The sequence below is a fragment of the Acinonyx jubatus genome, chromosome B2 (assembly GCF_027475565.1).
Source record: "Acinonyx jubatus isolate Ajub_Pintada_27869175 chromosome B2, VMU_Ajub_asm_v1.0, whole genome shotgun sequence".
NCBI classification, from domain to species: domain Eukaryota; kingdom Metazoa; phylum Chordata; class Mammalia; order Carnivora; family Felidae; genus Acinonyx; species Acinonyx jubatus.
Genome location: NC_069385.1, coordinates 114,611,343 through 114,672,290, shown reverse-complemented (window position 1 = coordinate 114,672,290; position 60,948 = coordinate 114,611,343). Strand labels below are relative to the sequence as shown.

The following is a 60,948-nucleotide window of genomic DNA, read 5'->3' as shown; positions in this document are numbered from 1 at the left end:
TGGGCTGGCGGGCAGGAACAGGTTTCAGCTGGCTGCCTGCACCTTCCCTGGAGCTGCGTCATCCCACTTGATGTCTGTCACAGGCCATTAAGCTCTCAGCAGGTGCTGTGCTTGACTGAGGCTGGGGGCGGGGTTGGGGACAAGGAGGAGCCCTGAGAACACACCAGCCTGTTCCCTCCCGGGCCTTGGCTCACTAGAGATAAATGCTCTTCTTGGGAATCTTCATTCCCCCTCGACAAAGCTATGCCCTCACAAGCCCCTGGAGATTTCCTGTGCGCGCGCACACACACACACACACACACCCATAGCATCCAGGCCCTATATTCTGATACTTCTTCCCTGGTGGCCCCCAGATGCCCCCTGCTGCCCCAGGCCTGCCAGTGAGAGGCCCTTTGGATGCCCCTAGTCTGCACACAAAGCCCTCTTTGCATCCCAGGGCAGAGTTCTCTTGACAGCCAGCCACATGACCCAGCCCTGCGGTTCCTGGTGAGGCATCCCTCCCAGCCTCTGTCCCTCCCTCTTTCCACCTCTCTGGGCTGCAGGGAACTGAGCTCTTCCAGCTTCCTTTATGGCTTTGAAAGCAGAAGGGAGAAAGCACGAGACTTATTCATGCCAAGGACCCCAAGAGCCCTGAAATAGGGATCTCCCCACGTAGAAGGAGATGTGTTCATGCCCATCAGATCAGGGGCTCCTCTGCTTAAAACTCTGTACCCACTCCCCTTAGCTCACAAGCACATCCACTCAGCAGACAGAGGCTGCCAGGGCCAGACCCTTGGAGTCTTCTCAGCCTATGTCCCGTCATTCCCCAGCCCCTGGACACCCAGATGTGCTGGACTGTCAGCTCTTCTCCCCAGTCAACCTTGGTGTCTCAAGCCTAATGCCCCTCTGCACATGCTGTTCCTTCTGTTTTGAATGCCTTTTCCACCTTGTCCACCTGGAGAGTTAACTCATCCTTCACCCTTCAGGTTGCCTCTGCTAGGAAGGCTTCCTTAATAGCACCTACTATTCTCTGCAGACTTTGATGCCCTTTCTTTCGATCCCTTGTTCAAAGCATTTCCCACATCATAGTTTAGTGGTTAACAGGCCCATCTTCCTCATTAAACTACGAGCTAAGGGGTAAGGGACTGTGTTTAATCTGTAGCTTCTATCCTAATGCTGACACATAGTAAGTGCTTAAGAAATATTTGTTAACTGCATGCATGACTTAATAATGGGGCAGAAGAGATCAAAGTAAGCAGAGAGGAACACCAGTTCTCTGAGGAGAGAAAGCAATTCCAGTGGTCGATATCAAGGAAGGCTTCCTGGAGGAAGTGAACTGTGGAGACATTCCAGGCAAAAGGAACTGATTGGTTAAGGCAATGGGGTAACCATAGCAAAGGTCTTCCATCAGGATCAAGAATGTGTGTACCCAAAGTTCCCTGAGTGTCTACTCTCTCCCAGGTCTCACTCTGAGCCCTTACCCATGGCACGGTCCCATTTTATCTTTCCAACTACCACGGGAGGGTGGCGCTCTTACGATCCCCATTTCACACGAGGAGAGCGAAGCTCAGTTACTGGCCCAAAGCAGATAGGTTGGATTTGATGAAAAGTAGAGGGGCACCTGGGTGGCTCAGTTGGTTGAGCGTCCAACTTCGGCTCAGGTCATGATCTCGCAGTTCACGAGTTCGAGCCCCGCATCGGGCTCTGTGCTGATGGCTTTGTGCTGACGGCTCTGTGCTGATGGCTCGGAGCCTGGAACCTGATTCGGATTCTGTGTCTCTCTCTCTCTGCCCCTCCCCCAGTTGTGCTCTGTCTCTCTCAAAAACATAAAAACATTAAAAAAAAAAAAGAAGAAGAAGAAGCAGAGCCCCCAGGAGTGGCGGAGGATGTGGGGTTTGACCTTTTATGACGCGGAAGCTACTTAAAATATCGATGCTTCTGAGTCCAAGATCATCAAAGCAGGCAGTGGGGAAGGGAAGATGGGTGTAAAATGGGGGGAGCAAAAATGGACTGAATCCGCAAAGAAGGGCTGGGGTTCAGCAGGATGAACAGGCAGCCACCTCCAAGCCACCAACCTCCATGACACAGGTGACCTGCAGAAGCAGCAGGCCCCCTTTGTCCTGGAGCCAACCACACACCTGTCCCAGGAGCTAGACGAGCTGGTGGTCTGTGGCGAACCCACTGAACTGGTGGAGGGGGTGTGTGCTGAGCCTCGGGGGGATGCCTGCAGGCGAGAAGCAAGTCAGGCAGAAAGGCTGGCAGCACAGTGAGGGGCTGAAGTGGGGGGACCGAGGAGGCAGGGCCCCGGAAGATTATTTTGGGCGTGGGCGTCTTGGCTCTCCTTCCTGGGCTGATGCAGCTCTGAGGGTACCTGTGCCATGTTCAGAGTTGAGCTACTAGGTGGCCTCCTGCAGGTGCCCCTGTGCCCTCTCCTGGCCCGTGTGAGGGGCACATCTTGCTGTTTGGGTCTAGACTCTGCTCTAGAAGCCCAAGGCACTGGCAGCTGAGGGCTGAGATAAGCTTCTGGGCTCAGGGTGTAACATTTGTCCATTCCATATGGCTTCTGAGGCCCCACTACGTTCTGGACACCCGGCTGGGCTGGGGACCAGACAGGCAGTGCGTGTCCCCGGGCCCTGCCTGCAGGGAGCCAGTGTACAGTCTGGTGGGAGGCAGGGGAGGAAGCTGGGCACCGGGCAGTTGAGGGGAGAGGAGCATCAAGGAGAGAAGCCTCCCCAGACCTGGGAGGACATCCAGGAAAAGTGGCATTCAAGGATGAATCTGATCAAGTCCCCAGCTCTAACAACCATGGACAGGAAATCCAGGAAATCAGCCCTGCAATTGGCAAAGTCCTGACCATGGGACCTGTTGGGCCAGCAACTCAGTGTCCTCTTAACTGTATTGTGCGGGAACACGAAAAGAACGGAACAAACCTGTGGGTGGAGAGTTAATAATTGTAACATGTGGACCTTATTTGGATCCTGATTTTTCTTTTTATTTTTTTAAGGAATCTCTACCCCCAACACGGGGCTCAAACTCATGCCCCCTGAGATCAAAAGTCACATGCTTTACTGACTGAGCCAGCCAGGTGCCCCTGGATTCTAATTAAAAAAAAATTTTTTTTAACATTTACTTATTTTTGGGACAGAGAGACAGAGCATGAACGGGGGAGGGGCAGAGAGAGAGGGAGACACAGAATCGGAAACAGGCTCCAGGCTCTGAGCCGTCAGCCCAGAGTCCGACGCGGGGCTCGAACTCACGGACCCCGCGAGATCGTGACCTGGCTGAAGTCGGACGCTTAACCGACTGAGCCACCCAGGCGCCCCCTGGATTCTAATTTTAAAAAAATGCTGATGGATCAGTCTATGCAGGCTGCCGTAACAAGATACCCCAGCCAGAGAGGCTTAAAAACAATACAAATTTATTTCTCACAGTTCTGGAGGTTGGAAATCCCAGATCAAGGCACTGGCAGGTTTCCTTTTCCGGTGAGGTCTCTTTTCCTGGTTTGCAGCTGGCCACTTATCTCCACGTGGCCTCCCCTCAGAGGGAATGTGGGGTGGGGGGAGAGGTGGGTATGAAGAGATTGTTCCTATTCTTCTTCTAAGGCCACCCATCCTTTTTTTTTTTTTTTTAAACAGTCAAGTTTTTTTTTTTAATGTTTATTTTTTTAATCTTTTTTTTTTAATGTTTATTTATTTTTGAGAGCAAGAGAGAGAGAGCGCACGCGATCAGGGAAGGGGCAGAGAGAGAAAGAGACACAGAATTCCAAGCAGGCTCCAGGCTCTGAGCTGTCAGCACAGAGCCCGGCGTGGGGCTCAAACTCACAGACCACGAGATCATGACCTGAGCTAAAGTTGGACACCCAACCAACTGAGCCACCCAGGCGCCCCTTTTAATGTTTATTTTTGACAGACAGAGCATGAATGGGGGAGGGACAGAGAGAGAGGGAGACACAGAATCTGAAGCAGGCTCCAGGCTCCAAGCTGTCAGCACAGAGTCCGATGCGGGGCTCGAACTCACGGAACCTGAGATCATGACCTGAGCTTCAGACGCTTAACCAACTGAGCCACCCAGACGCCCCTTATTTTTTTTTTATTTTTTATTTTTTAATTTTAGAGAGAGAAAGTGAGCTGGGGAGAGGGGCAGAAGGGGGGAGAGAGAGAGAGAGAGAGAGAGAGAGAGAGAGAGAGAGAGAGAGAGAAAATCCCAAGCAGGCTCCATTCTCAGCATGGAACCCGACTCCGGACTCATTCCCACAATCTTGGGATCATGACCTGAGCTGAAATCAGGAGCTGCAGGCTCAACTGACTGAGCCATCCTGGTGCCCCAGGCGACCAATCCTTATAAGGACCTTACTTTTCTGACCTCATTTAAGCTTAATTACTTCCTAAAAGCCCTATATCCCCTATACAGACACATGCTGGGCTAAGGCTTAGTAGATGAATTTTAGGGGGGGGACACAATTCAGTCTGTAGCAGATGGCATTTATGAAGAATTGGCACTTTGAATGTTGACTAGGTATTTGGTTATATTGGAGAATTATTAGTAAATATCTCTCGGGGTATGATAATGGTAATATTATTATATATATATGTGTGTGTGTGTGTGTGTGTGTACATGTATATAACATATATATGTATGTATGCATATGTAGAATAATATTACCCTATGTGAGTATATAATTTATATATATAAATGTTTTATATGTATTTATATATATAAAATACATACACACACACACAACATACACACATATACATATATAAAATCTCCTTATCTTTTAGATGCACACCAAAATATTTATGGGTACAATCATCTGACCTCTGGGATTTGTTTCAAAATGATAAGGGGTAGTGAATGTGGCCGTAGATGAAGCAGTATTAGCCATGAGTTGATGATGGTTGTTGGGTCTGGGTTATGGGTTTTGGGAATGCATTATATTTGTCTACTTTTGTATGTGTTCTAAATTCTCCATAATAAAAAGTAAACACAAAAAGCGAAGAGGGTTATCGAAGTTAGGGAGGAGCCAAAGAAATTGCTAGAAGAAATTGCTCTGAGCTAGTGAAGCAGTTGGGTGTGTGAGGCCCCAGGGGTTTACAGGTGCTGGAGCGTGAAGGTGTGCCAGTCACTTCAGATATCAAGATGACTGAGGCTCTGTCCCCACACTCCAGGACAAAGACAAGTCTTGATGGAGAGCCCTGGTTCGGGACCAGCGAGACTAGAACCCGGTGGGAGAGGCTTGGAGGGCCAGTAAGGCTTGAAGAAGGGGAATGCAGGCGATGGGCATTTGTTGTGGAAGGGCTGGGAGCCCAGATGGTAGACGAGGCATCAGGCAGAAACGACCCAGCGTGCTAAGACAGGGAAGTCTGAGGAGGACACGGCAAGAACGTGATCATCCGGGTTCTCAACCAAATCTTTGCTGGAATTGTAGGCCACTCATCTTTGCTTTGGAAATCTGACTACTTTTGCGTTCTTACTGGGTGACTTTGGGCAAGTTACTTAATCTCTCTGATCCTCAGGGTTTGTTTTTTGTTTTTGTTTTTGTTTTTTTTTTCTGTACAATAGGGATAGTAATAGGACCTACCTCATAAGGCTATTGTGGGATTAAATGAGAAAATAGTTGTACAGCACTAAAAAGAGTGCCTGAGTTAGCTGTTATTATCTGAGTTTCAGGGAGAAAGCCACACTCCCCTGGGGCAAGGAGGTGGAGACAGCGGTCATTAAAAGACTGAGACCCAGTAGAGAGGTGAGAACAGCACTGTACCCCTCCCTGCTAGCCCTTAACAGGTTTGTGATCTACTTTTAATTAAAAAAAAAAAAAAAAGCTGTTTCCTCACAGCAGTGAGCAGGTCAGATGCAGAAAAGAAGCTGCTGAGAAAGCCCCGAGTAAAATCCATTGGGCCTTATGAGAAAGTGTGGTTGGCCAAGCTCAGCCAAGGGCTGGCTCCAGAAACTACCTCTGGACCCCACTGCCCGCTGGGGGTGGCCTCTGGAATGGGGTCTACAGGAGTGAAATGTCAGACCCTGGGTGGGTGGGCGGGGCCTGAGTGGGCTCCTCCCTCTAGAGGAAGCAAGGGCCTTTCCCCTTTGGGGCTGTGGCTCTGGGACCACTTCCTCCTTCTTACTCTGAAGCTGGGAGCAGGCCTCCTGAGCCCTCTGGTGCACATTCCGGGATGCCTTAGCCCATCTGTGACCCCGGGTGGGGGTGGCTGAGGGTGCCGTTGGAGGCCACCTTCTCTGCTTCAGGGGTAGTTGAGGACCACCCTGGAGGTCTGCAGAATGGAGCAAGAGAGTAAGGAGAAGCTGGCACCTGTGTCCAGTCTGGTGACTGTGTTTGAGAACAGCAGGTATGGGGTGGAGGGGGGTGGGAAGGGTCGCCAGGGCGGACTGGTGGCCTCCCTTTAGCTCCTCTGCCCACCCTGGGCCCCCCTCTGCCCACTGCCAGGCCCTGGAGCACATGTTCTGCCAGTCTTCAGGCTGAGGATCAGGGCCAGGACTGCCCTGGGGCCTCACAGCAAGCAGTTCTCTCTCTGGGCCCTTCCTGGACACCTCCTCCTGTCTGGGCAGTGCCTGGGTTTATCACAGCATCAGGCAGTGTCATTGGGCACCAGGCACTGGGCAGAAGCGAGAGTGTGTGTGTATATTTTTTAATGTTTATTTACTTATTTTGAGACAGAGAGACGTGCATGCAAATGGGGTAGGGGCAGAAATAGAGAGACAGAGAGAATCCCAAGCAGGCTCTGTGCTGTGAGCACCAAGACTGACCCGGGGCTTGATCTCACGAACTGTGAGATCATGATCTGAGCCGAAACCAAGAGTCGAATGCTTATCCAACTGAGCCACCCCAAGAGTGCGTATATTGATATGTTGGGGAGAGTCCAGATGTGTGTAGTTATGAGCGAGCGAGCGTGGGCGGACCAAACAGTGTTTGGACTGCAGGACTCCACCCATTGGAAATACTAGCTAATACTTATCAAGCACTTACTCCTTATAAGTAGGACAACCATATAATTTATCATTCAACTCAGGGTACAATTAAAACTGAAAGTGGATGCCATTCAATTTTTTTGGCAGAAGGGAGAGGGCAATAGGAAAAGCTGAGCCTGTATCAGGCAAACCAAGATGTATCATCAGCCTACCTTTGGGGCATTTTTCTATGTGATTTTTGTTACTTAATTCATTTAATTATCTAACAGCCTCCTGAGAGTAGTTCTGTTTCTATTCCCATCTTATAGATGAGACAATGGGTGCACAGAGAGGCAAGGGGGCTTAAAAAGCTTTAAGTTCATGGGTAGGGGCTTCCATTTGAAGGAAAAAAAAAAAAAAAAACTGGGCCAGATGTGTGGAGGTCATTGGAGGCCCTGGCAGCGGTGGTGGTGATGGTGTGTGCGTCTGTGAGTGTGTCTGTGTGTGACATTAGTCTACTCTGCCGGCATTCCTTAAGCCCAGGACTGTGCGAGGGACTGTTGTAGGTCCCTCTGGAAATAGACTCTAAGATAGAAATTTGCTTCTGGGGATAGTTTTGGGAATAACACCTGTTGGGGCGAGGGATACAGCATTGGGAGAAGTTGAACTGTGTGCACTTGAAATAGAGGCCTCAGGCTGTCCCAAGTTGCTCTGAAGCTGAGATGTCCCTCAAGTCGTTCTAACTGAGGCAAAGGGATGGGTCTTTATACCTCCACATGGGCTAGTCATTGGATGTGGACTTGACCTTCGATGAGGCAGTTGTCTTCCAGGGAGGTCAATTCCCAATCGGCCACCATACCACCAACAACTGGGGAAAAGAGCTCCTCAGTCCTGAAGGGGGCGTGGTTGGTACAACACAGCATCACACAGGAACTGTAGCAGACACAGGAGCCGAAAGACTGATCCCTGCTGGGATGATTTTCGTCTTTGGATGCCAAGCTCATGAAATTACTATGATGCCAAGTCATAGACAATAGATATCCTGAGTGAAGCCTAGATTCTGAGTGCTGAGGGCACTCAGAGCAGACGAAGACTTCTGTGGCCTTCTAGGTGGATGTGGCATAGATGTGGACCTAGAAGGGCAATTCAGCTTCCTGAGCCAGGGACCTTACCCTGACTCTCCCGGAGTCCTTTGCCAAGCACGTTCTGTTCAGCACCAAGGACAGCTCCAGGCACCGCCTTCCTGGACCCCCACCCCCACCCCCTGCTCCCTTCTGCGTGGGGAGAGAGCACCACTCACTCAACATGCCAGGCATGTTCAGTGGAGATCCTCAGCAGGTGTGTGGTGCCCAGGCCACACCAGGCAAGAGGAGGCAGCCCTCAGACCAGAATGGGGTCAGAGGAGGCCTTGTCTGCAGGGTGAGAGTCACCTCTTATCATGTGAGAGGCCTTGTGCCAGCAGCCTTGGCTTTGGCTTTCTTGTGAGGTCTTCCAGCCCCCTTGTTGATCTGAAACTGAGGGGGGAAGAGGAAACAGAAGCTGGCCTGGCGCACTTGGAGGGAAATGCAAGTGCTGAAATGCAAGGGAAATGCAAAAGCTGAAACCAAATGTAGAACAGAAAGCCTGAGGCCCAGCTGTTTCCGCGGGTTGAGGAACCAGGCACTGAGGTGCCAGAGAAGGGTGGAGGAGCCCATGAGGAGCCACTGGGGACCGGGTTCCAATCCTCTCTGCCACCAGCTAGCTGAGTGACTTGGGGCAGACATGTTGACCCGCTGGACCTGTTTCTTCTCGACCCAGATGGGGAGGGGCAGTTTAGGGATCAGATGCCTGATCTGAACTCCACCTTTGCCACCCCCTCGCTGCAAGTTACTTATGCTGCAAGTTACTCTCTGTACCTCAGTTTCCTTAGCTGCAAAGCTGGGGTAATGAAAACCTGTCTCAGAGTTTTGGAGATTTTGTACCTGTCTGGTCCTCCATTGCCCAGACTAGCTGTCTCATCGCAAGCCTTTCCATACTAAAGGGAATGAGCACAACCCAAACCGTGGGCTATAACTCAGTGAAGGTTACTAAATACTTTAGCTGGCCTATAGACCCTGCACTCAAAGATACCCTTCAAAGGCCCATCCCGGGAGGAACAGGGAATTGCTGCCAGACTGGCTTCCCCCCACCCTCCACCCACCCACTAGAGGTGTGGAAGGCACGGCTCCCATTGCAAAGTCCCAGCTTTAGCAGTCCTGCCCTCCCTTTAGAGTGTTCCATGGCTCCCTCCTTCTCTCCTAAGATTTTAGGGCCTTTCCTGCTGCAGAGACTTAACATTAAAACAGACACGAGGTGTACAAGTGAGGGTGACCTGTGGCCACCTAAAAAACACTATATGCAGAAAGAGGGGTTCCTCCTGGCATTTTAAACAGGGAAGTATGTAGTTCCCCAGAAAACAAAACAAGTCTACGCTGACTCATTTTGAAAACTGGAGTTCCCTCCAAGAAGATGTTGGAAAGGAAGTGGATGTTTTACTTAGCAAACTCCTCCTGAGTGCCAGGCACTCAGGGGCCTCTTCACACCTGTGATGTGCATTGATCACTCCTAAATCCCTGACCTGGGAAGTGCTAGTCTTCTTCCTACTTTGCAGACAGGAAACTCTCAGATCTGTTCTGTTCATTTCAGGACTCCAGGAGCAGCAATCAAAGTCTCCAAACTGGAGGCTGAACGTCACCTCCCCGGGTACAGCCTTACCCCGTCTGCAGAACCATGGAAGGAGTCCCACGTTGGGGAGAGCCTGGGGTCTGAGCCCAGGACAGTCAGCAGGAGGTACCTGAACTCCCTGAAGAACAAGCTGTCCAGTGGAGCCTGGAGGAAATCTTGCCAGCCCGAGATCCACCCTGGGCCAGGGACGCAGGTGCCTGAGGGCTGGAGCGGATGTGGGGAGCTGGGGGACCCCTCCACGGACTTCCCTGCAAATTCTCTTCCAGCCCAAACGAGTACTTCTCTAAGCAGGGTCTTATGTCACCAGAAATCAGTTGAAAGCTGGATTCTACTCCCTTAACAGCCTTTGATTACATGCCTACAGTTCACCCCATTGTTCCATTGTTTCACATTCCCTTCACTGTAGGAGTTTTTTAGGCAAAGACACTGAAACTCAGATGGCTTAGGGGTTCCTGGGTGGCTCAGTCAGATGAGCATCCAATTCTTGACTTTGGCTCAGGTCATGTCCCAGCGTCGTGGGATCGAGCCCTGCATCGGGCTCCAAGCTGAGCATAGTAGAGCCTGCTTAAGATTCTCTCTCTCTCTACCCCCCTCCCAACTCTCTGTCTCTAAAAGAAAAAAACAAATAGCCCCATAAAACTCAGACAGCTTAAAAACTTGTCCAAGGCCACACAGCTTGTGTGAACCTGGCATCCTTCCTGGAGTGGCCTCAGTTTACCCACCACAAGAGGCAATAATCCCCAACTAGAGATAGAGATTAGTGCTGATCCTACCCTTAGACTGATCCTGGACAGGTCACCTCCCTTTTCTGCATTTCAGCTTCCTTGTCTGTGGAGTTCAAGGGCTAGGCTGTGTGGTACTGTGTCCCCCGGGAGCCAGACTGCCAGTGATCACACCCCAGCTCTTCTGCTTCCTGTGTGACCTTGGGCAAAGCACTGTAGCTTCTTTGTGCCTGTTTCCTCATTTATAAAATGGGAATGGCGATCACAGTAGTATGTTGCGGTTACCAGTTGCTGCGTAACAAGCACCCCAAAATATGGTGGCCGAATACGATTTATTATTTCTCACAGTTTTGTGGATTGACCAGAACATATGGATGGTTTTTCTATTGGTCTCACTTGGGGTTTGTCTTAGTCAGGTTGGGCCGACAAAATACCACAGACTGGGTGACTTAACAGAAATATATTTCCTTGCGATTCTGGAGACCGGAAGTCCCAAACCAAGGTGCTGGCAGGGTTGGTTTCTGGCAAAGCCTCTCGCCTTGGCTTATAGACGGCCATCTTCTCACTGTGTCCTCATGCACATAGTCTCCTAGTGTCTGTCCCTCCTCTTATAAGGACACCTAATCCAATTGGATTAGGACCTCACCCTTAGGACTTTATTTAACCATGATTATCTCCTCAAAGGCCTTATCTCCAAATACAGTCATATTAGCAGTTATGGCTTCAACATATGGATTTAGGGAGGGGAGCACAATTCAGTCCATAAGAGGGTCTCTCACGTGGCTGCGGTCTGATGGTGGCCGGGGATGGAATGCCCAAGATAGCTCAACTCTCAAACCTGGTGCCTGGGCAGGAACAGTGGAAGGCTGGATTCAGCTGCGGTGCTGGCGTTGCTGGGCCTTTGGCTCTCTCTATGTAGTCTCTGGGCCTCAACGTGGCCTTTCTATCAGCCAGACCTCCAGAAGTGGTGGTTCATGGCTCCCAAGAAGCTTCCAGGCCTCTTAAGCCTTAGACCCAACCTCACTCCTGCCCCATCCTTTGTTAAAGCGACCCCAGCGCCGGCCCAGATGCATTGTGGGAGGCCATGAGTGTCGGGAGGTGGGCGCTCACTGGGGCATCTTTGGAGACTACATTGGGGTCCCCAACAGAGGAGACCAAAAACTGTGTCTCTCCTTCTCCTCCTGTTCAAACCCCGCCCCCGGCCCCCCCTCCCCCACAGATGCCAGAGGAAAAGAGAATCGTCCAGGAACTACTGGAGACAGAGAAGGCCTATGTGGCACGCCTCCATCTGCTAGACCAGGTCAGTGGCCAGAATACCACCTCATCCTGCCCTGAGCCCCAGCACCCAGGTCTCCTCACCCCACCCCTGCTCTGCCTTCTGTACACCTCACCAGAGCTGAGGGGTAGGGCCTGGGATTTGATTCTAGGGCGTTCAGTCCCCCCCGTTGGCCGAAGTTAGGGCAGAAATCAGGAAGTAGCATTAATGCCACTTGCCATTTCACCCCCAGCGCTGGGGCTGGCCTCACGTGTAGCAGAGCGCACACATCCTTCCAGTCCCCATGCCTCATCTGTCACCCCAATGCTCGACACCCTCACCGTTATTATCCCTTCATCCTTTCTTTCTTTTTTTTTTTAATTTTTTTTTAATGTTTATTTATTTTTGAGACAGAGAGAGACACAGCATGAGCAGGGAAGGGGCAGAGAGAGAGGGAGACATGGAATGTGAAGCAGGCTCCAGGCTCTGAGCTGTCAGCACACAGCCTGATGTGGGGCTCGAACTCATGAGCTGTGAGATCGTGACCTGAGCCGAAGTCGGACGCTGAACCTACTGAGCCACCCAGGCGCCCCCCTTCACCCTTTCTTAAGAGGGTTAAATATTTGGAAATCAGGAGGAGGATCTTTTTTTTTTTTTTTTTTTACTTTTTTTAAACTTATTTTGAGAGAGACAGCGTGCAAGGGGAGGAGGGGTAGAAAGAGGGGGGAGGAGAAAGGATCCCAGGCAGGCTCCGTGCTATCAGCGCAGAGCCGGATGTGGGGCTCAAGCTCACGAACCGTGAGACCGTGACCTCAGCTGAAGTCAAGAGTCAGACGCTCGACTGACTGAGCCACCCAGGCGCCCCAGGAGCAGGATCTTTAGCGTGGCGAAGTTCAAGACCTTGACAGATGCAAGATGGACCCATCTCTGACACTCACCAGCTGCCAGCCTCTCTGACCAAGTGTGTCTGAGTCTGGAGGCCTTCATTTGCCCGTCTGTAAAATGGCCAGAATACAACCCTCCCTATCTCTTCCTGAGGTTGTTTCGAGGATGATGGGAGACTGAAGAGGTGAAAGCATTCAGTAACCTAGGCGGGGGGAGGGGTGGGGGGGCCTAAAGCCCCTGGGCTGTGCTTGTCTCCCCCTGGGCTGCTGTGTGGGTGGCTCTTCTCTGCCACAGGCCCAGTGACCGCAGGGGCCGTTCCAGGTGTTCTTCCAGGAGCTGCTGAGGGAGGCCCGCAGCAGCAAGGCCTTCCCCGAGGACGTGGTGAGGCTCATCTTCTCCAACATCTCCTCCATCTACCAGTTCCACGCGCAGTTCTTCCTCCCGGAGCTGCAGTGGCGGCTGGACGACTGGTGAGGTCCCCCACAGAGCCCTGAGGCCCCCTGACCGCTGCCCCAGCCAGGTCAGGGTGCAGCCCCCGGGGCACGAGGTTTGGCCTTGCTGCGTGGCCATGGCAGTCTCCTCCTCTGGGCTCGGTCTGTGTCTGTCCTCAGAGTAAGGGGCTTGGACAGATGAGTGCTGAGGGGCTGTGTGTGTGTGTGTGTTCTGGGGAAGGGGATAGATCAGGTCCTTGCTAGGCTGAGTGACTTAGGAGGCAGTGGAAATAGCCCTCGCTGACTGAGGGCTTCCTACATGCCCGGCCTTGGGCTTCACACCTATTAATGTTACTATTACTCCTCTAATTTGCAAATCAGCCCGCTACGTGATCATGGTTACGCAAGAAACTGTCTTCGTTTTCAGAGGTGACCATTGTAGCGTTTGGTGATGAAACTACTCGCTGTATACATTTTGCCGAAGCAATGCCATGACGTCCGGCATGTCTTTTAAAGTTCTTCAGCAGAGAGGAATGTCCGTAACTGTTAAATCCAGTGATGGATACATAGAGGTTCATTATTATGTTCTTTTTAGTTTATGGTTGCTTGACTTTTTTTTTTTCACAATAAAATGTTGGTTTGGGTGTGGTGTTTTTTTTTTTTTTTTAATTTTTTTAAATGTTTATTTTATTTTTGAGAGGGACAGAGAGAGAGACCCAGAATCCGAAGCAGGCTCCAGGCTCTGAGCTGTCAGCACAGAGCCCAATGCGGGGCCCAAATCCACAAACCGCGAGATCATGACCTGAGCCAAAGTCAGACACTTAACCTACTGAGCCACCCAGGAGCCCCTGTGGTGTTTTTTTTTGTTTTTAAAGACAACCCTATGCTTAGCATCATTCCCATTTTTTTCCAGTGGGAAAAGGAAGGGACAGTGAGGGTAGGTGGCCTGTCCAAGAACACACAGCTAGAGTAAATGGAACAGTTAGGAATCAAATTCAGGGAGGCCAGCTCCAGATCGCGGCCCCTCACTGCTCTGCTGTAACGGTCCCTGGGCTGACCTTCAGGCCTTACCACAGGATGACCCTGGATCCGTTCTTATCTCCTGAGCCTCAATTTCCTCATCTCTAAGATGGACCAGTGACCATCTCTTGCAGAGTTAAATGAGATGAGACATGTGGCATGTTTTGAGCAGTGCTTAGCACGTGGCCCTCGCTGCTGTCACGTCGGGGGCCTTGAGTGGTTACTGGATACGTGTTGTGGGCCCAACACTATGCTAGGTCTTTGGGGTGGAAGAGAATAGCATCTGCCCTCCAGGGCTCAAGGTCTAAGGGAGGTTGGACCGTACACGTTTGGGCGAATGCCTACACCCAGAGGTGCAGTGGAAAGACTGTTACGGGGAGTTCAGAGAGCCTGGCCTAACCTGACCCTGCCTGAAGTCAAGGGAGGAGGTCCTCAGGCTGAAGGCAGTACCTAGGTGGCCCTCTTGCAGGACAGCCACCCCCCGCATCGGTGACGTGATCCAGAAACTGGCCCCGTTCCTGAAGATGTACAGTGAGTATGTCAAGAACTTTGAGCGAGCCGCCGAGCTTCTGGCCACCTGGACTGACAAGTCTGCACCCTTCCAGGAGGTGATCACCCGCATCCAGGTGAGGTTGGGTGAGGGGCGGGACAGAGCCTGCATTGCCATCCCCCAGTGTGCACGGGCTCAGTCTCCCTGAGTGACTCTGGCCACCTCCAGGCTCAGCTGTTTGCACATGCTCCGGCATTAGCCTGCCCTGCCCACGCCCGTGGCCCTTGGGGCAGCCTGCCCCCCCTCCTCTGTTCTCGCCTCCACTCTTCCTCTCCCCATCTCTTCCCCAAGAGCAGCGAGGCCTCCGGCAGCCTGACTCTGCAGCACCACATGCTGGAACCTGTGCAGAGAATTCCACGCTACGAGCTGCTGCTCAAGGAATACATCCAGAAGCTGCCAGCCCAGGCCCCAGACCGGGCAGATGCTCAGAGTGAGGACACCCGTCCCCCCCAGAAATCCAGGGAGCTGGGGAGGCCTGAGCGACTCCCATTTATTTATTGAACACCTGCTAACATGCTTGGAATGACTATCAGCTATCAGGCACTTCTTAGACATTATCTCTACCATTAACCTTTTTTTGGTAGACATCAGGCCAAGAGAGATCAAGTGACTTGCCCAAGGTCACACGGCCAGAAAGGGGCAGGGGTGGCATTTTTTTTCAATTTTTTTAATGTTTTTTATTTATTTTTGAGACAGAGAGAGAAAGAGCACAAGCAGGGGTGGGGCAGAGAGAGAGAGCAAGACACAGAATCCAAAGCAGGCTCCAGGCTCCAAGCCATCAGCACAGAGCCCAACGCGGGGCCCAAACCCACAAACCGTGAGATCATGACCTGAGCCAAAGTTGGACGCTCAACCGACTGAGCCACCCAGGCGCCCCCAGGGGTGGCATCTGAAGCTATGCCTGTATTATGCCAAAACCCATGGTCTTTCCAAAGGACCCTCTGGGTCTGGCTTGGTTTGGCCAGCAGTGAGAGTCACAGACGCCTAACCCCTGTCTTCAGTGGCATCCACTCTCTCCACTCTGGGTGGGAAATGGCCCCCATGATCCAAACATCTCATGTGCCAGGCTACACAGTCAAGGCTGCTCCTATGGTTACTCATGGCAGTCCCCCTAGGCCACTTTGTTAAGCCTCAAGGACTTCCTGCCTCAGCCCCCAGCCCCAGATTTTCAGGAGATAACGCTGGCCCTGCGTCCCCCTTCAGAAGCGCTCGACATGATCTTCTCAGCCGCTCAGCACTCCAACTCAGCCATCACTGAGATGGTGAGCTGCCAGCTCTCGTGGGCGGGGGTGGGCGTGGGGCCCTGTACCGCAGGCCTCCGCGGGGGCCCTGTACCTCCTCCCTGCAGCTCTCAGCCTCCCCCAGCCCACCCAGGTCTCTATCTGCTCATCCCCTGATCCTACCCCATGACACCTGGCCCGCTGCTGTCCTCCCCTTCACATCCCGTCCCTGTCCACACAAGGCAAACCTTCCAGAAGCAGGTGGGCCCTGCCCGGCTTTGGCTGAGGGTGCACCCCCTGTCCCAGGAGCGGCTACAGGACCTGTGGGAAGTGTACCAGCGCCTGGGCCTCGAGGATGACATAGTAGACCCCTCCAACACGTTGCTCCGTGAAGGCCCTGTCCTCAAGATCTCCTTTCGCCGCAGTGACCCCATGGAGCGCTACCTTTTCTTGGTAGGGGATGCTGGGGGGCCCATCCCGCATGGGGAGGGAAGTCCGGGGGCCACACTGCCCCAGGTCCTGCCTGCGTGGTGTCTACCTGGCACCTCAGGAGAAACAGGGAAGAGCCCGCCTCTCTGTCCTTCCCTGATTTGGCATCCAGGTGATTTGGGACAGGTCCCTTGCTGCCTCTAGGCCTCAGGGATTTCCGACTGAGGGGTTTCCCAGACAGGCCCTGGGAAGCAACAGAGTCAGATTTTGAACCCAGACTGTTTGGCTCCCAACTCTGAGGTGTTAATCTGTGCTCTAGGGAATGCGTAGCAGGAAGGAATTAGGTTACTGTTAAGAACTGCCCAGATTTGCACTGAAGAAGCCAGGGGGTCTCCTGGAAATCTGGAAACTGGTCCTGCCCGGAGGTCTGGAGGAGGGAGCCCTCGCCACCCTGAGCCCCCATTAGAAAGTCCTTGTGAGTTTGATGCCCACAGATATGGCGGCCCTTCAGTGACAGTCCTAGGTGGATTAGGGGCCAGACCACCCCTTCATCATCACACCTGTGACTCCCGTGAGTAGCCCAGAGTGTGGCGAGAGGAGTGGGAGACACAGTGGTGCCCCGTCCACCCCCAGGGAAGCCCTGCCCTACCACCCTTCCTGCCCTGCCACTGCGCACGCGCTCACCGTTTGTGTCTCCTGCAGTTCAACAACATGCTGCTGTACTGTGTGCCCAAGGTCATCCAGGTGGGCGCCCACTTCCAGGTGAGGACCCGCATCGACGTGGCCGGGATGAAGGTGAGTGAGAGGCACCCCAACCACCGTCAGGCTTCATCCCAGAGGTGGATTGAGTATGGGGAGTAGCAGGAGGGACCACGCTGCGTTCTCAACCCAGGAACCCTAATCTGGTAGGTCCTGGGCCACCGTGGAGGTGGGAAAGTTTGGGGTTGGAGGTCTCCCCTGTGGGCTCCCGTAGGCCTGGCCCACTCTTTGGGGCAGTGCCCCCCACCCCGTCCTGGCCTCGCTCTGCTTTTCCTACCCTCTACAACAGTGCTTTGAAAACTTTAATACATGCATGAGTCCCCTGGGAGTGTTGTTAAAATGCAGGTCCGGATTTAGTAGGTCCGGGGCGGGGCCCAAGATTCGGCATCACCCCCGGGTGATGCTTCTGCTGCACATCTGCAGGCCAGATTTGGAGTTGTAAGGGTCTACACTGTCAGCTCAGCTGCTGGATCGTGTCATGTCCCCATCCAGAGGCAGCCACAAATGAGCGAGGAGGGCAGCCCATAACATTGCCCCATGGATTGGGCACTGCATCATCCCATCAGATTCTCCCGGGATCCCTGCAGTGTAGGGACTGTTATTTTCCCTTGCAATTTTGATTTTTCCTTTTAAAAATCACACTTTTGTTACTTAAAAATATAGATAACACACATTCCAGGGGCCCCCAGGTGGCTCAGTTGGTTAAGTGCCGGACTCCGTGTCGGGCTCAGCGCTGGGCATGGAGCCTGCTTGAGCTTTTCTCTCTCCCTTTCCTTCTGCTCCTCCCCCCATCTCAAAAAAAAAAAAGATCGTTAAAATTTTTTTTTTAAAAAAGATAATACAGGGGTATCTGGGTGGCTCACTCAGTTGAGTGTCCGATTTCAGCTCAGGTCGTGATCTCACAGCTCATGAGTTCGAGCCCCGTGTCGGGCTCTGTGCTGACAGGTCGGAGCCTGGAGCCTGCTTCAGATTCTGTGCCTCCCTCTCTCTCTGCCCCTCCCCTACTCATGCTGTCTCTTTCTCTCAACAATAAAATAAACATTAAAAAAAAATTTTTTTAAAAGATAATACATATTCCAAAATCAAATATAAAAAATATATACAGTGAAAAGTCTCCTCCCCACTCCATCCTCTAGTCCCCCTTCCTAGAGACAGTCTTTCCTTCTTTTTTTAATCTAAAAATTTTATATAAAAATGTTTTAATGTTTATTTAATGGGAGAGGGAGAGTGTGTGTGGGCACGAGTGGGAGAGGGGGAGAGAGAGGGAGAGAGAATCCTAAGCAGGCTCTATGCTGTCAGCACACAGCCTGACACGGGGCTCTATCTCTGGAACCGTGAGATCATGACCCGAGCCGAAATCAAGGGTCGGACGCTTAACCGACTGAGCCGCCCAGGCGCCCCTAGATAGCCTTTGCTTCTTATGAGGCCTCCCAGAGGCAGTTGTTACCTACACAAACTAATAACATGTTTATTACTGCTTTTTCACTTTGTTTCGCATAACCAGTGAAACTGTTTTTCATAGACAGCGTCCTGCACTTTGCTTTTTTTTTTTTTAAACATTTATTCATTTTTAAGAGACAGAGAGAATGGAGCATGAGCAGGGGAGGGGCAGGGGCAGAGACAGAGGGAGACAGAATCCAAAGCAGACTCCAGGCTCTGAGCTGTCGGCACAGAGCCCGACGCAGGGCTCGAACTCACTGACCGAGAGATCATGACCTGAGCCGAAGTCGGACGCTCAACCGACTGAGCCACCCAGGCGTCCCCTGTACTTTGCTTTTTTAACTAACTGCTAACTCTGGTGATTGCTGTACGTGAGTAAGATACCAGCTTCCTACCCTCCGTGTAGCCACAGAGTATCCCAGTGTGTGGAAAGTACTGGAATTTGTTGGTTCAGCCAACCCACCGCTGAGGGACCTTTAGATCGTTTTCAGTGAATTAACCAATGAATTAACTACGTACGAGACGGCGTGTGAGTATATCTGTAGTTAATCCCATTTAAAAAAAATTAAGGAATAAGCCATGGTCCATCTAGACAATGGAATATTATTCAGTGATAAAAAGAAATAAGCTCTCAGGCCATGAAAAGACGTGCAAGAAGCTGAAATGCATTTTGCCAAGTGAAAGAAGCCAGTTTGAAAAGGCTACGTGACATTCTGGAAAAGACAAAAGATCAGTGGTTTCCAGGGGTGGAAAGGAAAGGATAAGTAGGTGGAGCACAGAGGATTTTAAGGGCAGTGAAAAACTACTTTGTATGATACAATATGATACATGCCATTACATATTTGTCCAAACCCACAGAAGGGACTACACCAAGAGTAAATCCTAATGGAAACTATGGGCTTTGGGTGACAGTGCTGTGTCAACGTAGGTTCATCAATTCTAACACATGTGCCGCTCTGGTGGGGGTGTTGATAATGGAGAGGCTCTGCGTGTGGGGGCGCAGGGGGTATATGGGAAATCTCTGTATCTTTCTCTCAATTTTGCTGTGAACCTACAACTGCTCTAAAAAAAAATTAAGTCTTTGAAAAGAAAACCAAGGCCCAGAAAGGTTATATTTTGCTTGGGGGGTCACACAGCAAATCCTGGTCTGAGCGATCAAACCAGGTATAGCCGCGGCCAGAGCCCCTGTACCTAATCACCATACTGGACTGCCTCCTGTTAAGGCTTCAGCTCAGAGGGGCAAACTTATGCTGAATCGCAGGCATAGTGGAGTAAGTGGTGGGGGAACCTTCTTGACAACTCCTCTCTGATCACTCCTGAGTCCCGGAGCGTCCTGAGGGCTGGGGCTGGGAGAAGCAGAGGTCAGGTCCGGGCTGTCCTGGTACCCTTCCATTTCTCCATCTCTTACCCCTATCACCACCTCCCTGTCCTCTCCCAGGACCTGTCCTAGGAGGGAGGTTCAGGTAGGAGTTGAGCCAGGACCCTCCGTCCTCTGGAGAACCCCTGGGTCTCAGAGAGCCCTCAGCAGGAGGGCCTTGCCCTTGCTCCCGACTAGGCTTGCCTGGCATTTGGGGCCCAGTCAAGGGGCCTGGAAATGAGTGCAGCCTGAGAGGGTAATGAAAGCCAGTAGAGGGACCTGGGCAGCCTGTGGGCATTCCAGCCCACTCCCCGTGCCTGAGTTGACTGAGGTCTTTTGTGAATGCAGCCCCTCACCCTGGGACATCCAGCTTCCCTTCCTCAGTCTTCAGAATGTCCCAGAGGGCGGGGTGTGTGTGCAGGCTTGTATGTCTGGGAGCCTTGGTGAGGGAGACTGAGAAAGGCATGTTTAAGGAGAATAACAGACAGACAGAAGTGGAGACAGGCGGCCTTGTCTCAGGGCTGGCAGAGACCCAGGCATAGAAAAAGAGAGGCAGAGATTGACAGAGAGAAAAGCCAAGAAATAGGCCGAAACAGAGTCATAAAGAGAATATACACGGAGAGAGGACTGAGAGCGTCAGACCCTTAGAGAATGTGTTGAGGGGTCAGTATGTGCCGGGTTCCTGGTGCCTACCAGTCCCACCGAGTACGTTCCCTGCACAGTGTGTCTGATGTTCCATTGGCCACACAGCACCTTCTCTTGAATGGCTCAGGCAGGGCAGGCACAGAGCTATCCGCCTGTCCACTGCTGTGCAGGAACCATTTTCTGAGTCTGAAGTCTAAAGGCAGTTCTAGCCTTTGATCACCATGATGGTTCCCACCGGTCTATGACCCCCTAGCCTCCTCCCTTCTGGATATTGGGGAGGCCTAGTTCTCACCAGCGGATTCTCCCCAAGGTCTGAGTTGGTCCTAATGTTGTGCTGTCCTGCATGAGGCCAGCCTGGGGAGAAGGAAGGGATAAAGGCACACACATACCCAGAGTCTCCATGTACAACTGTGCAGGTTGGGCACTGCACCAGCATACCTCCCCTAAGATGAGCAAATCTCATCTGGATTGTCTATTTACAGTTCTTCTAAGTTTTTATGTATTTATTTTTGAGAGAGAGATGGGGGAGGAGGTGACAGAGATAGAGGGAGAGAGAGAGAAAATCCTAAGCAGGCCAAACGCTGCCAGCGCAGAGCTCGATCTCACAAACCTCAAGATCATAACCTGAGCCGAAATCCAGAGTCTGGGGCTCAACCGACCGAGCCACTCAGGTGCCCCTTTAGTTACAATTCTTATTGTCCGGCAGATGGCAGTCAAGCAACTTGTTCCAACAAAACCTCAACATTATGCCAGTTTGCCAACAGATGTCAGTAAAGTGTTTTGAAGAAGGGGTGTCTTTTTCTAATTAGCACAAAGGCACCGTATGGGTTAGCAGGGGCCTGAACCGGCCCAGACCTGGGGAGTGGTTGACACTGGACACAGCAGAGCCTGGGAACTGGCCTCCAGAAGCTTCCATCCTGCCCCTCTGCAGAGGGGATCCTGGAGTCTCAGGCCAGGAGCTCCCCTCGGTTCCCCTTTTTCTACTAAAAGCATCATACTTCTTTTTAGCTCTGGATCCCAAACCTTAGATTTCTCTTTTTTTTCCCCCCTCCCCTCTCTCTCCATTAGTCATGGAGTCTTGCCGGATTTCCCGATATTGTCCCCCAGGGAGAAATGTTCTCTCTTCCCAGGTGCAGGCAGGCCCCTCGTCCCCTTGCACACAGCTGCGGGAGGGGCTTTCTCCGACACCTCTCCAACAGCTGCTCCAGGTATAAACCCTCGGAGCCTCCCCATTGCCAAGAGTTTGAGTCCAAACCACATCAGGCCCCTCCTAGAGGGAACAGACTGATTCTGTGGGCCTGAAGGTGAAGGAGACCTAACGTGGGGCAGGATGTACCCAGGGTCACTGTTCTCCGGGATGCGGCGGGCCACCCTGAAAGTGGGCAAAAGCCTGGTCACCACATGGCAGGGAGCCAGCAGAGAGTCTCGAGTGTCAGTGGAACAACAAAGTTCTGCCACACTAGGGCTCTTGTCTATGTCTTAGTTTCCCTTTGTGACTCTCTCTCTCCACACTGCCTGGAAGAGGTCTGTGCTTGTAAGACTCTGGGAGTGGCGTGGAAATAGATGTTCTTGCCCCTTGGGGGCCAAAAACCTGAATTTGAATCCTCATTCTACCCTGTAGATGCCATGTGAGCTCAGGCAGGTCTCCTGCCCTCTCTGAGTCTCCATCTCCATATCTCCTAAAGGAGGGTGATAACATCTCTCTCTCTCCCAAGATTGCTGTGAAGATTTTCTTTAAGTTCCTAATACAGGCATTTTTGAGCCAAGAAAGTATACAATGAACCCCTGTACGTTCATCACCCGGTTTCAACAGTTGTCAACCCCAAACCAGCCTTGTTTCCTCAGGAGTCTCCTTCCTAATCCGCTTTCCACTGGATTATTTAAGAGCAAATCTCAGATGCATAATCATTTCACCTATAAACACAGTACGTGTCTGAAAGAGAAAGGACTGTCTTTTTTTTTTTTTTTTGCCATAAAAGGTGACAACGGTACTGTTATCACATCTGGCAAATGAATAATAATTATTTAATAATATTAAGATCCTTTGGTTTTCCTTGACTGTCTCATAAATGTCTTCTCACAGCCGATCTGTTTGAATCGTTTGTGATATGTTTCTTACATCCCTTCTAATCCATTACACATCCCTTTCCTCTTTTTTCTCCTTTGTTAATTGAAGAAACCAGCTCATTCCCTGAGCGTTTTGCGCAGTCTGGATTTTGCCGACTGCACCCCTGTGGTGTCATCAACGTGTCCCGCGGTCCCCCATATTTCCTGTAAACTGGCAGAGAGCCTAGAGGCCTGACCAGATTCAGCTATGTAAGACTCTCGCTGCCTGTCGCTGTCCTCGAGAGGCGTGTAGAGGCTAAGTGCTAGGGTGGATCAGTGGGTTCAGCAGTTGTGCGAATAAAAAGGGAACAGGTGTGGAGAAGCCCTGAGCTCAGTGGCCGGGACATAGCGCTGTCTGACTGGCAGCCTTCACAATGACCTTGGACCTGTGGGGTTCTGGGACAAGGGGACAGTGAAAGGCAGTAGAAGTGGGGGGTCTGTTGGGTTCTATGAATTGGGCAACCAATGTCTTCCTTCACTGTGTGGGGTAGAGGGTCTTGTTCTAGGCTTTAGGTTTGCTCTTGAAAAAGCTGTGTCCCCAAACCCAATTTATGACCCAATTTGTGTTTTTGGTGAGTCCCTTGTGAGGAACTGTCACTCCTACCTCACACTGGGCCAACTTAGCCGCGGCTAAAATTCCAGGAGCCTTGACACCCCGTGTTCTCAGAGTGCAGGCTGGCTGCGGGTGCCTTTGCTTGGTTCCGCGGGTGTAGGGAGGCCTTGGACAAGGTTGCGATGCCGGACCCTCGACTTTGAATCGTCCCTTGGGCACAATCCGCCTCCATCCACCCCGCGGTGTCTGGGGGGCAGGGGCTGACAAACCTGAGCGAATCCTCTCCCTCCCAATGCCGAGCAGGTGCGGGAGCTGACCGATGCGGAGTTCCCCCACTCCTTCCTGGTGTCCGGGAAGCAGCGCACCTTGGAGCTACAAGCGCGGTAGGCGGGGAGGGGGTGGGGGGATGGGCCCGGCGGGAAAACTGGGAGGGGCTCCTCTCAACACCGTCTTCACTCTCCGAGCAGGTCCCAGGAGGAAATGATTTCCTGGATGCAGGTATCAAAACGATCCAGGGCCCCTAGGATTCTGACCCCACACTACCCACCCAGGCTGAGGGGGAGGGTGGGGTGTGCGTGTACACGTTCATGGTGGGGGGGCAGGTGTGTGTGTGTGTGTGTGTGTGTGTGTGTGTGTGCGCGCGCGCGCGTATGCCCAGCTGCTCCCTGTGCTTCTTCAGGAGTCGGTCTGTGGTAGTTTGAAATCAGATCTGGGTTCAAATCTTGCTGCCTTTCCCTGCCTAGCTGGGTGGCCTTGGGCAAGTCACTTAATGTCCTCAGTTTTCACATCTGTCACCTGGGGCTAACAGTCTCTCCCCCCTTGAGTCAGCCAGTGTGTGCTGAGAATCCAGTGCCTCGCACCCAGTAGGCTTTCAGCAATGCCTGTTGGCGGTGTGGATGGATGGACAGATGAGCAAGCCCTCCCTGCCCCCCCCCACCCAACCACCTCCCGTACCCCCTCAGGCCTGCCAAGCAGCCATTGACCAAATTGAGAAGCGGAACGAAACCTTCAAGGCTGCGGTCCAAGGCCCGGAGGGAGACACCCAGGAGCAGGAGGTAAGTGAAGCCTTTGCATATCCCTCACTGGAGCCACCAGCCTCACACACACTAATTCCCTCACTTGCTCTGCCCAGCCCGGCTCGGAGGGCAGGGGAGTGTCACGCACCAGGAGTGATTCAAAGGGACCAGGGAAAGCCCACCCACCCCAAACATCAGAGACTCAGTGCCAAAGGTTCTCCCATTAGCAAAAAATTCCTTTGGGAGCCTCTATATGCCACTATCCCTGGGAAGGACTTCACATCTACACAGCTCGGGCTGTCGGGTGGTACAGGTCTGGGTTGAACGTGCCTGAGGAATGTAAGACCAAGGGAAGGTAGGGGGTCGGGGGGAGAGGGAGAGTGTCTGTGACTTGATTTCTAATCTGAGTTCTGAACTCTGGTTCCTGGGTGTCTTTGCTGAGTCCCTTGACCTCTCTGGGCCTCAGTTTCCTCACCTGTCAAAGGGGAGTAATAGTGACTGACCTAGCATATAGTCTGTCAGTTCGGTCAGCTTCATGTGGAAGCTGCTGGGAAGCACAGCACACGCGACCCCTGCCACGAGCAGGTGGCCAGAGGGCCCCAGGGCGAGGCCAGAAGGGGGTCACGAGCAGGTGGCCAGAGGGTCCCAGGGGGAGGCCAGAAGGGGGTCACGAGCAGGTGGCCAGAGGGCCCCAGGGTGAGGCCAGAAGGGGGTCACGAGCAGGTGGCCAGAGGGTCCCAGGGCGTGGCCAGAGGGTCCAGGGGGAGGCCAGAAGGGGGTCACAAGCAGGTGGCCAGAGGGCCCCAGGGCGTGGCCAGAAGGGGGTCACGAGCAGGTGGCCAGAGGGTCCCAGGGCGTGGCCAGAAGGGGGTCACGGAGTGCCCACCCTACTGCCCAACAGCTGCAGTCTGAGGAGCTGGGCCTCCGGGCGCCACAGTGGGTCCGGGACAAGATGGTGACCATGTGCATGCGCTGCAAGGAGCCCTTCAACGCCCTGACGCGCCGCCGCCACCACTGCCGAGCCTGCGGCTACGTGAGTCGTCCCGCCATCACCCCTGCCTCCACCCGTCCCTCCTCTGCCTTCCCCTCCCTGGCCCAGGGCCCCTCTCCCCTCCCCGCCAACTCTGCGGGCTCCCACCCACGCAGCCCAGAAGCATCAGGTGCTGACTCTGAGCCAGGGATGTGAGTGTTTGGACCTCCCGGTGCCCACCCGTGAACCAGGGGCTCGTCATCCCCGTTCTGCAGATGGGGAAACAAGGCTCAGAGAGGCCAGACGATGTGCTCAAGACACTCCCCAAAGCTGGCCCTGCCAGCTCCTGTTTGTACCACCATTTCCCGAGAGCCCAGACCCAGCACTGGGAAATGGGTTCCCGTTCCAGGTGGGGCGTCCACACCCCTCAGCCCCTCTCGGGCCTTGCGCCCACCACCTCATCAGCCCCATGCCTGTCTTTCCTGGCTTCTTAACCGACCCTGGCTAACTGTCCCCTCCTCTCCTGGCAAGCCCTCGGTGTTCTAGCCCCTGGTCAGTTCTGTTCCTCACCGTGCCTCAGTTTCCTCACTCGTACCGTGGGAATTGTAACACCTACCTCCAGGGTGGTAGTGAGGACTCAACAGAGAAGGTTCAGTGCCTTCCCTCTCCTTCTCCTCCTTTCCTTCCTCAGCAGTTCAGGAGGGGCTCACTCAGAGGAGCAACCACCAGCTGACTGAGGAAGGAACCTGTCCACTCTCTTACCAGCTCCGGCAGGGTTATCAGAGACAAATTTTGCTTTGCTTTTTAAGCACCTGCTGTACTTGAGCTGTTCTCTGTCGACAGTCAACATCACAACCCCCTCCATTTACTCTGCAAACAGAGAAGCCCTTTACAGCCTCAGTCTTTAATGACCTCCAGGGGACAGGAGACCAGCCTGGCAGGTTGGGGCCAGTCAGGGAGGTGTCCCCAAAATGTATTTAAATGGCAATTGGGACACAAAGGAAATCTCTAGGACTGGGAACACACCTGTGTTCAGATGTAAGTGACAAGTTGTATCGGAACCTAATGGACAGGATCTGGGGATTAGCTACTGTTCTTGGTGACTCACGTCTGTAAAGAAGGGTCGGGTCAATTCACACTTGTGACTTTGTAAGTACTTCCTCAAAAATTATTAAAAATAGTTAAGAAATGCAAAGAGGCACAAAGAATAACAATACCTATGTACCCGCCTTCAAGGCACATGGAAGAAAGACGACATTCTGACCAAAAAAAAAAAAAAAATGAAATGTATAATCCTTAATTGGATTGTGGATGGCAAAAACAAAACTAGCCACAGAGGTCGTTCTGGGGAACGTCGGGGAAATTTGATCACGAGCCATCTATTGAAAGTAATATTGTATCGATGCTAAATTTCCCAAGTATGATCATGACGTTATGAATAGGCAGGAAAATGCCCTTGTTTTTAGGAGATGCCAGCTACATATTTGAGGGTGCGGTGTCATGAGGACTGTAATTTGCACTCAGACGATTCAGGGAAAAAAATACATGGATAGAGAGGGAGAGATAAAGCAAATGTGGCAAAAATGTTAGCAATTGGTGAGTGTGATGGGGGCAGTATCCTATGCTATTCTTTCAATTTGTCTGTAGGTTTGAAGTTTTTCAAAATAAAAAGCCGGTGGAGGAGACAATAAATACACACTAACCGTGTAAACACTTTAAATCTCAATAAATTAAAATACTCCCAAGGTCGTTGAAGCCCCCCCGTGTGGGGCTACGTGAGAGCCCCTTGGCCCAATTTCAGCGTTTCCCTTGCCCGCACCTACCTTTGTATTCTGTGAGTCATTCTTTCAGTGGTTTGGGCGCCCAGTTTCTGTCTCCCCACCTGCCAGACGGGAATCCTGGTGAGGGTGGGGCGGACCAGGCTTTCTGTGGGTCCCTCCCGGGTCACGTGCTGTGCTGGGCACCCAGACGAGCCCCCTCGTCTCTGTGTTTTGGCCCCCGCTTCCAATCCCACATCCTGGGCTCAGCGTGACACCCCAGTCTTCCTGGAAGTTACATCCCGCAGCACCCATGTTTCTCTCTGATTCTTGTCATGCCTCTTTCTCCTGGCCTCCCCAGCATGACCCACATTGGCCTGTCTGGGGGCTTTCTCTGGGCTGGGCTCGGGGCGGGCCCCGCTCCACAGAGTACACATGCTGGGTCTTCCTGGCAAGAACGACCAGCTCATCTTTTTTTTTTTTTTTTTTAAGTTTTTTAACGTTCATTTATTTTTGAGAGAGAGAGACGGAGCGTGAGCAGGCGGGGTGGGGGGGCAGAGAGAGAGGGAGACACAGAATCCGAGGCAAGCTCCAGGCTCCGAGCTGTCAGCACAGAGCCCGACGCGGGGCTCGAACCCACAAACCGTGAGATCATGTGATCTGAGCTGACGTCAGATGCTTAACTGACGTTAACCTCAGCCCGTTATTTTTCTATGAAAACATGCTTGGCTCTAGGATTGAGTGGAATGCAAAATGTGCACGAATCCTAAAGCTAAACCATGGGGCTTTAAATACCTGTCCCGTATGTGGAGGGCCAGCCAAGTGGCCCTCGGCAAGTCCCTTGCTGTCGGGAGGGGATGACAGCCCCAGGGCTTCCACCTGGTGGGGCGGTGGGAGAACCAGGTGAGATGCTGAGGGGAGAGAGAGCTTGGAGAAGCGATTAGGTGCAGCCGTGTGTGCAGGGAAGCCCCTGGGATTCACAGCCGCCCTTACGAAGGGGGAATCAAGAGGCACCTGCAGTGGGGACCTGCCTTCGAGCCCCCGGCTGGGGGAGCCCAGAGCCTGAGCTCTCCCCTCCCCCGTGCCGTGGCCTCCAGGCCCCGGGGCTTCTGCCAGCACAGGGGACCACCTGTCTCTGCCTCCATCCCTCTCCCGGAGCTTGCTCTGTCTTCCTCCTGTCCCTGGTTGCTCTCATGCCCCTGCCCCCCAGGCCGGGGTACAGACGCGGTCCTCCCCTGCCTCACCCCCCAGGTGGTGTGTGCCAAGTGCTCCGACTACCGGGCTGAGCTCAAATACGATGACAACAGGCCCAACAGAGTCTGCTTCCACTGCTACACCTTCCTCACCGGCAGCGTGCTCCCCGAGGACAAGGAGGACAGGAGGCGGGGCATCCTGGAGGTGAGGGCCAAGGATCTCCACCCAGCAGCCGTGTGCAGGCGCCCGCCACGTGCTGGCACCGTCCTCGGTGCAAAGGAACAAGCCAGCTGCGGTCACATTTCCCATCCTCCTCTCTGCCCCTGGGCACCCCTCCCCTTCCCCCGCAAACAGAGCTGGGCCTGTCACCAAACAGAAGCAACCTTTGGCTCTAGGCTGTCATCCGGACTCTCCACCTGTCCTCTGGCCCCATCCAATAATCACAACGACCTCTCCGCACAGTTCCTGTCTGTATGCCCATGCCCTGCCCCGGAAGTCTCCGGAGGTGAAGAGAGCCGGTGTCTCTGATCCCATTTCACAGATGGGAAGACTGAGGCTGCAGGTCAGGGTCCCACTTCTGGAAAGAGGCAGACTGGAAACTCCATTCTAAGTGGAAGGGACTTCAGGGACCTGTCCCATGGAGACCCAGGCCCAGAGAGGCAGCTTATCCAAGGTCACCCAGCAAGTTAGGAGCCAGCTGTCTGGCCTCTGCCACGTATGTTCTCTCTGCTGCCTTGGGGCTGGTGGAGCCACTCTCCACACCCACAGATGCGCCCCAAGCTGCTCCCTCCCTGCCAGTCGACACCTGTGGGGCACGAGCCACGTTCACTTCCTGCCACAATGTTCCCCAGCCCAGACACTGGCCACCACTGCCCCTCTGCCTGGTTGAAGGCCAGGTTGACATCCCACCGTCCCAGGGAGGTGGGAGAAGACCCCTTCCCCCCATTCCAGCTGAACACAGCTCCCAGGTTTCAAGGTGGTTCCCTTCCGTGGACCTCTGCCCGCTTTCCAGTTTTCCCCACTCCCTGCTCGTGCCTTCCCTGCCCGCTAGGCCACAGGCCCACTCCCTTCTCAGGCCCCCATTCTGTTCCCTGGGGCAACTCGCAGGTGAGAAGCCCCTCCTGGCACCTGCCCCAAGCTCCGGCTGGCCGGGTTTGGACTGCAGCCCTGCCACCGGCCAGCTATGTGACCACAGGCCCGCGACGGGACCTCTCTGAGGCTCAGGGACGAGCAACCCCTCCTTACAGCGTTGCCGCAAGGCTGCGAAATAGTGATTGTCAAAGCCCCCAAACCAGCGTCTGTCACAGAGTGGGCACTCTGTTCCCTGACAGCCTCTGTCTCTGGTTGTAGAAAGGGTCTGCGGCAGGGTCGGAGCAGAGCCTAATGTGCAGCTTCCTGCAGCTGGTCGGGGACAAGTGGGGCAAGAGCGGCCCCCGGGGTTGGTGCGTGATCCCCCAGGATGACCCCCTCGTCCTCTACATCTACGCTGCCCCTCAGGTAATGCCACCGCCCGCCTCCCAGACCTTGGCCTTCTCGCAGTTCATGTGTGTATGGGGTGGGTATTGTTGGCCCCATATGCCCGAGGAGGAAACTGAGCCCCAGTGAGGACATGCTTCCCTCGCGTCAGGGTTATTGGCTTTCAGAGCTGGGCCCAGACTCTGTCCAGCGGGCAGCCAGTCCTCTTCTTCCTGGATGCCCTCCCAGCAGTCCACCTGCTTCATGGGTGTTTGGGAAGTGAGAGGTGGGGACGTGGCTATCACCTTCAAATCGGCTGTCTGAGGCATTGGGGCTGAACAGAAAGACGGCGGCCCATGGCTCTCTCCTCCCCTCCCAGGACATGCGGGCTCACACCTCCATCCCGCTGCTGGGCTACCAGGTGACTGCTGGGACCCAGGCAGACCCCCGGCTCTTCCAGCTGCAACAGTCAGGCCAGCTCTACACTTTCAAGGCTGAAACCGAGGAGCTGAGGGACCGCTGGGTCAAGGCCATGGAGCGGGCGGCCAGCGGCTGGAGCCCCGGGAGGCCCGATGATGGGGACCTGTCTGACTGACCCACAGCTGGCCACTCTCCCCTTCAGAGTCCGGCTCCCAGCACGGCCTGGCCCTGCGGCCTCTGTCAAGCTGATCTTTCAAATAGCTGATTTCCAGGGGCGCCTGGCTGGCTCAGTCTGTAGAGCATGCGACCCTCAATCTCGGGGGCGTACATTTGAGCCCCATGTTGGGTGTGGGGATTACTTAAAAATATAAATAAACTTTAAAAAACAAACAAACGACTGATTTCCAGTCATCAGTGCCCAGACCGTGTGTCTTGACTTGGAATTCAGAAAACGTGGATTTGTTCCTTTGGGGAGGGGGTAACTGAGCATCCCTGTTTGCTCAAGGGCTGAGGTGGTGCTGGGGACATAGGACTTAACAGCGCTAAGACCTGGAAAGTCCCAGATAACCCAGGACTGTTGGTCACCAGTATGGTTCTCAGCCTGGGCTGTACATTAGCATCACTTGGGGACCTTTAAAAAATACCAAAGAAGGGATGCCTGGATGGTTCAGTCGGTTAAGCGTCCGACTTCGGCTCAGGTCACGATCTCACGGTCCGTGAGTTCGAGCCCCGCGTCGGGCTCTGGGCTGATGGCTCAGAGCCTGGAGGCTGCTTCAGATTCTGTGTCTCCCTCTCTCTCTGCCCCTCCCCTGATCGCGTTCTCTCTCTCTCTCTGTCTCAAAAATAAATAAACATTAAGAATACATTAAAAAAAAATCCTTAAGGAAAGAAATAAGGAAGGGAGCCACACAGATATCAGAGGGAAGAGCATTCCGGGTGGAAGGAACAGCAAGTGCCAAGGTCCTGAGGTGGGAGCCTGCCTGGCACATGTGAAGAACAGTGAGGTCAGGATGGCTGGAGCAGAGTGGGCAGGAAGGAACTAAGAGAAGACATCAGATCATAGTCAGATCATCCCTAAACTAAAGGTGAGGCAGATGTGGGGGCCCTCCAAGGGCTGAGTGAGATGGAGAGTCGTTAGGGGGCGGGGCATCTGATTTAACAGACTCCCCCCTGCTGCTTGTTGTGACAGACTGAATGTGGCAAGGGTGGAAACAGTTTAGAGGCTGTGACACCAACCCCCCCCCCCCCCCCCCCGTGAGAGAGACGATGAGAAGGGACTGGATTCTGGATTTATTCTGGAGGTAGAGCAGAGATTCCCTCACAGGGTGAACGTGGTAAGAGAGGCAGAAGGAGCCAAAGGTGACACTGAGTGAGACCTCTGACCTGACAGCATGGAGGACGGAGCTCCTGTTGACTGAGATAAGAAAGCCGTGGAAGCGGCGGGTCAGGGAGCAGCAGCACATCAGATCTCTGACGTGGACAAGTCATAGCTGAGGCACCCACTCCTGGCCACGTCCAGTGGTGGCGTGCCTGAGCCCGGGTACCAGGTCTGGACTGGGGATGTAAACGTGGGAGCTGTCAACCCAGAGATGGGGGTCAAAGTGTACATCAAACAGGGGCGCCTGAGTGGCTCAGGCGGTTGAGCGTCCGACTCTTGATTTCAGCTCAGGTCATGATCTCACAGTTGGTGAGTTCGAGCCCCAAGTTGGGATCTGCGCTGACATCGCAGAACATGCTTGGGATTCTCTCTCTTACTCTCTGGCCCCCCCCCCCGCCCCTCTTGGGCACACATCCTGTCTCTCTCTGTCTCAAAATAAGTAAATAAACTTAAAAAAAAAAAAAAAGACTATCAAAGCATGCGTGAAACAGAAGGAAGAGGTCCAAGTCCTGAGCCCTGCACATCCCAACATTTTAACCTTTTGACCTACGTTTACAATTCTGAGAATTTACCGCAAGGAGACAGGCCAGTGCGACAAGATTCATGGACATGATTTACAATAGTTCTCCCAAACTGAGGACTACAGAAATAACCCGTCCAAATGGGGAGACCTTTGCCCATAAACTTATGCCCATCCAGAGGGACTCAGACAAACTGCTGTATCCATGCAGCGAACCATGCGGCTGTTGGAAGGGAAGGCTTAAATGTTACTGTGCTGCCTTGGGAAGACCGCCGGGATGCGTTAAGCAAGGAACAACCACAGAAGGATCGAACACTTTTAAACGCTCACTGTGTGTCAAGCACTGTGCTAAGAACTTGGAGGCGATTATTTCATTCGATTCTTCTGTTTTCTCATTTTTTTTTAAATGTTTATTTGTTTTTGAGAAAGAAAGAGAGCGTGTGAGCGGGGGAGAGGCAGAGAGAGAGAGGGAGACAGAGAATCCCAAGCAGGCTCCACACCCATCAGCCCAAAGACCCATGTGGGGCTCGAAACCACCAACCTTGAGATCACGACCTGAGCTGAAATCGGATGCTCAACTGACTGAGCCACCCAGGCGCCCCTGATTCTGAATAATATTAGAAGTAGGTGCTAATTTGGATCCTCATTTTACAGATGAGAAAACCACGGCTTCGTTGGTTGAATAATTTGTTTGTGGGCACATAACATGGGGTAGCGGAGGCAGCATTCCCAACCATTGTGTGGTGGAACATTCCAGTCCTGCCTGGATGGAGACGTTTTGTATCTGCACCATCTTTTAAGGGCTACCCAATATACTGCAGGAGTAGATGATTTGCTTTCTTCTTTAGGTGCTTCTGTGGATTTGGATTTTTTTCACTATCGCATATCACTTCTATAATCCCAAGGACAAAAGTGGTTTCCCATGTTAAGAGGAACATAAAGGAAGGAACAAAGGAAGACTCACCTGTTCTTCTCCAGGGGCCCAACCTGCTATGCAGGGTTGCTAAGACATCAGTGCCAGAGCCCAGGGGCTGAGTGGCCTCAGGGAAGCACTACCTGGGAGCACCCAGTGAGAAGGGGATCACTTGTTAGGCCACTTGTTAGGGTCATGGAAATGTGGAAGGACCAGAGGGTAGGGGAGGGCCTGGACTTGGCAGAACTCGGGGGTCCCACCGGAGAGCCATGGACACTGAGAGGGTTGTCCCCTGGGAGCCCAAATGGCCCCCTGTGACCCGGGCAGCCTTTGACCTCTCCCTGCATCTCCTCACCCTGGATTCCTCACTCGCTGACACTGTGCATCCCAGGCTCTGGCTGTGGGGCGGCAGAGGCTCCGAGGGCTTTGAATTTCTTCTGCGAAAGGTCCCTACCTCTAAAAAGCTGGAGGTTCCCCAGCAGTCTGGGAGCTCTGGTGCCCATGCACCCCCACCCTGGCGAGAGAACTCAGAGGGAAGAGAGAAGGCTGGCGGGTGTCAGGGCGAGGGCATCTCTGGAGGGCCTGGTGGACCCCGAGTCACCTGGAAGGCCTCCCCTTCTGGGAAATCTCCCTTCCACAGGCACAAGGAGGTGGCGTTGCTGCCAGCACGCTGGGGCTCCAAGAATGGCATTCATTCATTCACTCATTCATTTCTGCCTGTGTTCGTCATTGCTGGCGTTATTATTTTATGATGTGGTGAGCACTCGGCCCGCATCATCTCACTTCATTCCGTAACGGCCTTTTGGCATTGTTTCAAGTGACCACGTTTTACGGATGAGCAAGACTGAATAACCTGTCCGTGGTCACCCAGCCGGGGAGTAACGAATGTATTCAAGTTCAGACCCAGGCCCACCGGATTCCAAAGTCTGACCCCAGCTAGCACTAGGGGGCAGTATCTCCCAGGGATTAATGGGTCCGGGCCACCACACAGCTCTGCCACTTACGGGCTGCGTTGTCTTGGGCGAGGCTTCGCCACTCCGTGTGGGGGTTTCCTCACCTGTCAAAGGAGGGATAACCATGGTCCTACCTCTCTAGGGACTGACGTGTCAACTGAATGGATACATGTCCGGCATTCAGAACAGTGACGGGCCACCCGTGATTATTACAGGCATTCACAGGTATCAGCTCTTTCCTCCTGCTCTGTCTGCCTCCTTATGCTGTGATGCCCGTATTTCTGGAGGATATCAAGAAAAAGTTGATAAAAAGTTGAAAAAAAATCAAAGTCCTGGCTCTAAGGGAGCTCAGTGTCTAGGTCATTAAAATCACTTGGGACTCTTTTGAAACACTCCCAATGCCCAGGCTGCACCCCAAGCTCAAATAAGAAGCCCTGAGTTTGGCTGGGGCTGTGGCATCAGACTTTTAAAGCTTGATGGTGATTCTGATAGACAGCTCACTCCGAAAGGGCGGGACCGGTTCCTGAGCCGGTCATCTCTTCGCTCCTTCAATCACTGCTTCGCTCCTTCAATCACACCAAAGCTATACTGCTCTATCCAGTTTGCATTAAGACTGGTATCTATCTCCACCACTGAAAATGTAAGTTCCTGGAGGGCAGGGACTTTGTCTCTTGTTCACCATGTTTCCCAGCCTCTGGCCCACAGTCCGTCCTCGGACCGTTGGGATGAATTGTGTGGCTCAGATACGGCAAGGTGGTCACCGTACTTACTAATCGTTGCTATGGCCTCATCGATGCAGTTCTAGAACCTTCACGCCTGCCCTTCCCCAGCACTGACCCTCTTTTATTCATCCCTGCACCCCGGAACTTGGCAGAGGGAGCTCTATAGACTCTCATAAAAGAGTTCTAGGACTCTTATGTTTTGAGCGAGTGCTCAAAACCTATCCTCTGGCCTGGATTCACACTAGCTCTGCCAGGCCACGTGCTCTTTTTCTTCCACTGAGGCGCCTGGAGGTCAAAGACGTGAAATGACGTGTGCAAGGCCACGTGGCACTCCTGTGGACTCTCTCAGGGACCAGGACGAGATGCTCCTAACTCTGACTGTGGCCTCATCCCTTGGCCTTTTCCTTACTGCTGCCTGCCTCTCTCCCATGGCTGGACCCCAGGACCCCGCTCCTCTCTGAAACTGGTCACAGTGAGAGAACTCACCATGGAAATCGGCAAATCGGCCCCTCTCACCCCTCCGCCCGCTGAAAAAAGAGCTGGCTGTTCATTTTCGCCATGGGACACCCAGCCTGGCACCCTGAGCCCACCTGCCCATGTCTTGAGCTTACAGCCCTCAAGGGTGGCCCAGATGCCCAATCATTATTCATTTTTTGAGCCACAGAGACAGAGTGTGAGTGGGGGAGGGGCGGAGGGAGAGGGAGACACAGAATCCGAAGCAGGCTCCAGGCTCCGAGCTGTCAGCCCAGAGCCCAACGCAGGGCTCGAACTCCTGGACCGTGAGATCATGACCTGAGCTGAAGTTGGACGCTTAACCGAATGAGCCACCCAGGCGTCCTCCCAAGAGCTAACGTTTAAAGAGCACTTACTGTGTGCTTTCCACGTATCAGCTCATTTAATCCTTACACGAGTCCATTCTACAGACGAGAATAAGGAGGCGCAGAGAGATTCGACCACTTGCCCCACATCACACGGTGGGGAAGCAGAACTGGTCGTAGAGGCTCTGTGACCTCTCTGGGAAGCAGCAAGAAGCACATCAGATTTCAAATTTTAAAAACATGATGTTGAGTCCTGGTTCTGTCACCCCCTTGTGACTTCACTCTGCAGGCCCCAGCTTCCTTCCTCATTCATAAAACAGGATGACCAACACGTGCACTGCGCATTAATAGGCTTGTTTCAGGGTCAAAAGATATCATGGGTGTAAAAGGGCTTCAAAGGCCGTAAAGGGCTGAGGACATGAGTGGATGATTAGCATATGGTTCTCCTTTCCCATTTTCATGTTCTCTCTGGCTTCTCGGAAGGGTTCTCTGCCTCAGTGGGCCCAGTGCGTGTGGTGCCCAGTAAGCTCCTTCTCGGAGGCGGAGGTGCTCGGGGAGTGACTTCTCCTCCTTTATTCTCTGCTGGGCCCCTATTTCCCAGGCTTTTCAGGGAGACTCATCACCTGTCCTCTCTCCCACGACCATCGAGCACAGTCTCGGAGGGCGGAGGGTTCACTCCAGCAGGCACTTAACCTCACATCAAGACCAGCCCTGGAATGAAGTCCACGAGCACATCTTAGACATTATGGTAGAAACCAGTTGGAAATTATAATTTGTTTTATAGAAACTGGCATAAGGAAACTTTCCAGAAACACATCTACTTTTGTGAAACAAGGCAATAAATCCTGGTCTTTGAAAAAAAATCATTTATTTGTCTTTTAAAAGTCATTTTTAATATATTTCATATTTTTTTTTCATGAAAATACATCACTTTCTTGGAAATACAACTTACAATAAAGCGCACGGATCTTAAGTGTATGGACTGATGACTTTCCACATGTGTTCACGCACATAATCACCACTCAGACCAAGGCCCAGGACCCACTTCTAGCACCCGGGAGGGCTCCCTCATGTCCCGCCCCCAGGCAATGCCTGCTCCCACAGTATTGATTTATTTTTGGTACAAAATTCAAAAGGGGCAAAGGATAAGTTGAAAAATCTCCCTTCTATCCTGCAGTCAGATACCCATTTTTTACCCTAAGAGTCGCTATTACTGGCTTCTTACAGATATCCCCAAAGAAAGGAGACAGGTGTACCCACGCACAAACACACACAGTTATGTTATATTGTGTTATGTTACGTTACAGTATATATATTCTCTCTCTCTCCTTTATACAAAAAAAGCACTTGACTATGCAATTGTCCTGTTCTTTATGTTTTTTAACTTAATACATCTTAAAGCACTGGAATCATTTTAACAATCGGCAGTATCTTTACCAAAACGCTGCCCCTTACAAACACTTGGTTTACATAAAATCCAAATTTTATTACCAAATAATTCTTAAAAATGTTTTTTAATGTTTATTTTTGAGAGAGAGAGAGAGAGAGAGACGGAGTGCAAGTGGGGGAGAGACAGAGAGAGAGGGAGACAGAATCAGAAGCAGGCTCCAGGCTGTCAGCACAGAACCCGAGGTGGGGTTCGAATTCACTAAACCGCAAGATCATGACCAGAGCCAATGTCGGGCGCTTAACCGACTGAGCCGCCCAGGTGCCCCTATTATCAAATAATTCTATGCTCTGCCTTACAGCTCTCTGAGGGTCCTTAGGCAGCTAGTCCTGCTACTACATCAAAAAATACGATTCGGGGCGCTCCTGGGTGGCTCCGTCGGTTGAGTGTCCAACTCCAGCCCAGGTCATGATCTTGTGGTTCGTGAGTTCGAGCCCCGCGTCAGGCTCTGTGCTGACAGCTCGGAGCCTGGAGCCTGCTTCGGATTCTGTGTCTCCCCATCTCTTGGCCCCTCCCCTGCTCATTCTCTGTCTCTCTCTGTCCCTCAATAATAAACTAATGTTTAAAAAGTTTAAAAGGTATTTCTTTAAAAAAAATGATTCAATTAGGCAAATATGATTCATGTAACTTTTCACAGCCTACCCAAACCATCCTGGGTTTGTATATTGGTCTTATTGGTATTATCTTTTCCTTTTGTAGCCCTTATCAACGACAATATCATACGTTTATATTCTCAATAATTCATGAGTTCTTTTTTTTTTTTTTAAAGTCTAGTTGTACTTTATTGAGAAGTTAAAGAGCACAAAATAGAATGCAATGCAGGGATTTTTAAGAACAACAGAAACATAGAACTGAATATGTCTCTTAGAATCCATTGGCTGCACAAGATTTTCTATTGACTTTTTTTCCCCTTAGACTCTGGACTGCCGTTTAGTTATAGGAGTCAGTGTCTTCTTACTTGATTGAGATTCCTTTTCTTTTTTTTTTAATATAATTTATTGTCAAGTTAGCTTACAGTGTGCACAGTGTGCTCGTGGCTTTGGGAGTAGATCCCTATGATTCATCACTTACATACAACACCCAGTGCCCATCCCAACAAGTGCCCTCCTCAATGCCCATCACCCATTTTCTCCTCTCCCCCGCCCCTCCCCTATCAACCCTCAGTTTGTTCTCTGTATTTACGAGTCTCTTATGGTTTGCCTCCCTCTCTGTTTGAAACTATTTTTTCCCCTTCCCTTCCCCCACGGTCTTCTGTTAAGTTTCTCAAATTCCACATGTGCGTGAAAACATGTATCTGTCTTTCTCTGACTGATTTATTTCACTTAGCATCATACCCTCCAGTTCCACCCACGCTGTTGCAAATGGCAGGATTTCGTTCTTTCTCGTTGCCAAGTAGTATTCCATTGTGTATATAAACCACATCTTCTTTATCCATTCATCAGTGGATGGACATTTGGGCTCTTTCCGTAATTTGGTTATTGTTGACAGCGCTGTTAATAAACATTGGGGTACATGTGCCCCTATGCATCAGCACTCCTGTATCCTTTGGATAAATTCCTAGCAGTGCTATTGCTGGGTCATAGGGTAATTCTATTTTTAGTTTTTTGAGGAACCTCCACACTGTTTTCCAGAGCGGCTGCACCAGTTTGCATTCCCACCAACAGTGCAAAAGAGTTAATAATTCATGAGTTCTAAAGGACATGTGTGAGAGACCAAAAAACCAAAACCAAACAAAACACACACACACACACACACACACACACACACCAAGTGACTAAAATGTGGAACACAAATTGTGGAATTTCTCAAAGGCCTGCATTATTGGAGCTTATTAGTTTGGGGTGAATAAAAGGGAAAAGAAGTATTTTGTACTTTCAGATGCGTTAAGCAGTTTTCCAGGAATTGGTCAAGAGAATCCTCTGGTGGTATATAAACTTCCCCAGGGGAGACAGCAGTTCAGCTAAAGGTGCAGCGGAGGGTGCTGGGCTGGGCTGGGAGTTCCAGGAAGCAGAGTAGGGTGCGGTCAGGAGCAGGAAGGCTAGGAGATAATCCAGGGGTGCCTAGGTCGCCCAGTCAGTTAACCATCTGACTCTTGTTTTTGGCTCAGGTTATGAACTCACTGTTCAGAGGTTCAAGCCCTTCATTGGGCCCTGGGCTGACAGCACGGAGCCTGCTTGAGGTTCTCTGTCTCCCTCTTTCTCTGCCCCTCTCCTGCTCACACACTCTCTCAAAAATAAAGAAATAAACGTTAAAAAAAAAGTTTAAAAGATAATCCAAATCAAAGTCTTCAGATGCAGCAGCAAGGCCAAAGAGCATACACAGGGCCCCAAACCAAAGACACAGCCAATGGGCAGAGCTTTGGAGCTGGACTGGCTGAGCACGGAGTTAGAAACAAGTTGGCAGGCACCAGATTGTTGCCAAGAGTGAGGCCATAGCTCATTGGTCTCTAGGTGCATGTGTGGGACATGCTGACCCACCGTATGGACTTTGTGGAGCATTGTTACAATAACGGCCCCCAACGGAATTAGCCCCACCCCTGTCTTTTGGAATGTTTCTAGTATCATGTGAAGAAGCCCAGCATGAAAGACCCCAGGGAGAGAAAGGTTTAGGCATCCCAGCCCAGCAGGTCTAGACTACCCAAGTGAGCTGAGCAGTAAGCAGACTGCAGCTACACGAATAAGACCAGAAGAAGAACCACCCAGCCAACTCACAGACCTGCAAGAAAGTCATTCAGTTTTGGGATGGTTTGTTACACAGCATCAGATAGCTTATACATCCCTTTACCCTATGAATTTACTATGTGAGTCTACAAAGGGTCTCTCGTGTTAGGCAAACTCAGAATTGTGAGACCCAGAATTACAAGTATCTTATGTGTTAATAATTATGTTCATCTTCCCATGTACTATTTAATTTAATGTCATGACAATCCAGTGAGGAAGAGGAAGAATGAATGTGCCATATTTTCATTAAACGTGTGAGGAGACTGAGGCACAGAAAGATATATTACTGTCCCAGGATTACTCAGCAAGTCAGTAGGGATACTATTATGGACTGAATTGTGTCCCCCCACTGCCAAATTCCTTTTTTGAAACCCTAATCCCCCCATGTGACTGTATTTGGAAACAGGGCTTTTAAAGAGCTAATTAAAATTAAATGAGGTCATAAGAGTGAGCCCTGAGGGCACCTGGGTGGTTCAGTCTGTTGAGCATCCAACTCCTGATTATGGCTTAAGTCATGATCCCAGGGTTGTGGGATCAAGCCCCACACCGGGCTCCACACTAAGTGGAGGAGCCCGCTTGAGATTCTCTCTCTCTCTCTCTCTCTCTCTCTCTCTCCTCTCTCCCTCCCTCCCTCTGTCCGTCTGCCCCTCTCTCCCACTCGTGCATGCATTCTCTCTCTCTGTCTCTAAAAAATAAATAAAAAATTAAAAAAGTGAGCCCCAATCCAATAGAACTTATAAAAAGAGGAAGAGACATCAGGGATGATATACGCAGGGAATAAGTCAAGGGAGGACATAGAGAGAAGTTGACTGCAAGTCAAGGAGGGGGGCCTCAAGAGAAACCAAGCCCTGCTGACACCTTAATCACAGACTCACAGGCTCCAGAACTATGAGAAAATAAACTTAGGTTGTTATGGCAGCCCCAACAGATAGCGATGCTCAAAATTAGGTCTTTCACTTTCTTAATAAGAATATTTTACAACAATGAGGTACCATTTCTTACATATCAAATTGGCAAAGATTTTTAAAAGATAAGCTATGTAGTCGTAAGGATGTGAAGAAATGGGCTTTCCCAAACGCCACTGGTGGGAGGCCAAATTGGTACAACTTTCCAGAGGGAACATGGTAATCCATATCAAAGGTCTTTAAAATGTATTCACCAACACTTTTTTTGTAATAGCAAAATATTGGAAATGGTGTATGGCAGATTATATTTTCTGAAGATGGAAGCACTGATCCCATTTCCTCTGGAACCCGGACAAACCTATGTAGTTGCCATAACCAATAGAATACAATAGAATACAGTGAAAGGGTGTGACTTCACAAGGCTAGGTTGTAAAAGGCATTGCAGCTTCCACCTTGGCTCCTTGGCCAGACTCACATTGCGAAAGTCAGCTGCCATGTCACCAGGATGCGCTAAGCAGCTCCTTAGAAAGGTCCATCCTTAGAGGAACTGAGGCAGCCAGCCCTCAGCTGGAACTACTTTGCCGGTTACATGAGTGAGTAACTTCAGAAATGGACCTTCCTTCAGAGGACTGCAGCCCCAGCCAACATCTGACCGTGGCCTCCTGAAAGACCGCAAGTGAGAACCATCCAGCTCAGTCCTTCTCAAAGTTCTGATCGACAGAAAACCTAAGAGAAAATAAATTTTTATTGTCTTTTGTCGCTATGTTTTGGGGTGATTTGTTATACAGCCACATATAATTAATACAACAACCTATATGTCCATCAAGAGGGGACTTGATTATAGCACATGCCTACAATGAAATACTACTCGGTTGTTTAAAAAAAATGAAGAAGCCCCCTTTTTTAAAAAAAAAATTTTAATGTTTATTTATTTTTGAGAGGGAGAGAGAGAGCGTGAGTGGGGGAGGGGCAGAGATAGAGGGACGCACAGAATCCAAAGCAGGCCCCAGGCTGCTCTGAGCTATCAGCACAGAGCCAGAAGCGTGGCTTGAACTCACGGACCGCGAGATGATGACCTAAGCCCAAGTCAGACCCTTACCTGACTGAGCCACCCAGACACCCTGAAGAAGCTCTTTAGGTACTGACATGGGAAGTCCTCCAAGATAATATGTTAGGTGAAAAATGCAAAGTGCAAAATAGTATATAGAGGATGGTACCATTTGTGAAAAATTCTCTATACATAGAGAATACCTATGTATTCTCTATAGGTGTATACACCTGTATTTTATACTTGTGTGTGTATATATACATACACATATACTATATACATATGTATAATTTATATACATGCAAAATATCTCGAGAACAGAGGTGGGGAAATGCCTTTGAAATTTGAACCTTATGAATATATCAAAAAAAAAAAAGTTTAAAATGTTTAAGTAGTGCTTTCTCTTCAACACAGAAGTTTCACTTCTAGGAATTTATCCTTAGTAAATAATCATGGCAAAGATTTAGCTGTGAGGGTGCTGTCACTTCATTTACTATCGTGAAAATGGTGGGGCTCCTGGCTGGTTCAGTTGGAGGAGCATGTGATTCTTGGTCTTGGGGTCGTGAGTTCAAGCCCCATGTCGGGTGTAGAGGTTGCTTGAAAAAATAAACTTTAATACATGCAAATGGTAAACAACCCAAGTAGTCAGCAATAGGAAGTTTATTGAATAGCTTATGCCACTCTCATACTGTGCCACCATCACAAATGGTGGTGGAGGGGCACCTGGGTAGCTCAGTCGGTTGAGTGTCCAACTCTTGATTTCCAGTTGGTCATAGTCCCAGGGTCGTGGGAGCCTCCCTGCTTAGCTCAGAGCCTGCTTGGGATCCTCTCTCTCTTTCTCTCTCTCTCTCTCTTTCCCTCTGCCCCCTCTGCTGCTTGCATGCTCTCTCTCTGAAAAGAAAAGACAAGAAAAGGAAAGGAAAGGAAAGGAAAGGAAAGGAAAAAGAAAAGAGAAGAGAAGAAAAGAAAAGGAGAGGAAAGGAAAGGAAAGGAAAGAAAAGAAAAAAGAAAAGAAAAGAGAAGAGAAAAGGAAAAAGAAAAGAAAAGAGAAGAGAAGAAAAGAAAAGAAAAAAAAGAGAAGAAGAGAAAAGAAAAGAAAATGGTGCCGGAGAGAACAATTCTGTGCCCGGTGAAGCGATCAGCGATCATGATATAGTAATTGATAAGAAGTTATGAAATGGTACCACTTAATCTTATCTTTAAAGTAAATGTAACCATGCAAACATAGAGGGAGGTGTAGATCAAGACACATGGATAGATACAGATTGAGAAATGTTAACAGTGGTAATCTCTGGGAGGTCTGACTCCTTAATTTTGTTTTCTCCTTTTTCATCTGTGTTTTCAAAAACAAACATGTGTTACTTTCGGAAAAATACAAAGGCTAAAAGTTTGTCTCTCTATTGTTTTTTTTGTAAAGATTCATGGATGATCCTATAAATAGCAGCTCTGGGTAGAGAATTTGCAACTTTGTTTTTTAAAGAGGACAGTTCTTCAAGGGCAAAGATCGCCGGACCTTCATCGGGTAGAGAAAGCAGCCCACCCTGCTAAGAAGTCCTCGAATCTGGTCACGACGTTGACGCCTTCCCAGGCCGCTGGCCAGTGGGGGCCGCATCCGGAAGCTGTCCTCAAACTACTCCTGATCAAAACTGGTAGGCAGAGGAGGTCCCAGGATCTCTAGAGGAAGGTGGTCATCACTGAGCTGTGATCTTGGGACGAGTCTCCAAACTCCATTTCCAGAGTCAGCACATTGAGCACACTGTTTTCACGTCCATCGTAGGTTAAAAATCGCCAAGTGCTGGGGCGCCCGGGTGGCTCAGTCGGTGAAGCATCCGACTCTTAGTTTCCGCGCAGGTCACGATCTCACGGTTTGCGGGTTCGAGCCTCACGTCGGGGCTCCGTGCTGACAGCGCGGAGCCTGCTTGGGATTCTGTCTCTCCTTCTCTCTCTATCCTTCCCCCACGTATGCTCTTTTTCTCTTTCTCTCTCTCTCTCAAAATAAAAAAATAAAGTTTAAAATAAATAAATAAAGAGGCAATCAAGGTAAAATGAGGTCAGATGGGTGGGCCCCAATCCAATACGACTGGTGGTGTCCTTAGAAAACGATGCGATGAGGACACGGATGGGCATGGAGGGAAGCCAACCAACCCCGCTAACACCTCATTCTAAGGGGTGGATGGTAAGAAAATTCTAGCCGCAGGACGGCAAGAAAATTCATTTCTGGTGTTTAAACCACCTGGCGGTGGTACTCTATTACGGCAGCCCTAACAAACCAACACACCAAGTTCCCCAGAGATACACGTTTACGGAAGACGGAGAACATGTCCGTTGTCTGCAGCGAAGACCCTTATCTCCTGGTGACAGCTGTGAGGTGTGGAGCTGACGGGGATTACTGGGGCACCTGCAGCCGCTCAGGTCCACCGCTGTTGGCCGCGCGGTAGCACCCCCCCTTTCCAGCAGGCCCAGAAGTAATCCCAGTGCCCTGCCGGCCCGAGGTGCACCCGGGACCTGGCTGGAGAGATGGCCTCCAGTTCCCCGTCAAGGCTGCAGCCCTGCGTGGAGCGGCAGCCTGGCCCTGAGGCCACAGCACAGTCTCACCAGTCCCCTCTCCAGGGACCACTTGGGACCCTGACAGTCCTTTCGGAGGGGCCCTTCCCAGACCTGCCCACCACCTGTCTGCCCAGAGATTCTGGCTGCTGAAGTTCACCCCACGCTGCCATCAGATCCTGGAAATACGGTTGCTGGTCCGGAGGGAATGCGTGGTCACCACATCCCAGAGACTGCCCTTTGTGGGGCTTTAAAGGCCTCTGGGCATTCTTCCTCTCAAAGGCCACGTCCCTCAGAAGTACTCAGATCCACCCACTGGCCACGTCACGTATCATCTGCATAAACTATAGAAGCTGAGTCGCAATTGTCTAGTTAACCTTTTGTAGACATTTAATCGTTTCGTCTTTATAATATGCTCTTCTTGCTTGGGAGCTAGTAACCGGCCCCCCTGTGGCTCAAGTGTCTCCGTGGATGTTTGAAAAGCTGGCTGGTCCTGGGCACCGTAGTGATTGATGCAGCTGTGGGGGGTCCCTAGGGCCCCTTCTAAGGAGGTCCAGTGGGTACTGGGTGTGCCCGACCCAGGAGGAGCCCCCAGGCACCCTATGTCCAGTCACAATGCCCCAATCTCCTTCCGGGGCTGTAGGGTAAGAGGGCCGCCCTTTTCCAAGCATCTTCCTCCTCTTTAAACTTGTTCCTTGGCGAGCTGGCACCTCCCCTTGCTTCCAGCAGATTTCCCCTGGGCTGGAAAAGCCAAGGGCTAGGAAATCCTTAGCCATCGTGGCATCCAAACCTCCCCCCATTACAGAGATGAGAAAACCGGGGCCCAGAGGAAAGAGAGTCTTCTCCCGGAGCACCCGTGCATTTTTGTGGATCTCGAACGCAGCACTCGGCCCTAGGTTGAGAGGGAGATTTTGAGACTGCTCACACTGTAAGCAGTGTGTTTCCACCCTTCTCTGACCATTGACAATCCCAGGTTTGCTTTCTGCCCAGGTCAGTGTTTTTCTCCCAGCTGTGCTGTGGGTCTCTCTCTCTCAACAGCACCCCGCTGGGACCTTGGGGAAGGCTTTGCCCCAGGTGCTGAGGGTCTGGGGTTGCTAGACACAAAACAGGATGCCCAGTTAAATTTGAATTTCAGAGAAACAACAATTTTTTTTTTTTTTTTTTTTTTTTTTTAGTGTCAGGATATCCCGAATGTTGTTGTTTATCTGAAATTCAAATTTAAGTGGGCCTCCTGTATCTTTATTGATGAAACCTGGCCACCCGCTGAGGGTCCTCTTTCGTTTGAGTCAGGCCCTTCCGCCACCAGCAGCTGTGTGTTTCCTTGTCACACCGCAGCGGCCCTCCAGGCAAATGTTTTTGAACGGAAGAGCATCACGGTTCGGGGGAATCCCCCCACTGTCCCCGTAACGTATGTATTGGCAAAGAGCGATGCCCGTGAGAGGAAAATAAAAGAGGCCACGGGAGTTCCTCCCACCCTGGGGACAGCCCCGGCCATGTTGGCTGTGGGAAGGCAGTTTTACCTGGACGGCTTGCTCTCGACCTCTCAGAGAGGCTCAGGCTGTGATGAGAAGCTTTGCGACACCAGAGGTCAGACCTTCCCAGCCAGCTCCTCTGGGGGTCTGTTACTCTTCCTCCCCACACCACCCCCTTCTGAGAAGAGGTCTACTGGGAGGAATGGGCTCCTGGGCTGTGAGCTGGGCAGGTGGCTCGACTTCAGGGATCATGATTGTGTCTTCGTCAGGGGGTCATTGTGGGTAATACAGGAGGAAATTCATGCAAAACGCTTGGCACACAGTAAGAGCTCCCTATCAATGGTGGCTATTGTTCGAATAATGCGAAGGGCTTTTACTTCACCCCCAAGCCAGGGCGTCTTCGTAAGAAGGCTGCTGTCAGTTCTCTGGGCTCCCGCAGTTTGTCCTTTATGAAACAGGGGGGCCTCCAAAATGGGCACATCCCCTGGACAGGCATCAGCCTTAAGCTGGAGTCAGTTCTTCATCTGGGCTGGATTTTCAGTTGCCCGGCCGGGGCCCCGAGGAGGCAGGGCTCAGAAGAAGTTGGCTTCGAGGGTTGAAGAAATAAGTTTCCTACCCTGGTGTCCCTGAGGGAAGGCAGGCCACAGTTTGTGCCTGACGGTGGGAGCGGCGAGGGGGCTTGGGGTTGTGTCCCTGGAGAGGAAGAAAGGCGGGGCCGTGGGAAAGGGCCTGCGAAACACACGTCCTCGGTTTCCTCTTCTGGAACTTCCGATACCAGGCCCCAACAAATGCACTTTGGTTGGAACCCAGGTGGGAAAGCCCCCGGAGCCAAAGCTCTGTCCCTTTAACATCTGCCTCCGCCGAGCGCCCTGGAGTTGGGACACTCCGGCTTCTTAGAAAGAAACTGAAACCCCTTAGGAGAAACTCTACCACTTCCCCTTCCTCAGTAAGAGGAACTTGGAGTTGCCCTGACAGGAAAGTCTTGGTGGGGTTTCTCGGAAGCTGCCACTGCTTCTCTACTGAGGAAAACCGCAGGCCGGTGGGGGCGGGAGGGGGGGGAGCAGGGGGCCAGGCCAAGGGCCAGGCTGGTGGAGAACCAGCCATTGACAAAGTCACAGCCATCAGATAGGCTCCTGGGGAGCTGGAATATTTTCTCTTGGGCACCACCTGCCAACTTCTCCTTGGCGTCCTCACGCTGCTCCCCTTTCACTCAGCTGCCCAGGCTCTCTCCCCACGGAAGCCACCCCCTCCCCCATGCCACAGGCCTTTTCACCAAAACACCCTGCCTCTGGGCTCTAGATTCCCCACTATACGCGCCACCTGTCAAAACTCATCCCTCTAGTTCTACCCCTCAGAGAGGCACTCTCTAGTAGAGGCATTGGGGGTACCCAGTGGGCATAGGGAGCGACATTCTGGAAGAGGCCATACCCTCTGTGCTGTGTCAGAGAGCCTAGGGAGTGAAGGAAGGACATCTACCAGGCACGCACGGATGCCTGACTTAACAGTGGCTGCTGTTTGCTTCACTCGTTTCTAGACTGGACACAGGCTTCTCTCTGGGGAACGGGGGTGTCTCTTCCCCCCGCCCCGCCCCGGACATGTCTGGGGGCAGTGCTGCAGTAAGAAGAAATAGTACGTAGGCACAGGTCACGTCCTAGGCCCGGCCCCAGGAGAAGCCGAGACACCCTCAGGTCCTCAGCTTTAGTACAAACACATCAGTATGATAGAGCCCCAGAATCTGGCCATAGCGCCCTTGCCGACAACTTTGCATGCTTTCCCGCTGCCTGGAGGGCAGAGCCCAGGCTCTGTGGCCGGTGTATACGGCCCCGTGCTGAGGGCCCTGGCTCTCCTCTCCCGCTTCTCTGAGCTTGGACCTGATGAGCTACAGCCTCCTTCACCCAGCTGTCTCCTGCTCACGCAAGTCCCAGGGGACCACGGATGGCCTAGAGAGGCCCTCCCTGCTCCCAGCCCCAGGCCAGACGGGTTAGGGGCTGCCTCCGTGACCCCACTGGGTGCACCACTCCCAGACTTTATCTACATCACCTTGTGGTTTCTAGTCTCTTGACCATCGCCCAACCCGTAGGATCCTGAGGGGCAGCGACGGTGGGCTTGGCGGATCTCAATGAACATTTGGTGAGGGAGTAAATGAGTGAATTTAATGCTATCTGCCAGGCTGTGTGGCTGAGAGCCCCCGCGTGCCCACAGGCCCAGACATCCACGTGTGGATGTGGACGCCCACGTGCAGTGGGAGGAGACACGTGCATGCCTGTCATGGTGTCCCTGAGATGTGTGTCTGTGGGTCCCTGCCTCTCTGCACCAGCATCATGGATTGTGTCCTTCTGGCCAGCAGGTGGCGCTGCGCCCTTCCTCTGCAGTGTTCATCCGCCCTGACCGGCTCTGGCTGTCATCACCAGAGGGGCCCTCAGCAGGCACAGCAGCCTCCCATATCCCACAGGGGGACCAGGACTGCCTGGGTCTCATGCCGAATCAGTCTGGTCTTCCAACTGAGCAGCCAGGGCTCTGATACCACGGTTCAACCCCCGTGTCCATGGCACTCTGTATGCCCAATGCCAAGCTGGACCTCACAGGACAGCCTGACGTCCAGGCAACGGAAAAGCATAAAGGTTAAAAGAAAAGCATGGGCTCGCACTCCCAGCTCTGGCTCTGGCTGTCTGTATGACCTTGGACGGGTCCCCTACCCTCTCTTAACGCGTTTCTCTGGTAAGTGGGAATCACGGCAATCTGTACAATGAAATAATCAATGTAAAACATGGGCCACCGTGGGGCTGTACCATAAGGCAGTGGCTCTCAAACTGTAACCTCGGAAGGCTTGTTAAAATAGATTGCTGGGCACCCCTTCCAGAGGTTCAGATTCAGTAGGTCTGAGGTGGGACACGTGAATTTGCCTTTCTAATGGGTTCTTGCCATCTGGAGACCACACTCTGAGAACCCCTGGATCATGACCCGATCCTATGATGCTCATAGGCAGTCAGGGGAGACGCACACAGGACAAAAGCATCCAGCCTCTGGTGAGATGAACTAGAAACAGAGGAGAAGGAGGAGCAAATTCTGAGGCCTGCAGGGGCCCAAGGGAGGAGTGTGTGTGTGTGTGTGTGTGTGTGTGTGGCGGGGGGCAAGGGTGACTGGGCAGTAAAGGGGAGGGGGGGTCTCTGGACCTGGCTGTGTTCTCTCCTCCAGCCCCGAGCAGTCACACTGGAGGCGGTGAGCCCAGGGGCCAGCTGCCGGAGAGCAGGACCGCCTGGCTGTCCCTCGAAGGGATGGGTCGATCAGTTCTCTTTTCCCAGCTTGGCCTCTGCTGTGCTTCCTCAGCTTCTGGGAACCCACATTTCCTTTCTCCGTCTTTTTTAAAATACTGCTTTTTAATCAAATTATCATAAAGGCAACGCATGTCCATCTTAGAACATTAATACGATATGAAAAAATTATAAAGAAGAAAATGAAAAGAGCAGTCCAGGGGCGCCCGGGTGGCTCAGTCGGTTAAGTGTCTGACTTCAGCTCAGGTCGTGATCTCATGGTTCGTGGGTTCGAGCCCCGCGTCGGGCTCTGTGCTGACAGCTCAGAACCTGGAGCCTGTTTCTGATTCTGTGTCTCCCTCTCTCTCTGCCCCTCTCCTACTCTCTCTCTCTAAAATAAATGAACATTAAAAAAATTTTAAAAATCATCAGTCCAAGATCCAGTGGCTCAGAGATCATCACTGTCAGTCTATTTCTTTCCTTGTGTATGTGTCTCATGCACAGTATTGTATCCACTTAACATCGCAGCCGATGTGTTGTCCTTTGCCATTGAAAGTCTTAGGGCACGTGATTTTAAGGACAGCACAACAATCTAAGTAGAGGTCTTGATCAAATGCTGCCAACATTTCAAGTGACATCCCCGAGGGAACTTTCTAGAAAGGAACTCGCTGGGTCAAAGAGCATGAAGAGTTTTATTTCTTGTTTATTTATCTTATTGATTTGTATATCTTTTTTGAGCACAAAAAGTTTTAAGACCCTTGATACCTATGGATAAAGCGCTTCCTAACCCCATCGTGCAGGTTGTCCAACCTAAGATGGGAAGGTCATGGAAGCTGCTGGACCCCATTCACAACTTCTGAAATGAATCAAGGCAGGGAGGGAAGAAGGGCCCGGCACTGTCCAACGCTGACACCAGCCCAGGCGGCGCCATGCTCCGTGCCATGCTCCGGACGAAGGATGTGGCACCTCTGTCCAGACACAGCCTGGGCAAGACTGCCCTCCTGTTCTTGGAGCCAGAATCCCTCTTGAACCCTCGCTTTCATACCTAATGTCCAGTCGGCCTGCAAAGGCTGTTGGGGCTACTTTCAGAACATCCTCAATGTGCCCACTTCTCCCCACTCTACCCCTACAACATGACCCAACTCTGCCTGGGTGATCTCAATAGCCTGGCATGGTCTCCCTGCCCACCCCCCACTTCTTGCCTCATTACAGTCTCCTCTCCCCAGCAGCCGGAGAGATCTTTTTAAAACCTAGCCCAAACCAGGTCAATCCTCAGCTCAAAACCCTCCAGTGGCTCCTATCTCACTGGGGGTAAGAGCAAAGACCTTAAATGACCTATAAGGCCTTTAAGGATCTGTGCCTCCCCCACTCCCATGACCTCCCTGACCTTGCCTCATATCGCTCCCTCCCTTCCCTACTCACTCAGCTCCCTAATGTTCCTCTGAACACCCCACGCACACTCCTGCCTCAGGGCCTTTGCACTTGCTGTGCTCTCTGCTTGGTATATTTCCTCAGCTATCCACAGGCCTCCCTTGCCCACATGTCATCTCAAAAAACAACCATCAGCAAATATGACCTATTTTGGAAAGGCCTTCCCTGACCACGCTGTCTAAAATAGCGCCCTGGCCACTCCGTTCCTTTACCCTGTGTCACGTTCCTTCAGGAGTACCTCTCACTTCCTTGATTATCATCTGCTGGCCTCCTAGAAGAAAATCCCCATGAGGGCAGCACTCTCGGCCTATTTTGTTCACTGCTATATCCCCAGCACCTGCTGGACTGCCTGGTGCACAACAGGTACTCAGTGAACAGGTCGAATGGGAAATTGAACGAAAGGTTTCACCATCCGTGTACGTGTGTGTTTTCTCCTCTAGGCTGCTTCTTGCTGCCTCTCAATCGCCAGCTTGCGGGCGGCTCCCAGCACAAAGTACTACCCGTGTCGTGTTGGCCGTGCAAGCGAATGCAGGAGGAGAGGAAGAAACTCCAGGCAGGGCATGAGAGACCCCTGCACCGGGGCTGGGGACCTGGAGTTCCAGATGAGCCCTTGCCACTCAAAATCACTGAGGCCTTGGGCAAGTCACTTCACCTCTTTGGACTTCGGTTTTGTCATCCATAAGACGGGCGGGATGATGCCTGTGCTGCAGGCATCACACGGCTGCTGTGAGGGTTAACTGACAACTGTGGGTCAGCAAAGTCCAAAGGCAGCCCGGCTCAGGCCACCCCTCCTCTGTGAGGCTCTGCCCCATGCCTACCCTCACCCCAGCGGCCACTCCCTTCTCTGAGCTCTCGCGGCCCCCAGCATAGATACGTGCGTGCGTGGGAGCCCTGTGGGTGTTTGCCCGCGCAGTGCATTTACCAGACTGCTAGTCCCCCAGCCTGTGTGCCCTCAAGACGGGGGCCAGGCCTCCCCATCTTTGCACCCATCCGCCAGGCACCGTGCCCGGCAGCCGAGCAGTGCCCCTTGGACATCTGATAACTGACCAAGGGACACATTTGTTGAAAGCTCTAGGTGCATTACTGGGATATGAATGAATAAGGGTAGGGATTTCGGACCTCACAGAGGACTGGGGGGGAGGCAACCCAGCCAGGGGCTCTTTGGGGTTTGGGGCAGGAGGGCCTGCTGGGGCCTCAAGGGCCTTGACCTGAGAGGAAGGGAAGAAGACAGGCCGGCCGCCTTCTCTCTGGGACGGTGCCTGGCCAGCTTTCGCCCCAGACATCTGCCACACCAGCCACATCTTCTGGGCTACGGGGCGGAGGCCTGGCTACCCACCTGCATTCCTCGCTCTGTCTGCCCATGATCTCATCCTGGCCCTGCAGCCGCCCACAGGGCAGGAGGCCGTGCCCCACTTTGCAGATGAGGAAATGGAGGTTCACGAAAATCGATGCCCTGCCCTGGGACGGGTCATCCTTCCTGGGCTCGGGCAGGTGCTCCGGCGGGCCCAAGGCTCCAATGGGACAGGTGGGGTGTGGTCATGAAGACCACTTCACGCTGTCCGGTCAGGTTTGAAAAGCCCCCATTGTCCTGTCCACACACTCCATAAACTCTGGTCAGTTGATTGATTGACTCTTCCTAGCTGCCTGGGGGTGGGGGGGGGGGGGGCATCCAGCCAGGCCCAGCTGCCTTCCCTCTGCGGGCTCAGTGACCCAGACATGGCTAGTGACATACAGGCCCTGCCCAGGAGGGGTGTGGGACGCAAGGATCGAAACTCCTTTTAGGAACGAAATCTTGGAGGCAAGGTTGAGAAACTAGCATCTGGCCAAGGCCTAGGGGCGAAGGAGCCCAGGTGAGCCGACTCAGTCCTCAGGAATGGGTGGGGTCTGAAGGGGAGGCGGGCACTTCCTGCAGCCCCAGCCCAGGGTCCTGGTTCAATCCTTATTGGGGAGTTTCCTGGCGACAGGCAGTGACCTGTCGGATGCCCGTGTGGGAAGCAGCTTGGCGTGGCCCGCACCATCTCATTAGTGGTGATTCACCCAGGACTCACCTGGCTGTCAGGGACCTGTCCCACTGCCCGCCAGAACCAGCCTGGCCGGCACCCTCGGAGGGGCAGAGACCTTGTTCCTTCAGCCCTCTGTCCTCCCTGGCACCCGAGGCAGAGCCTGCCTGGCACACACCCAGAGCTCAGAATTCATTCATTCTACCAACGGATATTGATTGAGCGCCTACTGCATGCCAGACGCAGTGCTAGGTGCTGGGGATCCGGAGCGAACCAGGCAGACCCAAATCTCTGCCCTCCTGGAACCCACAGTCTTGTGGGGAGAGACAGACGGTAAACAAATAAATAAGTGAGTCATCCAAGCTCTTGAAGATGGTGAGTGCTCCAGAGAAAGGCAGGGAAGCCTGTGAGATGAGGTTGCAGTTTTGCAGTTTTTATTTATTTATTTTTTTAAGATGAAAAAAAATTTTTTTGAATGTTTATTTTTGAGAGAGAGAGAGACAGACAGAGTGTGAGTGGGAGAGGGGCAGAGAGAGAGGGAGGTACAGAATCCGAAGCAGGCTCCAGGCTCTGAGCTGCCAGCACAGAGCCCGACGAGGGGCTCGAACCCACGAGCCATGAGATCACGACCCGAGCTGAAGCTGGACGCTTAACTGACTGAGCCGCCCAGGTGCCCCAATCTAAAAAAAATTTTTAACCATTTTTTTAAAATGTGTATTTATTTTTGAGAGAGAGAGAGCAAGCAGGGGAGAGGCAGAGAGAGAGGGGCACAGAGGACCCAAAGCGGGCTGTGCGCTGAGAGCACAGAGCCCGAGTCAGGACTCAAACTCATGAGCCCTGAGAACATGACCGGAGCCGAAGTTGGACGGACGCTTTGGCCGACTGAGCCACCCAGGTGCTCCAAGATTTGATTTTAAAGTAACCTCTGCACTCAATATGGGGCTCAAACTTACAGCCCCGAGATCAAGAGTTGCGTATTCTACCGACCGAGCCGCCCAGGCGGCCCGAGGTCGCAGTTCTAAACGGGGTATTCTGGTGGACCTCTCTAAGAAGATGGCATTCAAGCAAAATCTGATGGAAATGAAGATAAGGAAGGCCAAAAGGTATACCAGTGCAAGGAGCCTGGGATAGGAATGTGGGGGTGGGGGGCACATTGAATGAACGGCAGGAGACCAGGGTAGCTGAAGCTGTCGGCCAAGGGGAGGACAGTGGAAGAGAGGGTCAAAGAGGTAGGGGCTAGTTCAGCCTGTGCAGGGTTTTATAGGCCTTTACAGGCTTGTACTCAACCGAATTCTGTAATAATGCTCCAACTCCCCAGCCCCACCCCCCACTCCCGTGCCAGTTGAACCCAAGACCAACTGCCAGTTGAACCCAAGTCAGGCTTCTCCTGCCCGGCTCAGAACCCAGGGAGCTAGGTGAAGGGTCAGGGGTGTTTCCACTGGGGAGGGGCCGGAAGGATGAGTTTGCTGAGAGGAGGGTTGCTACCTGTGGAGGATGTGTGAAGAGGACGATGTCTGTTTGGGAAACAAATACCTACTACAGAGGGATGTTGTAGGGAAATGAAGAGAAGGGAGTAGAGGCCAAAAAAAGAAAGGGGGGCCAAACTTGCCCAGCTGCCTGCCCATTCCCCCCCCCCCCCCCCGAAAGCCTGTCTTTCTAGGCTCATCAGGAACATACCTCATCTGATACTCTGCGACAACTTCTCTCTGACTTCTGGACCTTTGCACATGCTGTTCTGTCTCCCTGGGAATCCTTGACATCCTTTGCCTGGTGAATGCCCACTCATCCTCTATGAAGTGGCCCCTGAGTCCCCAGAGCAGATGCCTCCCCCCCCCCCGCCCCCGCTATGGGCCCAACACATCCCCGATGAAGCATTTTCACAGTGGGCCGTATCTGCCCACTGAGGGATCTTGCTTCTCCGTGAGATCATGGCCACAGACCACACTGGGCTTTGCTCACTAAAGGTCAGCCCAACAGAGTAGGTGCTGAAACAGAGGAGTGAATGAACAAACGCTCACCAGGATTTGGATCCCTCAGAGGTTTGGGAACAGAGTGAGGAGATCTGATTCACATTTTAGGAAGATGACTCTGACTCAGTGTGTGCTGGGGGTGGGGGGAACTGGAGGAGGGTGACAGCTTACGGGCTACTGCAATAGTCCAAGGAGGGGCAAGAGAGAGGTGAGGAAGGACAGAACCAGGATGTCAGCTGCTGGGTGTGAGAGGAGGAGCAAGATCTAGGAGAAGTTTTTAAGACGGACATCAACACTGGCCCTGGGGGGTGATGTGGAAGAGGGAGCAGAGGGCGGGGTCCAACTTTCCCTCTTTGTGTGTCCTTCCCTGTATCCGGCCCACAGACAGATATTACTTTCTCAGATACAATATAGCACAGTGGTCATGAGCCTGACTCGGTTCAAATCCTATTTCTACCACATTCTTCCTAGTTGACATTGGCTTACTCAACCTCTCTTTTCCTCAGTTTACCCATCTATAAAGCAAGGATGACAACTGAGCATTAATTACTACATTTTGTTGATTCTAAGATTCCTCTTTTAATATTTCCGGAATCAGCGTGAGTCTTAAAATCGATGACATGCCATGGGTTAAGTGGCAGCAGTCTCTTTTTTTTTTTTTTTTAAGATTTTATTTTTAAGTAACCTCAGCACTCAGACGCACAACCCCAAGATCAAGAGTCGCACGCTCCACAGGCTGAGCCAACCAGGCGCCCTAATTGTCAGCATTCCTTAGTGGTACATTAAATAATTGTACATCTGAAGACCGATGGAGCCTTAGATATGATGAAACACAAAAATACATGGAGAGACCAGTACCTGGCATGTCCTAAGAGCTACATAAATGTTGGTGATCGTTACTACTGTCATAATTTGCTTTCCGGAGTTCTGTTCATCGCAGTAATAAATGCTCCATCAGAATAAAGAGAATTCATACACAGATGTAAAGGTGAAAATTTTTTAGTAATTTCCCCCAGAAAAACACCCAAAGTCTAATACTTCCTCTGAAAGATCCCATAGAATTCTGCCAAAGTTCCAGAGAAAACTTTAGAAATTCCTCCTTTACAATGGGGACCAGAACTCCTGGCTCCCTGACCGGCAGGGGGAACCAGGGCATGTCCCCAGATGACTTCGGGGGTGTTCCCTGTGTCCTTGTGAATTTTCCTGAGTCACCATTACTCACTGCCCACAATCAGGGCTCTGCTACCTTCCAGCCAGGAGACCGATGCCCTGGGATCAAGGGCTATCCTTAAACAAAAGTGTGATTATAGAGTGTTCCTCATGGGCCGTAAACCTTCTGCAGCACAGGAGAGCAGGGTGACCCTCACCGGTGTCTTATTTTTGGCTTCCCGGGTTGTGTTCCTGCCTACTGACTTGGCAAATCCTGGGCGACTCGCCTTGTTTTCTCTCCTCACTTAAATACATGTCTGGAAAAAGCCTCCACCCCCACAGACACTGCTGTGTGTGGAAACGGTGACAGGCCTGGTGGAGGAGGAGAAACCAGGCGGCTGAGTCCTGGAGCCTCCCTCTCAATGAGGGGGGGAAGGGTTGGCTCAGCCACTGGGGTTAGTGACACTCCCAGGCCAGTTCCCGTCCCTTAAGGCTCAGCCAGGACCCCCGTCCCGGTTCTTATTCTCTTCTCCTCTGTCTGCGTTAACAAGAGTCCCTCTCGGCCACCGACACTGCGTCGGGCTTACACAAAGTTCTCTGGTTTGTTCCTGTGGTCAGGAGCCTGTCACCCTGAAAACACAGGGACCCGGTGACCCGCAGGGAACAGGCACGTGCTGGACCCCAAGGGGGTGGGTGAAAGGCGCTCTGTAGTCCCCAGACGACATGCCTGCTCCTGCCCACTCTCCACCAGTTGGGAGGCAGGACAGTATTCCAGGGAAAACGAGGGACCACGCAATCAGTGGTGGGTCTCTTGGGAGGTCCTTTGGACAGGACAGACAACTGCCGTCTCTCCTGATCCCCAGACACCCGTCCAATGGTCTGATGGCGTCTTCATTCCAGAATGTCAATCCTCCACACATCTGTCCATTCGTGGGTTCTATTGAACCTCTTCTCCGGGGCGGGAGAGACACCAGGATGGTTTCAGAGCCTTGAGATGCTCCATCACAGCCCTCTGATTTATATGGGGAAGACGGAAAGGACAAAGAGAAACGCAGGCCTCCTCCCACGCCCAAGCCTCCGACAGGAGTCCAGAGAAACTGGTGGCATCAGAAGGGGGCTGGAAGCAATGCCCCCTCTCCATCAGCTCTACTGCACTTTGATCAGAAATTCTTGATTTTACGTAAGGGCGCTGTGCAAGTTCAGCTTCGAGACTCTGCCTCTGTGGAGAACATGGCTGCCAACACTCCCCACCCCAGGTCTGTACTGAAATGAGCTGTTTCCTTGTCTGTCTTGTCCTTTAAAGTTTCCAAGTTCCGGAAGGCAGGGTTGTGTCTAGTTCATCCTTGATCGCCTGTCCCCAGCACAGTGCCGGCACACAGTAGGCATGTTGTGAGCACGTTAAATGAAAGCACTTGTCCTCAGTGGCCAGCACTCCCCCACGCCTATGTCAACCTGGGGAGACAGGCATTCTCATTTCCCCTTATCATCCCCATTAAAAAAAAAATGTTTATTTATTTATTTTGAGAGAGAGAGAGAGAGCAGGGGAGGGGCGCAGAGAGAAGAAGAGAATCCCAAGCAGGCTCCACCCTGTCGGCACAGAGCCCCACGAGGGGCTTGACGTGGGCCTTGAATTCACGAATGGTGAGATCACGACCTGAGCCAAAATCAAAAGTCGGATGCTCAACTGACTGAGCCACCCAGGCGCCCCTCATCCCCATTTTAAAGATGAGTAGACTGAGGCCCAGGGAGGTAAAATGCCTTCCCACAGTTAACGGGTAGTAGATTTGGGCTTTTAACCAACGTCAACCCCCAGAGCCTTCATTCTTGAGCCCTGTACTATATGTTGTGTGCTAGAGGGTGTTTGACGAAGCCCCTGGCATACAGAGGGTGCTATTTGATAAACGACATTGATCTCACAACAACTCACTGAGGTAGCATTTTCCTTCCCATTTTATTTTATCTTTTTAAGTAATCTGTACACCCAACATGGGCTCAAACTCCCAACCCCGAGATCAAGAGCCGCATACTCTACTGATGGAGACAGCCAGGTGCCCCCCGCCCCGCCCACCGTTGTTTAAGGAATCCTATTTTAAGGATAAGGAAACTGAGACTCAAAGAAGTTCCACAACTTGCCCAAGACCACACATTTAGTAAGCAGTGGAGCCGGTCGGGTTTGAACCCAAACCTTACCTCACTTTACAAGTCAAGCGCTGACCACTGCACACATCGCCTCCCTTTTGGAAAGGCCACTGGCCCCACTCAACCGAACAGTCGGCTTATGTTCTTTCTGCAAGCCCCACATCTGGAATTTTCTCTTGTTTCTCTCTTCTGGCCAGCGCCGGAGCTTTCCATCCAGCTTCCCGAGCGTGGGGTCCTCCTCAAGCTGTGCTGCACCCCGGTGCCGGCCGCCTCTTTGTCTGGGCCTCAATCATGCCTCCAGACCCTGCAAAGCTCGTTCAACAGAGCCAAACAGCCCTGGCCTTGAACTCGTCAACAATTTCTTCCCCCAGGGTAACCTTGGGAGAGATGTCAGGAGGAAGATAACAGCAGGGAGTGGCCATTAAGAAGGGTGACAGGGGCCATATGAGGGGATGTGCCCTCCCCCAATCCTCAGAGAGTACCTTTATTCCTGGGTGGCATCTTTCGGGCCAAAGCAAAAATAGTGGCAGATCTGGCCTGCTTTTGCAGCTCATGTGTGCACCTCTCCAGCCAGAGGCCACCGGGGACAGCTCTCGGCAGGGCAAAAGCACTGGGGTCTCTGCTCAACTTTGCCCGGGTCTCCAAGGATCGCAGAGAAAACACCCTCCTTTGACCAAATACCGGGTCAGTCGTGTAATCAGACTCCATAGAAGCATTGTGGGAGCAGTGAGAAGAGATTATAATAGTTTTACAAAAAGACATCCTGTTTACTCACACCCATTAGGATGGCTACTCTTAAAAAAAAAAAGAAAAAAAACAGAAGGTAACAAGCATTGGCAAGGACATGGAGAAACTGGAACCATGTCCACTGTTGGTGGGATTGTGAAATGGTGCACCCCCTAGGGAAAACAGTCTGGAGGGTCCTCAAACAATAAGAAACAGAACTACCATATGATCCAGCAATCCTACTTCTGGGATATATATTTAAAGGAATTGAAAGCAGGGTCTCAAAGAGATATTTGCATACCCATGTTCTTTGCAGTGTTATCCACAATTCCACCCAGAGTTTGAGGTCATCTAAATGTCCACCAAAGATGAATGGATAGGGGCACCTGGGTGGCTCAGTTGGTTAAGCGTCTGACTCTTGGTTTTGGCTCAGGTCACGATCTTGAGATTTGTGGGTTCGAGCCCACATCAGGCTCTGTGCTGAGAGCAGAGTCTGCTTGGAATTCTGTCTCCCTCTCTCTCTGCCCCTCCCCTGCTCCTGATAGTGCTCTCTCTCTCTCTCTCTCAAAAATAAATAAATGAACATTTAAAAAAACAACAACAACAAAGGATGAATGTTGGTCTATCCATACAATGGAATATGACTTAGCCTTAAAAAGGAAGGAAATTCTGTTACAAGCTACAACACAGAATAACCTTGAGGACATTAGGCTAAGAGAAATAAACCAGACCTGAGAGACAAATACTGAATGATTCCACTTGTAGAAGGTATCTAAAGTGGTCAAGTTCACAGAAACAGAAAGTAGAATGGTGGTTACCAGGGGCTTGGTGGGGGAGGGAGGGGAAATGGGGAATTGGTGTTTAATGGGTATAGAGTTTCAGTTTTGCAAGATAAAAAAGTTCTAGAGATTCATTGCACAATAATAATGTGAATATACTGAACACCACTGAACTGTATACTTACAAATGGTTAAGATAGTAAATTTTATGTGTTTTTTTTTTTTTTTTTACCATAATTAAAAATAAATTAAAAGCCGGGGAAACTCGTCCCTTTCTTCGCTTTGGAGATTTCTAATATCGACTGAGCTAGGCACTTTATATGCATGGTTTCAATCCTCACCACGACGTAAGGTAGCAGGCATCACTATTTCTTTTTCACGGCCTGGGAAACTGCAGCTCAGACAAAGAAGTGGACTTATACACAGTCTCTTGGAATTTACTGTGGGGAAGAGCCCGGTTTGTACTCAGCTTTGTCTACCTCCAAACTGGGGTTCTTGCCACCTCCCATTCACTGCCAGAGGAGTGTCTCCAGATTCAAGCTGCAGTCATTGGCAGAAAGAAGACAGACTTTCTTTCTTTCTTTCTTTCTTTCTTTCTTTCTTTCTTTCGAGACGCTGAGTGGGGGGAGTGGATCTTTTTTTTTTTAACAGTTTCTTTTTACTTTTATTACTATATATTTTTAATTTTTTTTATGTTTATTTATTTTTGAGGGACAGAGACAGAATGTGAACAGGGGAGGGGGAGAGAGAGAGAGAGGGAGACACAGAATCTGAAACAGGCTCCAGGCTCTGAGCTGTCAACACAGAGCCCGACGCGGGGCTCGAACCCACGAACCGTGAGACCATGACCTGAGCCAAAGTCGGACGCTTAACCGACTGAGTCACCCAGGTGCCCCTGTTATTATATTTTTTAATTTATGTTTAAGGGAAAGAGGGAGAAAGCATGATCAGGGGAAGGGCACAGAGAGGAGGACAGAGAGTCCTAAGTGGGCTTTGCACTGACATCAGAGAGCCCAATTCGGGGCTCAAACTCAAGAACCCCAAGATCGTGACCTGAGCTGAAGTCAGATGCTTAACCCACTGAGCCACCCAGGTGCCCCGAGACAGAGGGAGAGAGAGAGGGGTTGATGGCGAGAATTCCAAGCAGGCTCCACGCTGAGCACTGAGCCCCATGCGGGGCTCAGTCCCACAACCCTGGGATCATGACCTGAGCCGAAATCAAGAGTAGAACGCTCAACTGACTGAGCCACCCAGGCGCCCCAGAAAGAAGACAGACTTTTAATATGACTGTTCCATTTCCCCAAATTGAGCAGAAGTTCCTTGGTGACAAGTTACATGTGTCTTCTATTTCTTGACCTGTTAGGGGAATTAAGTCAAGTCCTGGGGGCACGTAGTTAGTAGGTAACAAACATTTGAGAACTAGTTGATTTTTTAAAACTTCTCACAGCACCAAAATGGGTTTTTACGGAAAATACCACATAAGCACTTTCGGCTCACGAAGCATTTTCACATACGTTAACCTCTTTGCTCCTGATGGAATCCCTGGGTAAAAGAGATCCTTATGGTCTCCATTTTACAGAGGAGGGACGCACGGTTCAGAGGGGCATGTTCAAGGTCCCACAGCTGGGACTGCCATTTCTGGAGGCTCGACAGGTGTCTTAGGACCTCGAAGTCTGTGATGCTTTTGCAGGCGGCCTCGTAAAGTTAGGGCCAGGCACACTATCTCACTCAGGGGTGTCTGTTGATCTCGTGCTATGCTCACCTGTTGACTGAAAGATTGGGCCTTGACCTTTGAGGCCAAATAAACTCTGGGTAGTCTGTGTGAAGGCTGGATGCGCCTTTCTTGAGATTGTAGTTGTAATATCAACGCTCAGCCATGTGCCAGTGAGTGAAAGGCTGGGCATTCCCAGCCCCAGGAAAGCGCTGGTCAGACAGGGGTCAGGCCGGAGTCCAGCTAAGCATGGAAGCCGGGCAGTTGGCTCAGGGCAGGGAGGCACAAAAGAGGTCAAGCTTGGGGAGCTAGCTAAGGCCATCGCACCGATAAGAGCCAACTGGGTCTGCCACCCAGGGGTCAGAGATGTGTCCAGAGGGGCTGGAGTGGGCAGAGCAGAAGACCAATGCTGCCTGTTCTCTGCCCTATTTCCCACCCCCTTGCCAAGTGTGCGAAGCTGCGAGCCCAAGGATTCTGACCCTCCGTTGAGGGCAGTCGGTAGCCTGTGGGGGGCGGCGGGGGGGTAGCAGGATGGCCACCCAATCTGTTTGGTCCTTTCGTTATGACATTCTTTCCCCTGACA

At 51.8% G+C, this 60,948-nt stretch overlaps 1 protein-coding gene across 3 annotated transcripts; it reads left to right on the top strand.

Annotated features, from left to right (window-relative positions):
- Positions 1-6,078: 6,078 nt before the first annotated feature.
- FGD2 (FYVE, RhoGEF and PH domain containing 2) lies at positions 6,079-30,163 on the top strand. Of its 3 annotated transcripts, none has more exons than XM_027057853.2 (16): positions 6,079-6,323; positions 9,547-9,778; positions 11,527-11,607; positions 12,769-12,917; positions 14,368-14,524; positions 14,740-14,878; positions 15,652-15,710; positions 15,975-16,121; positions 16,800-16,892; positions 23,261-23,340; positions 23,425-23,455; positions 23,920-24,012; positions 24,875-25,006; positions 27,952-28,098; positions 29,245-29,391; positions 29,771-30,163. In XM_027057853.2, exons 1-16 carry the CDS (start codon positions 6,256-6,258, stop codon positions 29,942-29,944), a joined length of 1,929 nt encoding a protein of 642 aa, XP_026913654.1. In that variant the 5' UTR covers positions 6,079-6,255; the 3' UTR covers positions 29,945-30,163. The 3 variants fall into 3 exon arrangements, with proteins under 3 accessions (XP_026913654.1, XP_026913653.1, XP_053078845.1); XM_027057852.2 differs by having other exon boundaries at positions 29,729-30,163; XM_053222870.1 differs by lacking the exon at positions 11,527-11,607 and having other exon boundaries at positions 29,729-30,163.
- The last annotated feature ends 30,785 nt before the right edge of the window (positions 30,164-60,948 follow it).

Excerpts from the sequence above, each read along its gene's own strand:
- FGD2 (XM_027057852.2), top strand. The coding sequence starts at position 6,256 with ATGGAGCAAGAGAGTAAGGAGAAGCTGGCACCTGTGTCCAGTCTGGTG. Across the intron at positions 9,779-11,526 it reads ACCCTGGGCCAGGGACGCAG|ATGCCAGAGGAAAAGAGAAT; the intron begins GTGCCTGAGGGC and ends CCTCCCCCACAG. Across the intron at positions 14,525-14,739 it reads AGGTGATCACCCGCATCCAG|AGCAGCGAGGCCTCCGGCAG; the intron begins GTGAGGTTGGGT and ends CTCTTCCCCAAG.